This window comes from Parus major, chromosome 2 (genome assembly GCF_001522545.3).
Source record: "Parus major isolate Abel chromosome 2, Parus_major1.1, whole genome shotgun sequence".
Lineage (NCBI taxonomy): Eukaryota > Metazoa > Chordata > Aves > Passeriformes > Paridae > Parus > Parus major.
This window is the reverse complement of record NC_031769.1, coordinates 111,852,000-111,924,088: the sequence shown is the minus strand read 5'-3', so window position 1 is coordinate 111,924,088 and position 72,089 is coordinate 111,852,000. Positions and strand designations below refer to the sequence as shown.

General features: G+C 37.8%; 1 protein-coding gene across 1 annotated transcript; it reads left to right on the top strand.

The window, feature by feature from the left end:
* Window positions 1–19,968: 19,968 nt before the first annotated feature.
* OPRK1 (opioid receptor kappa 1) lies at window positions 19,969–43,035 on the top strand. Its single transcript, XM_033512260.1, has 4 exons — window positions 19,969–20,353; window positions 20,833–21,159; window positions 34,362–34,714; window positions 39,318–43,035. Exons 2-4 carry the CDS (start codon window positions 20,900–20,902, stop codon window positions 39,848–39,850), a joined length of 1,146 nt encoding a protein of 381 aa, XP_033368151.1. The 5' UTR covers window positions 19,969–20,353; window positions 20,833–20,899; the 3' UTR covers window positions 39,851–43,035.
* The last annotated feature ends 29,054 nt before the right edge of the window (window positions 43,036–72,089 follow it).

Here is a 72,089-nt window from a genome sequence, read left to right as displayed (position 1 = left end):
AAATAAAATTAATATAAATAAAATAATAAAATGAAATAAAAAATAGTTGTCTGTGAAACTCCAATAATTTTTTTATATTCCTGTAGGATTATAATCTCTTTAGAGCAGTGAAAATGCTCTGAACCTTTTGTATGTAATACTGGAGTCTAATATATATTGAATAGATGATGAATTTCTCAGGGCGGGAAGATTCCAGGTTTCAATATTTTTTCACTTTGTACTTAAGAATAACTAGAGTATCATCCGAAATAATGGCATTAGAGGAGTCTGCAGGCATGAAGTACTTGTCTAATTTAATGACACAAACCACTTAAACCATGTGGTTGTTAAAATTGACTATTAAAATTTTAAAGGAAGCAAGGAATAAAGCCTGCTTACGTGGCTATAGACTAATGTATTTATTAAGACCTAATAGCAGTCCCCAAAAGTTATGAAGCATTTTATTGACCTCGGAGCTACTGAAGTGTGGGCAAGACAAACATTCTTCAGAGAACACTTTACTGGACATTTGGGTTTAGCAATGATAAATTCTTTTAGATGTGTCTTTGAGTAGACAGCAAGTGTCCAGTGACCTGGAAGAGCCCCACCGCTGCAGATGAGCTACCTTTGGAGAATAAGAAATTCTCTTATTCTGTCTTTGGGGAATAAGAAATTCCACAGCAGACGTGGCCTACCACTGTGTGTAGGAGGGTCATTGTAAAGTATCTGAATTTTGGGGGTTTTTTTGGGAACTGTAGCTTGCTGCTAGCAAGCACTGATGGATGAAATGAGTATGGAATAGGGACCTGGCAATGCTCAGAATGCACCTGGTCAAGCACTCAGTGCAGTGGCTGTCATGGCTATGGGTGATGAAAACAGGAATGACCATGAGCTGCTACCTGTCCCGAGACTCCTGCAGCACTCCTGCCTTTTAGGAGACAGGCATTAGCATTTATAACTCATTTGGAGCTAAAATTCAGGAATAATTTAGTTCCCCTGTGTCAGGGAAGCACTGTCTCAGTGACTTTGTGATTCTATGCTGGACAGAAACAGAGTATACTACATATATACAACATAATGAGTTTCCTTGCTGTTTTCATAGGACCAGCAAAATGGACTGCTGTGAATATTAAATGCTTCTCATTGCAGCTCTCTTTTAATTGAAAATTTACAATATAGAAGACAGGTTAAAACAAAGTAATTTTGGATGTTTCTGTCACATAAATGTCAGAGAAAAGATCTCAAATATCAGAGAGACCTTGATTAAGAAAAATAGAAAAAGCAGTAGGATGAATTCACACTTGCTGGAAATGATACAGTGGAAAGGTTGTTTAGGCAGAAAGAATGCTCCTGTCATTTATCTGGTTGGCTCTAATGTGTCTCTTATCACTAAGTGCAGCAAAAGGAGTTTGTGGGTAGAGATTAATTTTCCTGTTTCTGATCTAGTAATTAGGGCCATGATGTATCAGATGCCAAAAGGTCCCATCTGCACTTCTCACCATCAGTTTTGTTCTACCCACTTTAAGTCAGCACTATTCCCCACACCAGAACTATCTTTAGGTTGCTAGACTGGACTGAACTTTCCTGCTGCCCAGCTCATGGGCATCTCATGGGAATCCCTGTTTTGAATCTCCTGAAATGTTCTCCTGTTCCATGTGTGGGGAAGTGGGCAGGATCCTGACCAGTTCTGGCCACAGTCAAGGGTTCTCTCTGGGGTCTCCAGTTCCCTGGGAGCCCCAGGTGACCACATCTAGAAGAGCTGTGAGAAATTTCCAGGCTCTCCAATCCAGCTACTTGGATATTTCAATCTGGCTGCTTGGAACCAAGCAGATTTGTTGCCTCAGGATCAAAAATGTCGGATAATTTACTTTTCAGAATATATTATAAATTTTATTTCCTATGTTTTCTTTTGCATGCATTACCCTTTACAAAGAAAAATTTCAGCTCAAGTCAGTCATCATTCTTGAGGATTATTCCCTTTCCCCTGTGATTCAAGAATACCCCAAGATTTCTGCCTGCTTTTGAAATGAGTTTTATAAAAAAACCTCCAATCTATACTCATTTCCATAACTACGAAAATTCTCTAGCTAATCTATTATGTTACTAATTACATTTTTATCAGTGCTGGACAAGTTAAAAACAGTTATCTACTTTTGCCAAAATTATTTCTCTGTTTCAAATCCTTGCTTCCTGTTTCCTACGGATCTTGAAACAACATTAATTTTACAAACAAAGCAAGTACTTATTAATTTTTATAAAGAATCTTTTGGAAGACTTTCAGAGATTTAGTAAATATAATGTATGATAAATATATCCAAAGTGAAAAGTAGGGTGTTAAGCTTACTCCAAGTACTGCCAATCCTATCGACTGTAGAAATACAAAGATGCAAAACTAATTTAGTAGGAAAGAAAAAAATTAAACTTATATTTTAGAAAACAAATCCATGATGATGATTACTTAGAGTTTAAAAGAGGAGGCAAATAGAAAATTATTGTTTAATTGAAAGCCATCAACATCATGCTGGTTTATGAAAATATGACAAAGGCATGACCTTTCCTTAGGGTAGGTAATATTTCCAATAGTTTGCTCCTCTTTTTCAGTTTTAGCTTCAAATTGAGGTAGAGCCAATGTTCTGATAATTGCATTGTTTTTAAAATAGTCAAAATTGGCATTTTAAATGGGCTGTGACTGACCTACTCCTGAAATGGGTGCAAAGGCAAATGGTCACTGTATGCTAAGTGGGTGCCAAGGACATGTCATACATTGCTTGTGATGTTCATCTGCTTTCATGACAGCAGAATGGCCACCAGCTTTAGCCCTTCCTTGTCAGCCTTTACTTAGGATGAAACAACTTTGTACCCTCTGGGGTTCCAGTGCAGCAGCACAGTCCTCCAACACTGCTGGCAAAAATCTCCATGAAAAAATGAATTCACACTTCTCTCAATCATGTTTTCTCATGCCCATCCCAAGGCAATATCATACCAGAGGGTTCAGAGAGGGAGCAATAAAGTAATAAAGGTGCAGGAGCCTTTTGGGGTTTTTTTTGTCTGGGCATGTGTATGACCAAATTGCAGAGAATTTGCACTTCCCAAAGCAGTAAGTCCAGCTGAAGAACAGGAGATACTTCCTGACTCTCCCCAGAACTGGGGCTTGTTGGCTTCTCAGTCAAAAACCACATTTTCTGCTCCATCAATAAATGGAGCAGCATTTCATGTGTGACACATATTTGTCATATGTGACACATATGTCCATGTGAGTCATTTTAGTCTGTAGCCAAAATAAAAATTTTTAACCTACCTCCTTCCTCCTTGATTTCCACATGCAGCTTTTAAACAAACCACCAACTTTGAAACTGTTAACCCAGCCAGTAGATAACTGATAATACAACACACTTTTCAAAGTATGATACACTCTGCAAATTCAGCTTCTTTAATTGGTAACTTAAATATTAGTGCAAATAAGAAACTGACAGGGAAATGAGTTGTCAGATGTTCAATCAGATATGTACCCCAGTAGCTTGCTTTTACTTAAATGAAAATTTTGTCCACAGAAGTGTCTGTGTGGTAATCTTCTGTCTTTAAAATGGAGGAAAGACTCCTCATTCTGCTTTCTCATCTATTTCTAATCACTCAGCTACATGTCATAGACCATCATTTATTTCCAAATCACATAGACCTAAAATATTCTCATCATTGTACTTCCTGCTCCTGTTAAGCCATCTTCTTTTGGAAGCAAATAATGCATTGATTTCTAAACCCCTGGTATTTTCTGTACTTAATGCTTCTTTTCAGCCTAATTTTGACCTTTTCACCCTGAGTCAACATCTCTGTTTCTTCATGAAATGTACATTGGCTGTTTTTCAATGCCTGTGTATTAAAATATTACATTGCCTGCCTTTCAATGTAGCTGCAATAGCTGAGGAGAGTTCTTTCTTCAGTAACCACAAATGGGGCTTGGCTACAGATACTCCTCTCTTCCTGATAAATACTTCCATTTCTCTGAATAATACTTGTGGTTTTCTTCCTTTCTTCTGGAAACTGCTTTTTCTAAATAAGTTGTTATTTACACTGATCTTTCCTGATTACAGGTACAAGTTTTAATCTTAAAAACCTTGGATAATGTATTTGATTTTTATTGAACAAGTAGGTTTCATTATTAAACTAGATTTAGGATAAAAATTATAGAATTATAGAATGTTGGAAGGCCTCTCTAAAGACCACTTAGTCCAAACCTCTTGCTGTGTGTAGAAGGGACACCTTTTGCTAGACTAGGTTGCTCAAAGCCCTGTCCAACCCTGTCTTGAACACTTCCAGCAATGGAGCATCCACAGCTTCTCTGGGCAACTTGTTCCAGTGTCTTACCACTCCCACCATAAGAAATTCCTTCCAGTTTAAACCTACTCACAGTTTTGAACTGTTTGCCTTTATATCCTCTTTATAGGCTCTGGTGGAAAGTATTTGTCTTTCTTATAAGGCCCCTTTAAGCACAGAAATGCCGCAGTGAAATCTCCTTAATCACCCCAACCCTCTCAGACTTCCTTCATAAGATCAACATTTCAGTCCTCTGATAATTTTCATGACCTTCCTTTGAACCTGCCCTAGCAGGTACATGTCTTGTAAAAAAATTCTTTATAGACCTGTTGTCATATAGTTATTTTTTGCCAACATTTTTCCTTGTAAGGAGTTAATCTTAGAAGTTTTTGTTCAGTTCAGTTTTTCCTTTTTTTTTTTTCTTTTATTTTTTCTTTTCCATATATAAATATATAATAGACAGTCATTCATGGAAGATCGTTCCTTCCTTCTGTTGTTATAAACCAGATCTCCAATGCATTCCACTCTAGGGACTCATGTGTCACATTTATCCTGAAAAAAGAGAAGTTTCTATTCATCTTTACCTTCTCCAAGGCTGGTCCCTACTCATAAAAACCTCAGCTTCATTGTACTGGAGGGTTAGATAACAGTGTTTTTAGAATCCTATCTTCTTTTAATCTCCAGCCTTAGGAACCTGGTCAGTTTTAAAGGTATGCCATGACTGACATGGTGATCTTGGGCTATGTACACAGTGCCTACTGTTCAGTAGGTATCAAATTGCATCTCTTGTTTTTAAGCAGAATTAAGAAAACTAAATGTCAGCTGTACCTTTATTTCTGTTTATTTTAATTATTTCGATTTAAAATTAAAATTATTGGCCAATTTTAACCCAGTTTTTCAAAGGAGTAATCAAAATTCATGTGATGCATTTAGTGAAGTTGAATGGTTGGATGGCAAAGAGAGGGCACTTGAGGAGCCTCCTCATATGAGGCAGAGGGTAAAGAAGAAAGTTTAAAAAAGGATAGGAATTATTCCAGTACCCCTAAGACAGCTGATTTTATTTTTTAAGCATTTATGAATTCTTAAAGGTCTCCATGGTGATCACTGACCTGGCTTGCCTTAGATTGTCTGGGGCACAGTGCGCTATTTTATTATTTATATCAGGAAAGTAGAAACCAACAGAATTGATGTACACATAATTCCTTCCAAACCAAGTACACTTAAAAATGTACTATATGATTAAGTATTTTATAAATTTGTGTTTTCCAAATGCCAGTTAGAGCACCACTTGTCTCTAGGAACAGTGCTGTTTTGACAATCTCTTAGTGTCCCTAAGTCTGGATTGAGTGCTTCTCTGGGAATAGCGTGCTGATTAACTTCAGAAACAACATGTTCTTCTACATTTTTCTCTAGACTGGAAGAATATAATCTCTGCAAAATATATATAAACTTGATAGACATCATATAAACTAGGTAGACTATTATGTTGGTTTATAGCTTTGCATTCTAGAGTAGCCATGAAGATTGTGTTGGTATCATACAAAGAGCAGTATTTGTTACTTGTATATTTTTCCAAAAATTAAAACTGCCACTTGACCATTTTTGGTCCCCATTTCAAATATTAAATACTTTATTTAATTATGTTCATTATCAAAACAAGCTTGAAAAACTGCTTTCATACTAAATTACTGTTATTTTTCTTAAGACGCTTATTCATGGTAATTTTATGTAGGTTTAATTAGAAGTACTCAAATGACAGCATAACTGTCCTTTCAAGTAAGTTGTTTTGTTTTTTTTTAATTTAACGGCAAAGAGGTGGTTCAGCAAATTCTTCATACAAAAGCATATGAAAGGTTTTCTGCACAAGAACTAGATATAAATCTGCTTAAAGATTTTTAGAGAGGGCAGGATATGCAGTTAGGAAGAATTCAGTGTAGAAAAATTCCATCTTTCATGTACCCAAAATTTCCTCTACTATGTTTTCTAAAACCCATAAACGCTGTAAATGTCAGATACAATCATAATGGTGAAGAAATCAATGGCTGTTATTCTGTAATTATTATGGAAAACGCTCAGGATTTTCCCTCTATTTTTAGTTTAGGTTTTACTATCTCAGATTTATAGCTAGTCTTATTGAAAGTACCAAAGTGGTTTGTGAAAGAGCCTTTTTTTTTTTTCTATAAATACATTCTTGGATCGAAGACTACAGAGTTTTGAAGGGAGAAGACTAGAAGGCAAAGGCAGCAAAATGGGGAATAAGCCTTCAACCCAAGGCAGATTTCCTACTGTTTTCAGCACATCTTTTGTTTTTCTTATTCCAAAAAAGAAGTTAGTTCCACAGTGGTGGAAGGTAAAGGCAACAAATATTTATCATCTGATAGGCCTGCCTGAGTCTGCTCTCATGGCTCTAGAAGGTTCTTCATATCAGAATACAGAACAGCAGATAATGAAAGAGGCAAAAAATGACCTCACCAGCTGCAGTGCTGAGTACCTGCAGACATCAAGCAATGAAATCACAGAACTTCAGAGGATCCTTTTTTTTTTCCAAGTCTAACTTTGATTTATTTGGGTGATTTACTTCAAAGCATTTTTAAAAAAAATAAACTTAATAAATGTGATTATAAAGGAGGTTAATTTTCCCACCCAGCTTGTAATGAGGTGGAAAATAAGTAATTTTATGGTATTTCCTACGCACTTCTGAAGTAAAACGACAACATGGAGGAAAGTATGAACGTAGTGATTGAATGTTGGAAGCTTGGAAAATGCCCTGCTGAATGTGTCTTGTAGAAGAAAAGGATGATCAGTAAAATAAACCGTAAAATGTTAGTAGTAATAATTCCCTGTGCTAGTAATTCCCCATAGTCTGATGTGGAGAGCCTTGAGTCTTGTGTTTGCTGCAGGCCAGAAAAATCAAAGCTTTTGAATGTTACTTTTCTGTGGCTCAAATATGGGGAGATATCACTCAAATCCTTGCATTTTCAGCTGCTTTTATTCTATGTCATTCAATGATTTGTGTGCTGATGAGAAATATTATGGGGAAAAATGTTAAAGTGGAACAGGTAGGAAAAAACTATTCAAGCGCTCAGAATTATGTTTACTGTCTCTGTTCAGAAGCTAAAAAATAATCACAGACTATTTTCTCAGACTGGACTCTCTCTGCAGACCTTATAAAAATTATTTTTTTTTTTCTATGTGGTTTCTACAGTTATTATGTCTTAGTCTAAAGGCAGAAGGCAAACAGCCATCAGCTTTTATTTATCTCTGCCTCCTTCTTTGTCCTGTCTCCCCAGCCTTATAATATTCCTCTTTGTCCTTTCCCTCTGTGTATTTTTTTCTTTTCTTCTTTACCAATTTGTCTCAAAATCAATAAACTAAAGGCTGAAAATTAGCATGAAGGGGAAAAAAAAATACAAGCAGATCCAGTATTGGAAGTTTTCCTAAAAACTGAAAAACAGTGTCTCAGAGAGGACAACTTTTGAGCAATTCCTCCTGCTGCAGCAGTAACTTAAATGCTAATTTTAAAACTTCTGGGAATAGCCCTCCACTGGGGAATATGAGAAGGGGCAGGGGGAGACTTTCTTTGCTTATGGAGGTCACTCATTTTTCTCCAGGGATTGATAATGATGCTTTTCTGTTGGCTGCTGTGGGGCAATGCAGATGGGGCCACAATCTTGTGCTTGTTTTGCTCAACTTGGTGATTTGACAGTGGTTTAATCCCAGCAAATACTTGTAGCTATCTAAGTAATTGGGAAAAATTTTCAAAGGAAACATATTTTCTTAATGTTTATCCTGGTTTTCCAGTTTTCAGTGGAAATATATTTAGGACAGGGTGGGTTAAATAAGCTTTTCAAATATTATTAATTCTGGAAGTGTTTTCCTTGTTAGTCAGGCATAACCTGTCTTTTTTGAGTTTGATGATTTTTTACTACTGACAATAAGACTTAACATGAAAAGGGGAATGGTAGTATTATTAGTAAAACTATACAACTCTCAGAAGATGTTCAGTATCATCTACATTTTCTTTCTTTTCATATAACTGTCTTTATGATGCTTAAATTAAATACCTGATGGGTGTGGAACAATTTTTTCTTTTTTTAATTGAGGAACAGTCACTAAGCTCATCAGGATAAAACAAATTTGGTACTTCAGCAGATAGAAAAGTCTCAATTTGAACTAGGGAAGCTGTCCCATTTTATCTCACATTGTATCTTCTAAACATGTGTATGTCTGTATCTCAAAATGCAAATATGTATGCAGTAGAGAGCAAGTTTGAATCTCACAGTGAAGAGATCAGTAGTTATGTGTTCAGAATGTAGGTGCAGCAGATTTTATTGTAAAGGAAATATGTCTTTCCTGTTGAGGGAAAAATTATGAAAGACAAAAGAAAAAATATTGTTGAATCACAGGAAGGTTTGATAACTTAATTATTTTTCTAGGGAGATATCCATATATAGTATTTTAGAAGCAAGAATACATGCATCTTCTATGGCAGAAGAATAGTGTGGAGTCAAGTATTTAGTAGAATAAATTACTTTGGAACCATTTTGAAATCTGTTTAAGTATTTAATATTATTTTTAGCCCCCCAAATTGAATCCTCCTCAAAAGAAGGAAATTATTACTTGGTAGTTATATCTCATATGTATGGTGTTTGCACCTATAGATAAATTTGTGTCAGAATTAAATGAATCATTAGAACAGGCTGCCAAGGAAGTGGTAGAATCACCAGCCTAGGAAGTGTTTAAAAAATGTGTAGATGTGGTTTTTAGGGACGTGGTTTAATGATTGGTCCGGTAGTGTTGGGTTAATGGTTGGATTTAAAGATCTCAGAGTTCTTTTCCAGCCTTAATGATACTAACTTCTATGACTTTCCATCCTTTTTTATCTTTTCTTTTTCTTATTTCTTGGTTGTATTGAAAAGATCATAATGCTACACCAATTTGAAGATCCATGTATCAATTCATACTTCTTAAGAGATCTTTTTCCAACCTCAGAGATGTACAAAACTTACCAAAATGATGAGCTCATGTGCAATTCACTTACCTTCTGGATAAATAATTATGATTCAAACTGTTTAAGTGGAGTGTACTCCCAAAATCCACTTGTGCATTACTCTAAAGCAACATGGGGCAGTCAGAGAGAGAAAGCAGTATCTGTGAGTATATATAGTACATAGGTTCAATAATGCTGAACCTGGATCTTTTCTCAGAAGCACCTTCTCTCCAGGAGGAATTACTGATGTGGAAATGGTGAAGTCTTACTTACCCTACCAATTGCCAGAATCTGTAAAAGAACAATATTCATGAACATAGCCTGCACACTAATAAATGAAACTGGTTTTCAATTTGTTGAAATAAGTCACTGCAGAAATGAAGTCCTGTAGAAAGCTCATAGGATTTAGACAAAGTTACTATTTCACTGATTATCACCATCTTATTGCCTTAGATGGGCAGAAATAGCTGGGTTGCAAAGGTAAATAATTAAATATTTACTCTATTTCTTTACAGTTTTTCCAATAATATATATTTGTCTGGTAAAATATGCTAAGCCATGGAGTAAACTAGCAGCTATGGAGTAGGAATTGCAGGGACAATGGGTGACCAGGAAAGCCAGCAGTTCGAATGGAGGGCTAACAAGCCAAGACAAACCCTGGGTGTATATTAACACTGCCAGCTCAAAGACACCACGGGTCTCAGATTAATCACAGCACCAAGGGACTGGAGGCTCTCTGAGCCAAACCACCAGCTGGTAATTGCACAGCAAAGGCTTATCAGAGCTGAGTTACTAAGAAGGTTCCATGGCAACATCCCTGAAAGAAGACCTTCACCTAAAACCTGGTGTGCCTGCATGAAGCACTTCCAGGAGCAGTGGGACTGATTTTTTTCATGGGGTTTGGCTCAACAGCAGGGATGCCCATGAATTCTGAAGAGAGCTCATTACTTTGTTGCCATGGACATTCAAAATAAGAGAAAATCTAATTATAGGAAGAGCTTATCTGCTTTTTCCCCCCATGACACCTATAGAAAGCCAGGAATGTAACTCTTTGCAGCAGCCTTTGGATTGTTCCATTTTTTTCTCAGTGGCAACAAAAGTACAAGAGCAGAGGTCTTAAATGGTTCATTCTCCTATTGTCCAGGCTACATATAAAATTTAGAGTGTTGCTTCTCCTGTAGAATAGCTCCTGTCTCTTTTATTCTCTTCAGTTCCTAGAAGCTGGTCCTATTTTTCAGTATTCCTCATAATGGAAGAAAAGTTAATTGCCAGAGGTATCCTTCATTGTAATGAAAAATATAAAGAACACCTCATCATGATCCTTTGCACTCAATGGACCTGTCTATAAAAGCCAGAGACTTATTTTCTTAGAATGAGGTATCATCCCTGAAAATGTCTAAGGTAATCTCTGAAACCGTCTTCTGAGATAGCATGTATTCTGTGATTTCTGAAACAATACTGTGTGGATTACTGATAAGCAGCATGAGAAGGATTCAGTATTTTCAAATCTGAAATAAATATTTTAATCTTGTTACACTCACATGACTATTCAAGAACAGTAGGACATGATTTTCCTTGAGTCAGTTTTTCTTTATGACTTTTAGCCTCCTATGTAATAATTTTAGCATCATAATTAGTAACCTTATCTTGATAGTAGACCCTGAATTTATTGCTGACTAGCTGAAAAATCTTATCTGAATAGTTTTTGACTCTTTCCGAACTCTTCATTAATTTAAGAGTTGTATCAACCATTCTACAAGTATCACATGACTTTAAAATATACAACATCCTATAAACACTTGGTAAAAGCAGCATAAAAATAAATCAAAATCAACAGTCAAAAGTTCAGATTTGAATGACCTAAGTAAGACACTCAGATTCACACCGAAAAATATAGTGAGATCATTTTATAATTTACATTAAAATATGTAAGTTTTATTACTAGAATTTACAGGTTAAATTGCTATTGGAAATTTAAATATGAATATTCTGGATGAAATGAGAAACATCACTGGTGGAACAGGCCCATTTGGTCAGCATGTGGGAGATCAAGGCAGTTGCAGTATCTGGTTTGGTGCAAGGAGGTGAGTCTGGGATTTCCACATGTCTAGCAAGAGTTTTGGTTAATAGACTAAAGAAGCAATCTGTCTTTCTCTGAATACCTGTTTAACTACAATGGGCTGGCTCCAAGAGAAAAGGCTAAAGCCTGAAAGTGCCATTTGCCAGCCTCAGCTGCTGGAGCTGAAGCTCCCTCTCTCTCAACCTCCCTGTAAATATGTATGCACCCATTTTCCATCTTTGGTAGTAAAAATGTGCCATTGAAATAAATGACTATTTTTTTCAGGAAAGAGTTATTTGCAGATCTTAGAGCCATAGAGTAATTTGATTTCAAGAGAGTTTTAAAGGCCATCTAGTGCAACCCCCTGCAATGATCAGGGGCATTCTGAACTAGATCAGATGCTCAGAACCTTGTCCAACCTGACCTTGAATGTTCTCAGGGATGGGGAATTTATGACCATGCTGGGCAACCCATTTTTTTCTGGCTTGATAAAAACCTTCTATACAAGACAGAGTTTTGCTGATCACAGGATAGTTTCAGGGAATTTGTCAGTTTTTCTGTGCAAAATTGCTTAGTTGTGCACTTTATAAAAAGTGTTTACATTCTGATAAACCTTAGGCACAACTTTGGTTTTAATTATGAAGCAGATTTTCTTAGAAACTATATATCTGCATAAGAACTGAGTTCAGTTCTTCTAAGGTCAGTATTTTCTAGGAGAGTTTCTGTCTGTAGGATGAAAATAAAACTATAGGTTACATGCCAGGAACACAAACACAACCAGCTATATGCATGTCTTATGCTTTCTAATGCTAATCAGTGGGGGGTTTTTTATTATTATTTTTAAATTTTATTTTTATCATAGGAATGAAGCGTTTTTATTAAGCATGTTTAATGCATTGTTCTTCAATAGTCTTCATGGACAAGCCCCAGATTATTTCACTTTCTTTAACAGCCATCTCTAAGATGCCTGACTGGCCAACTCTCCCTACTGGTAGAAAACAGCAGTTTCTGTCACTGTGAGGCAGAGCAAGTGTAAACTCTCAGGCAGTAAAGACACACTTGAGTCTTCACTTAACTCATACTATTAAAACAGTGAAAATAAAGCCATTGGACAATAAAATACTTTCTATTCTTGAGTTTTCAAAGGATTTTTGCATTTACTAAAAAAAATCCTTTGGTATGTAGAGCAATTACCAATCTAAAGCATTTAGTAATCTTCTTTCACCACAATTGAAAAGTAATTTGGAAAATTAGCTGGTATGAAATTCTAGTTTAGTAAAATAGAAAGGGACTGCCTTAGTGCCATTTACTTTATGAATATGCTGACAATTTGTAATAATAGGCAGTTACACTATCTGTAAAAGAGGTGAAATCAGAAAAAAGGTCAAAACAACCCAGCCATAGGGCATACTTCAGTGCCATGATTAAGTCTTTGATGATTTTCTTTGTTCTCCTTCCAAATTGTTATTTGTCACTTGATATTTCTTCTTAATGCCACTTGGTTGCACTGATGCCTAGTCAACACTTTCTCCTTCTCTAAGTTTTGTTCAGCTTGTGTTGCTCTTGTAATTTTCCCTTATACTTCTATTGATTGTCTTTTCCTCCCCCTCCTCCTTTTCTTTTAGAAATTAAATTTTTAGCCTGGTATTTTTATTCCATGAGCAGTACCAGTGAATTTAGTCGCGCTACACACAGCAAGTAGTGACAATAAAATTTGACTTAGTATTTTTTGTGTCCCACTAAGTACCTTTCTAAATGGAGCTGGAGTTTTCCAGCTTTATACTCAGCTCGGCTTGAAGCAATTGCAGATTGATCCCAGGCTAATTTTCTTCTTACATTGCTTATTTAAACAAATGTCTCAAAAGGAGTACTTCCATATGCTGCCAAACATTGGCAAGAGTTTTCAGATTCATTTTCACACTTTGTATCTACAGTTTAGTAACAACATCAAACAAGACAGCATAAAATGGCCATTTGTCCTCTTTGTGACATTTATACATGAGCTTAAATGTTGTTTTCTACTTTATCAAACATGCTGAAGCAAATGACTGCAAAAGGCTTAAAATATGTACCTTGCTATTGCTTGACACTGCTAAGTAGATGTGAGCATGGCTGCTCACATCTTGGATGAATCTACTCTTTGCTGAGTAAAATCTGGCTGGATGGCCAGGCCCAGAGAGTGGTGGTGAATGGAGTTAAATCCAGCTGGTGGCTTATCACAAGTGGTGTTCCCCAGAGCTTAGTTTTTGGAATATTCCTGTTTAATTACTTTATCAGTGGTCTGGACAGAGGGGATTGAGTCCACCCCTCTGTCAGTTTGCAGCTGATGTCAAAGTGGACAGGAGTGTTGATCTGCTGGAGGGCAGGAAGGCTCTGCAGAGGGATCTGGACAGGCTGGATCCATGAGCTGGGGCCAATGGTGTGAGGTTCAAAAAAGTGAGGTGCTGGATTCTGCACTTGGGTCACAACAACCCCAGGCAGCGTTAAAAGCTTGGGGACAAGTGCCTGGGAAGCTGCCTAGCAGAAAATGACCTGGGGGTGCTGGTTCACAGCTGGCTGAACATGAGCCAGCCTCTGCCCAGGTGGCCAAGAAGACCAAAGGCATCTGACTTGGATTAGCGATGGTGTGGCCAGCAGGACCAGGGCAGTGATTGTCCCTCTGTACTTGGCACTGGTGAGGCCACACCTGGAATCCTGTGTCCAGTTTTGGGTCCCTCTCTACAAGAAAGACTTTGAGCCACTGGAGAATGTCCAGAGAAGGGCAGTGGAGGGGTGAAGTGGCTGAGGGAGATGGGGTTGGTACTTCTGGAGAGGACTCATGGAAGACCTTATCTCTCCCTATTTCTACCCAAAATAAGGTTGTAGCCAGGTGGGAATCAGTATCTTCTCCCTGGTAGCAAATGCAGAACCCAAGGAAATGTTCTCAAACTGCACAAGGGGAGATTTAGATTGGTTTTTAGGAAAAAAATTCTAAAGGGTTGTCAAACACTGGAACAGACTGCGCAGAGAAGTGGTGGGGTCACTATCCCTGGAAGTGTTTCTAAGACCCTGTAGAAGTGGCACCTGAGGACATGAGGTTTAATAGTAGGCTTGGCAAAGCTGGGTTAACTTTTGGAATACATGATCTTACAGGTCTTTCCCATCCTTAATGAAGCCTTTTGTGATTCTGTGAAATATAACCAGGGAGAGACAGCTGTGAAGGGCCACCTCAGCCTCACTGCTGACACCCCTTGTCACGTACAGGCCACATGTTCTTTCTGAGAGAGCTCTGGCTAAATGGGCTTTCTGGGCAGTTAGACAACTTTTGGGCTTCACCCTGACCCTTGAGTTAGAGCTTGCCAGTTTTTAGCCCTTTGTTCAGTGTGACTTCAATAAACCCAAATAACTACAAGTAATTGAGGGTTTGTTTTGTGAGCTTTACTGGTTACACATTTAAGGAAAGTCACTCCTCCTGCACTGAGGAAAATTGTGGCATTCACACCTTATTTTACTTGATACTCCTCACCCTTAGCATCACTATGACTGCACTATTCTGCAGCTTCAGGTTCTCTATAGTATTCAGTGAGTGACTAATAGGACTTGATTAGCTGCAAAAGGGAAGGGGGAAAGACTAATCGGGGTTTAGCCCTCTCCACTCCATCCGGGATTCAGCAGCCACTCTGTCCCAGAGTCAGCAGAGAACAGTTCAGTCAGCCAGTGCAGGCACAACCCTCATTCAGAGAGCTAAATTCACCCCTCTTTCATCACAAAACTTGCCTTTAAGTCATTAATTATGTATGAATGAAGGTGCCAAAAACAGGAGGCAGAGGAGGTGGGAGGGGCAAGGTTTAGGGGCTGTATGAAAAATTCACTTTTCTCTAGTTTCAGCTACATTATTTTTCACTCTTACTTCTGCCAGGCACTAGAATAAGTCAACAAACAATTCTAAGTATGGAGCAAAGAAGATTAAGATTTAGGTATCATTGGCATATAATCGACAGAGTTCTTACCCTTTCTGGAAATGAATCATCCTTTTCTTGTTAAAAAGGTAAAGAGAAGACTGCAGGATCTTGAGCTCTTTGGGGAAAAGTCAGTACTTATCCCACACAATCCACTGGGATCATCCTTAAAAGAAGCGACCAGGCTAATCTTAAAGTGGCTTTTATTTATTCCCATAAAACGTTTGAATTGCATGATAATCATCTCCTGCCTTAGAACCACAGTCAGGTGGAAGCTCCCCATTCCCTCACCAGAGCAGTGTAACCACTTACCAGCAGAGCTGTGCTTCCATGTGCTGGGACGCCAACTTGCCGTGAAACATGATTAACCAACCGATAATGCCCACAGAAGTTTTTGTAAATAATAATTAGAGAGACTTAATTGTTTTACTCTGTCATTGTTTCTTTTTGTTTGGTTGGTTTGTGTGATTTTTTGTTTTTGTTTAGTCAGGTTTTTTTTTTGTTTGTTAAAAACATCTGTATCAGGTGAGCTGGTCTGTAGATCAGACGTCTGTATCCTCATACAAACATCTGAAGAATACCACAGTTTTCTCTTTTAAAGAGAAGTCTTAAAAGATGTTCTGTAGATCACATTTATCTCCTTTAAGTATTCTTTTGTTTCCTTTGGAGTCACAGCTCTAGCCTGCTCCAGAACAGTGAGAAGTTATAAAATTTCCAGCTGAGGATCTTGATGATATGAAATGCAGGGAAGATGGCAAAGTGGTGACCTGTTTTGGCAATTCTGCCTCTGCTCCAAGGTCCGAGCATGTGTGCCATGGCCAGCTGTGGACAGGAGTGCAGCTGTGGGGAGACAGCAGAGGTGTCAGCAGGGTGACAGAAGAGCAAGGCAGATGGCCTTGCTCCCAGCTCCTGCTGGGATCCTTTGAACTCCTTAATCCCAGCCACTGAGCTCCTCAGTGCCAGTTAGCTCTTGTCTGTTTAACTCCCCTCATTTTTAAAGTCCTAGGGTCAGAAACCTTTCAATGCCTGCCCCAGTCTCCCCCTGCAGCAGTTTGAGGGTGGCTGGTACCCTCATAACCACCCAGGGACTTTTCTGTGGAGGAGGACATGTCTTGGGACAGAAGCTATCCCAGTGCTCAGGACTTTATTGGGTTGGTTTCTGAAGGTCACAATGGAGGTCTGTACCAGTAATTTTTATCAGTATGTAACATGGAATTCTGTTATTGACAGGTAAAAGCATAGCACTAGTCTTATGCTAAATATTTAGTCTGCTGTGAGCAAAATATGTGTACAAAAGCTGTTTGTGTAGCATTGGATATAATTTCTCATCTCTTTTTTCCCCCTTGCAGGACTTTTGAAGAGCATAAAACACACCATTTCCTGAGAGCTGTGTTCACACAGAGAGCTAACATTTCTGGATGCTGAGAGACAAGAGAATTTTGTTTCCTTGGCAACTGGAGCCACCAGAAAGTGTTTCCAGCATCTCCTACCTTTATACAGGTTCACTATCATTGTAGCTTTGGTCAATCACACAGTAAAAGCAAATATTAGCTGAAAAAGCATCTTGATAGTGTACTCTGCTTAACTCATGTGTTCTTCAGCCTCTAGAACAGGTGATCTCTGGAAATGATCCTGTTTCAAAGTGTCCAGTGTTACAGCTTGTGGCTGGACCTCAAAGCCTGTCCTATCCTGCATTTGACTGAAACTCATAAAGTGTGATGGTTTTCTAGAAAACTGTCAAGAACTGAACAGCTTTCACTCGAAGCCTGAGTGTGCTGAGGTGATGGAGCTGGGTCTGTGCTGCAGCACAGTGAGCAGATGGCATGGTGCTGCACAGTCGTGCTAGTGATTCAAAGCTGTTCATTCTTACCTCTGAGTCAGGGCTGAATTAATGTCCCACCACATCTTTAAGGTTTTAAAACACTGTGCTGGTGGGGGCAGCTCTTTAACTTGTGGTAAGAAAAAACACAGTGCTGAAGCAATTCCTACCTGCTATTGCTAAATATCACATATTTCCCTCCCCCCATTTCTTATTCATTCAAAGAATTTCACTAGGATTGCAAAAGAAAACACTTTACAGATACAAAATTTCTGGTTAATATTTGCCCTTCCACTTATATGTGTAGCTGATTTTTGATTGAGGCAGAGAACATGAGGAAAATAAAAAATTGTGTAAATGCACATGTTGTAGTTCTTAGGTATCAGGCAGCTGAACATGATATTTTTTTCACTTTTGAGGGCTGGCATTTACAACTTAAACAACTTTCTATAATTATGGAATTTGATATATAGTTTTGTATTCTTAATTTAAAAAGTCCAAGTGGTTTCTGTTGTGCTTCCCAAAGTCCAAGAGGTGAACACTTATTGGTTCTAAAGTATTACAGAAAAAAAGTTGGGAGGCATGCAAGCCACATGTTTGTAAGAACATTCCTGGAAGAAACTAGCAGCTGAGTGGTGAGACAATGTCTTTTTTTATGCTGTCTTTCTTCTCTGAGTATTTCCTTGCTTTCCTTTGAAAGCAAGGCTTTCTGTCTGATGTAAGCCCTTAGAGGGAGCTGGGGTTTCTGACATTGGTGTGTGGGCAGTCTGGATTAGGTCACCTGCCTTTCTCTGCCCTCAAGACTCCAGGACACTCCTGCTCTTTTGCACAGGACTGTTGGGAAGGGCACAGAGGCACTGTGCAGTTAGGTATTGAAGGAGAGGAAGATGGTGATGCACACTGGTTTTCCCTCTGCTTTAGTTTTTCTTTCGATATGATGGTGTTTGTTTCTGGTACCTGCAGTGAGACCAGTTGCTGCTGATAATCCTGATATTCATCTTTTCATTAGCAAAGAAAGGAAAATATTATTTTTTTTTAACAGAGCATATGATTTTGATTTGACTTTCAGAAGACATCCCATTTCTCCTAGCCAAGTACTTTCTTTCCACTGCATCACCAAGTCCTACAGCAACCAAGTGCCAAAGCTGGGCCTCCAACATGGAACACACATATACAGAAAGCATCAGGGAACTTAAACATAGCCTCTGGCTCAACCTGTAATTTGCAGTGTTGTGGTCAAACTTCACCTCATTCCAGTCCCATGTAGCTACAGTGCAAATTCCATGAAGGGCCAGTGACTACAACTTTGAGCACACCTTTTTTTTGTGCTAACTCTAAAATCCATGGAGAGTTTCAGCAAAAATTTAGCTAGAGAATGAGCGGCTTACTGTCTAACCATTAGTGTTTGAAGAAGCTGTGAGTATGCTATTTATCTCACCCTTTATGTATCATCTGTGCTGTAGACTTACTCAGAGCAATAAGAGATTTTCTTTCTCCTGTGGAAGCTCTGGGTCCACCTGTAGCAGTTTCAGAGTGACAAAATGATTTATCATAAGAGTTAAATTATCAACGAGTGCTGAAACATTTGCTATCTTAAATTTGTCCTGTATATTTTAATTGCAGAACGTAGAAAATTCTGGGGAAGATGCGAATAAGAAGTTGAAAATCACCAGTAAAACTATTTATGAGAAGAAACAACAGTATTTCCCTTCAGTACATGGGCAGGAGACTATGGATTGCAGAGGATAAAAACAGAATTGGAGCATATTTTATGTTAGGATCTACTTCATCCTCAGAGAAATGATTACTTCTCAGGTTTGTGTCCCCATCTCAAGGACATTTCTGTCACACATCTGTTATTTTGCATTTTTATGCATCATCATTAAATGTGAAAATTTTAGACAGCTCTATACACATGATCATGAGCAATTACTGAAGTTCTGGAGAAAAGTGACCACAGTTAAAGCCATTATCACATTTGAACAACCCTTTTATTCTAAGAGAGCGGGTTCTGTACCTTTTAAGCCTCCTACATGACTTCTCACTCAGAGCTGACATAATTTAGTCTCTTGATTATAGGTTTAGAAAAAAAGTGGTTTTGAATAGAAAACTCAGTCATATCACAGACACTCAACAAGAGGAACATGAAGTAAAATTTCAAGATTGTAAAAGCCTGAAGGAAACCCACAGCCTCTCTCTTTCTCCAGAGTCTGGTTTTCTTGCTGCACATTTGAGAGGCAGCCAATCTGGCTGATCCCAGCCTCTTCTGAAGGAGTAGGAATAACTCAGGGTCCTGCCTTTTCACTCCCAGTTTGCCATTTAGAAAGAGTTCTGGTGGGGATTTCAAGGGGTGTGTGCAAGTTAAAGGATACTTGAACACACACTGGTGTCTTGCCAACTCCTGCTTGAGGGAGTATATCAGGGATAAGCTCTGAGGGATGTGATTCTGTACACACCACATCCCTGTTTCTGGCTGCAGCTGGGAGAATGGAGTGCTACTGGGAATTGTGGGCTTCTCACATGGTGTGGGACAGCTTGAAAAAAATGTATAGAAATTAAGGTGCCCCCCTTTTCTTTAGTAGCCAGCTTCTGACTTTGGAGTTGCGGGTGTAAAGGAACAGGGACACAATGAGTTTTGGACACACAGTTGTGGAGTTGAGACATAAAGAGCTGATGGACCAGGCAAGGCATCTAAACCTAAAATTCCCCTTTTATTCAGTGTCTAATAGTTTGAAATCCTGTGGGATTCAATAAGGTAAAGAGGATTATTTCTTGAGGCCTGGGAGTGCAGGGGAATTGAGGAAAGACAACTTGGAAAAGTGTATGATAATAAGCATTCATTCATAACAGAACTTATTTCTTGCTTTTCTTTTAATTTATCCGCATCTCAGTGTTTAGGAAGAAGTCATGTGAGCTTCCGAGCTGCGGGGACAGAGACAGTGGAGAACGTGTGCATCAGTGCAGAGTGCTGCTGGAGCCCTGGCAGAGCGGGAGGGAGGCAGAGGGAGCCTGAGAGAGAAAAGGCGAAGTGGTGGGAGCTGGAACAGCAGCAACTGCTGCTGCTGCTGCACGGAGCAGCTCATGCCTGGGAACCGGCTCTGCTGCCAGCACGCCTCTCTGAGGGCGCAGGTGCCTCACATTCAAAAGTCCTAGGTGGTCAGTGGCACTTCCAGGAGCCAAGCACAGCGGCTTTATTATTTTCTTTTCCTGCAAAGAGCACCTGTTTGAGGACTCCGCTTCTTTTCCTGGACTGAAAGGTATTTTTTGTCATTAATGTGTCTTTTCCATGAGATCAGGAAAAAATAACTCAGGGTAGGATGCTAAAGCAGGTGTGCAGAGAGGTGGTGGATTTCTCTGTCTCCTTTCCCTTTATAGCAGAGCTCAGGCAATGAGGAGCCCCTGTTAGGATAGAGTTTGACTTAAAATATGAAAGATGGGAAAAGACAGGGTTAAAGTGTGGGGGTGGATCTGAGCTGTTCCCATCTGGCTTGCTTCACTGTGCAGCCTTTGAAAGTGGAGGAAAACTTTCCTTGTGCACTTGGAGAAGCAAAATTACATAGCAAGATGTAAAACTTGCAATCATTTTATATGAATGTGATTTGCTTAAATCTCTGCTTGGCAAATTACTGTTCCCATCACAGCAGAGCTCCCCTTAACACATACAAGTTTCAGAGGTCTTAATGTTCCGTGGCAGTGAAAATACTTCTGTTTCTTTCTCTCTCTTCCCTCTTTCCAGCTTACTTGCCTCCTGCTGGGTGCACTTTCCTCCTGGTTTCCCTCCTGCCTGTGGGGACTGTACCCCTATGGATGCCCCCATACAGATTTTCCGTGAGGAGCCAGACTCCACCTGCTCCCCAGGGCCCTGCCGACCTGCCAGCACCAGCAGCAGCTGGCTCCCGGGCTGGGCAGACTATGACAGCAATGCCACTGGGGCATTTGGGGACGGCCAGCACAACAGCACCAGCATCTCCCCTGCCATTCCCATCATCATCACTGCTGTCTACTCGGTGGTCTTCGTCGTGGGCTTGGTGGGAAACTCCCTGGTCATGTTTGTCATCGTAAGGTAAGAGGTTTTGGGGACTGGTTGGAAGAGGTGCAAAACACTGTCCCCAAGTTTGGCAGGGTGGGGGAGTGGGTGGATTATGGAAGCTCCACCACGAGGAACTGGAAAAAAGCAACTGAAATGACCCAAATCTTGTCAGTCACAGTGGTTTGCCTGGACTTGTGTTAGACACAGAAGGGACAAGCTGGTTAAATGTGATAAATCCTGCAGCCTGAGGGAAAGCACTTTGTGCCTGGAGCTGTGTTCATTGGCTGCCCTCTAGGGATGAGACGCTGCTGGCATCCGAGGGAAAAAGGCTGGAGTGAAAGAAGGAAACTTCTACAAGGCAGCTTTTATTTCCGCTGTGAGGAGACCCTGAGGGACAGCTTATGTGTCATGTGGACACTGATACATTAGGTGCTTGGGCACCTAATGTTTTGTTTAACAAGGAGGGAAAGCCAGGAAATGATAAAGATAGGAGGAATGGCTTAATATAAAGCAAGGGATGTTTTTTCTCTGCTCAGCAGAGTTTAACCCCAGTTGTTAGAAGAAAGCAGAGAAGGTGCTGAAATATCTTTTCCATTGCTTTTCAGGAAAGAGGAGAAAGCTCTGTGTGTGTTAGTGAAGGTTTCAAACTAAACCACTTAGTGAAATGCATTTATGCACTTACGCTTGCATTCACTCTTGTGTATTGGTGTATATTTTAGCCTGCACTGTGCTTCCTCTCCCTTTTTATCCTTTTTATTTGCAATCTATAGGCATGCTTGGACAGTGCTGTTCAGCAGTGTGATAATCATGCAACTTTTTGGAGTCTTTGCATAGCCTGTTTGAATTCTGATAAAGTTTCTGGGAAAAAGAATCCCAGAACTGTGGAATGTTGATTTCTCCAATGAAATCAGTTTGTACATGGAAAAATGGAGGTGTTGGAAGGGATTCTCTTTTGTAAAGCATGCATGATAAGGGTCAAGCAATTGCAGAATGATGAAGTAACTGTCAGACTTAATGTAAGAGGAAGTTATGAGAACCTCTGAAGTTGTTGATAAGGTACTTCCAAAAGACGAGTTATGATCAGGTGAATACTCTTGAATAATGAGAATAAAATTTCATTTACTAGTCAATGCAATAAAGAACTGTCTGTCACTAGTTTAAAAGTGTGGTTGGCTCTAGTTTGTGATATTGTGATTTTTATATCCCTGCATGCCCTTTTGTCCTTCTTTCAGTGTAGAGATTTAATTTCCTTTTGTATTTCTCCTTTAAGAAAAGAGACTCCATACTTGACAGTCACACAGTTGCAAAGGCAGAGATTTTCTAAGGCATCATCAGTCAGTAACAAAGATAGCTGATTAACTGGCCTGGGCAGCAGAAGGAAATCCAAACTTAGACCTAGAAGTTGGCATATATATGCACTGGTGCATATATATTTGCTTTTTTCTCTCCTTCTGCTACCCTCCTAAGACTATTTTTGTGAGTCTCTATATAGCTATTGCTCACTTTCCTTCTAGTTCCTGCATTAGCCTTTCTTTGAATTTTCTCTTGGCCCATCTCTTGATTCCATGATAAAAAATAAATATTACAAAACACCTGTTTTTTTTTTTACTTTTTATTTTCTTTTTGTTATCATTCTCTTCTAGCTTTTCTGTGTGGCAAATGCCTTAAACACTGATAGAATCATTAGCTGAAGTGCAGGCATACACAAGCCAACAGTTTTAAACATTTCTTATAGCCTTGAAATATTTCAAATGTTCATGAAAAAGGTTTATTTTCTTCATTTTTGTCCAAACCTCTCATCTCCCTCCATTTTTTTCCTCACATATACTCTCTGCATGTCTCAGGATGGATTATAATGACCCATGAGCAATGCATTGCAGTGATGTCCTTTTGTGAGGAAGGAAAAGGTCTATGGGAAGTTTGTGAGAGAAGATGGTAAGGGAGAGTCAGATCCAGTCCCCCATCCATCCCAAAACACCTCCCCCTCCAGCTGCCACAACTCTAAAGTTGAATGGGGATATACATCTGTATATATATATATATATATATATATATATATATATATATTTACCTTCCAGCTGAGTACAGGCTTTGTCTGAGGCCCTTTGCAGTCATTTCTCAACTCTGAACTCCAGATCTGCTCTCCTCCTCCTGTCCTTCTGTGCAGGCAGGCGGGCGGGCAAGCAAGCATGACTCTTCTCCCTTCATTAAATGAAATATAATAAATGTAATAAAACAAATATTGTCTAATAGTGTTAGAATAGTTAATTTGGAATTACTACAATAATAAGATAGCCCAACTGCCTGACACTCCACATCTGACACTGGGTCACTTTTTGGGTAATTAAAAAAAGACCCCGGTGTTCTGAGACTTTCAGTCAAAGTGTTGAAGTGTCAGTGCTGTGGTAGATTTAGGAGACTCCAGAATTTTGACATGCCCCAGAAACAGGCTCAAATTCATTCACAGCCATAGCCTGCGGCATAGGCAGGCCTTGGCCAATTCCTTGGTTAAATACCACTACAGGACTGGATTTGCTACTTCTGCATAAGGGCTGCTAAAGAAGCTCATGGACACCAATGAGTCAGCATCTCAGCAGCTTGTGCTGGGTGAATGAAATCTCTTACAGGCCTGGTGGGGTGTTTTTCTGCTGAGAGGGAAAGCTCAGAGTTTACTCAGGGGAAAAAAATAACAGGAGAATGCCACTTCAATCACATGTATAAACTCCTGACAGAAAAGTAGCTGAGTTTGATACAGGTCCTGTGAGGAGAGGTTTGTGTTGAAATCTGATTGGGAATGGTCCTTAAACACAGTGTTGACAGCCTGACCTCTTAAGCCAGTTATCAGGAGACTTTGACTCTTCTCTTGGTTTTACTATCAGGCTTCTACACTTTTTCCTGTGCTGATGAGGTCACTTCATGGTTTCCTCACATGTAAAGTGGAGATACTGGCATTCACAGTCTTTAAAGACACAGCAACTGTTAGATTGAAAAGCCAAGGTCTTATCACTAAAGCTTGTAAGAGAGCAAGAGCAGGTGGATTGTAAGCACCCTGGGCTCCTCAGACACAGGTAGAGTGGTCACTTTTAATTAAATGCTCTGTGTTGAGTATACAATGGACTGGCACTCTGGTTCCTGCCTGTGGGAGTTGGCTCTCCCAGTGTGGGTGGCTTGCAGGAGCTGTCCCTGTGTTTGGCTCAGCTGTACAGCATGTGCACATCCCAAGGGGCTCTGCAGTCAGCTGGGTGGATGGACAGTCCCTGCTGAACCATGGCACATGGGATGTAATCCTGTTCTGTGGCAGCTGCCATTCCTGGGGAGAGAGTAAGAGAAAAAGAGGGCATCACATTGCCTCGTAGAGGTGGGAAATACAGGCACTGGGTGGGAAGCACAGTCCTCTCCTATGGAGGAGGAGGGGAAGCATGAAATGGGGTTACAGATACCGGGTAAAGTTATCTGACCTCACCTGAGGAAAGTCCTACAGCTGTGTGGTTCTTGGTATTACCAGAATCTACCCCAACCCCAAACCTTTCCTTTTGAGATCTGCTTTCCTTCTGAGGTCTCAGAAGATATTTCTGGAGGCAAAATAGTTGGCTGAAGGGGATAAAAAATTCTATTTGTCCTTGGAACAAAAAGGCTTTTTTCTCCTTTCCTCTTCTCTTGTGACTTTTTTTTCTTTAAAATTTAGTGCTGACTGTACGCAAAATGGTAGATTCTTGTGACAGTTTCACAGAACAAAATCTCCCAACTGAAGTTGCAGCTTTAACTATGAACTTGCACTTATCAAAACCAGAAACATACTCTGATAAAACTCTGGGAGATGCTCTCTCTTACCCTCTCCAAATGCTCTTTTTCTATGTATTTATCTTAACTTCATTGTTTCTGAAATAATTTACTGAAACCAGCTGATATCAACAGGATCTCAAAGAGCCAATCCTGTATTTCTTTTAAAATTATCTTCCATGCTTCCAGTGAACTGAATAATTTTCTACATTCAAGAATTTTTAAGAAGAGGTTGTGTTACAGATATGTAGATTGATTCCTAAGGGAAAAGAGAAACCTTATAATCCTCCACTTAGTCTAATGTGGAAGAAAACATTTTACCACTAATACATTTTTGTTCTTATATTCATTGAACTGAACAGCATCTTACATAACAGGAAGAGTGTATTAAGAAATGTCATATAAAACTGACTCCTTTTCAGATTGTTTTTAAAATTTCTTCATCGTTCATTCTAAACAAGAATGAAAATATTTTTTTTAAAAGTACACATCAATGAAATTGATCCAATACATTAGTTTAAATTAATAATAGATTTTGATACCATCAGAAGATCACTTCTTAAATTGTTTTAAATTTTTGTCCTAATTTTATTAAATTATATTTGGAAAGAATATTGTTCTGAAATGAAAATTTTAGCTCCAGAAGAGTCAGCCTAACTGAATTACCTGTTCCCTATTGCTGGCAGTTTGTATGATTTCATTCTTTTATGAAATCAAGGGTTTGACTGCTAAAGGCAAAGGGTGAACTGTACTATACTTTGTGAAGTTTAGGATTTTTAGCCTTTCCTTTGCTAATCAAAAATCTGACAGCTTGCTACTACCAGCAGAGAGGCATCAAATGGATTGATAGCAATTCATCACGGATTTCAAAGAGCATTTAGCCTTACCTCACTGAATGGAGGTAATTTTGATCAGTTCTGCAGCATTAGTTCAAATGTGACATAATTTCCATCGCAACTGTGAAGACTGATCATTACCAAAAGCTTTTACAGATGGCACGAAGAACAAGGCAACAGGAAACATGAAAGAGGACAGGCTTAGAAAAGACTATCAATAGTTTGACAACACAGACCATTTAAACAAAATGTTACTATTTCTAATACTTTTAAAACCCAGCAAGACAGTGACTAAGTGAGACCTAGGATTTATAAACTGACAAGAAACCAAACTCATGGTCATGCTGTGATGAGAAGAGCTGATACTGAAAATAGGCAGGGAGGGCAGAGGAAAGGCTTGAAAGGAATCTTTACTACAGACAGTATTAAAGAGAGGCTATAGCTTACAGTGAGCAATGTGTTTGGCTTCTGAAAAGTAATTTGGTATCCATCCAGACATTTCCGCTGGGCTAACAGCCAGGTAATCATTTAGTTCAGAGAACGGCATAACTGGAATCGGTGTCTGGAAGCAAGATGAATTACAGAGAACCTTTTTGAACTGGAAGAAAGTGAAAAATTAGAAGAACTTTCCAGTTTGGCTGCTGGCAAGGCTGAAAGTGTGAGATAACTTTCCTGTTGTCAGATGGGAGAGTGGTGGGTAGCTCATGATCCTGGATGAAGCAAAGGGAGGATGCACAGTGAGGAGATGGTGTTGGGGAGGGCAGACTGGCTAAGCCCTTCTGGTGAAGAGGATGAGATGAGGGAAGAGTGGGGACTTTTCATTTAGGTATTTTTCTGAAAGAGGGGTTTGAATTTGCTGAAAGGGTGTTGCAAAAGGAAATTCTTAACTGGGTGATTTGGATTCCTGGGACACATTAAGGAGAAAGGAAGATAATCTTCCCATCTTGCCCATTCTCACTGTCTAAACTGTGATTAACTTGTCCCTTTAAGTTAAATTCTCTGAACCAGATGGTTCCCAAGAGGAGTTTTGATTCCAGTTACATATTTCTTTCTGAAGAAAAAGCATCCAGCTACACTTAACTTCCAGAAAGCATACTTCAGATCTCCATTTTGGTCCTCCTGTCTCTAAATAACAGGTAATTCTCACAAACTGAGGAATCTGTGCTCTTCTCCTTAAGGAAGACTTTGTGCTTTGCTTATTGCTATCTTCTTCTGTGAATTTAGAGATATGAGGAAAAGGCAGTAGGAATATAATTTTGTCTACAGACAGACATGAGTGCATAAACTGGATTACTTGTGGGCAAAGGGGGTGTACAGATGCAACACAGATATTGGAAGAGGGATGTCTGATCATGCCGACATTCCACAAAATGTAAAAAAGATATGAATGAAGAATATGTAAAACTGCACAGCCCTTTAAAAAAAAGTACACAAAAATGAAATTGATTTAAGACATTGATTGAAGCTAATACTAGATTTTGATAACATCAAAATATTACTTGTTAATTTGCTTTAAATTGACGTGGTTCATTGGGAAGTTGTCATGCCAGGCTGTGAATTACATTTGAAATGTAAATTTCCAAAATTTCTCCCAAAGCCAGAAGGTTCAGCTCTCATTATTTCTAATACTTATGCAACTTAAAGTTAATTTTAGGCAGCTTGCTGTTTTCAGTTTTGAGACATTATTTTCAATGAAATCTCTGTGTTTTCTGCATGCATATGAGTATGAGAAGACAGTCTTCTTCATTGTATGTATTTCTGCAAATTCATGGTAAGAAAGTGAACAGAACATTTGTGTTTTCTTCATTTCTTATATCAATCCACCTTTGTAATGTGCAGCTGCTCATCTCTGCTCCAAAAGTCAGCAACACGTTAAGAGTGAATGTCTAGAGTTCCCAAATTTAGCTGTGCTCCATGTGTAAACAGAGGATTTTATATTTGCTAAATGCAAATATACCACTGCATTGTTGGTAGTCCAGCCACAGTGATTAATGTAGAGCAACTGGCAAAAGGCTCCTTGAGTAGTGACAGGTGAGACAGGTGAGAAGCTGCACGGATTAGTTCAGACAGTCTATTCATTGTCCATTTAGTGTTCACACTCAGAAAGGCTTTGTTTTACCATGCTGTGGGATGTTGGACTGCACCAGGACCTCCTGTTAGACTCACCTTTCAGAATGACTGGCTTGTTTAAGGGCACAGGAGAAGAATATTTTTACCATGGAAGCTACAAGCTGTGCTCTTCTGTTGATTGTGACTTAAAGTTTTCTGCATTCCACTTGTATCATCTCCTTTGGGAATGTGTGTGTTCAGCTGGTCTGTTCTGTGGGCTTCCCCGAGGCAGGTAAAACAGATAAATTGGAGGAGTCCAGAGAAAACCTCCCAGCTGCCTCCTAAGAGGGACTGATGACTCTTCCTGAGCTGGCTCACTACTGGTATGTGCATTTGCTGTCTTACCACATAATCCAACACCTGTTATAGAATGAAGTCCCTTCTCTCCCATTAAACTTTATTATGGGAGTGTTGATCAGAGATCTGAGTCCCCATACATCTGAATATGTAGTTGTCCTATAAAACACTCCCAGCTGTATCAGTTGTTATTCATCCCACTGACAAAATGGAGATCAGGTGCATTGTTTTGGGAAGAAGAGTGATACCCGTACCCCAAGACCCCCAAGTGAGTGGTTTCTGAGCTCTTTCCTTTCTTCTGTCCTGCCAAAACCTCTAGGGGAAGCAAATATTCAATAACAGTTGTCTGCTTCCAACAAGGAAAGAAATACCTTGAGAAATCTTTTCCTGGAGTTGTTACCCCTGCTTCCTTGAGCAATGAGATTTTTTTCTCCTTTCCAGGCAATCTCAGTCCTACTCAATTCCCTCTCCCATAAACCCATGGGAAGCACTTTGTCAGGGGAACTCATGTTCTTTATTAAAAAAAAGAAAAAAAAAAAAAAAAATAAATTCTTCCAGGAAAAAAGAATAACAGGAATAACAGGAAAAGTGGATGTTACCAGAGACAGAGATTCAATGTTCACTAAAGCAATGTTCTTGTGACAAGTAAAAAGGATTAGGATGGTCTGTGTAACACCCTGGGAACTCCCCATGGCATGACTGATCACTGGGAAACATCTGCAGCAGCATGAAGTTTTTCAAGAGATAGAATAAGTTGCTTGACAAGGTCAGTATTCATCTCTACTCTCTATTGAGAGCAAAAAAATCTGGTTCATAGTCTAAACTAATTGCCCAGGCTCTTTCATAATATTATTAGACATAATGGTTTTAGATAAAATACCAGTTTAGTGAAATTCTGCATTCTTGCTGATTCATTTTAAGCCACAGTGAATCACAGCACCTTGACCTCTGACCTCTCCTATCAAAGCCATGGAAGGAAAAATTTCACAGTACTTTTTTCTACCATTTTATAGTTTCTTCAAAGAGACGTTATTGAGCTCACATAAAAATATTAAAAGCCTTTATCATAGAAGGAGAAAATTTAATTCATTTTTGTTAAGTAGTGTGAATTTTCTTCCACATTGACCACGATATGTGCAGACTTGAACTAATTCAGAGCCTCGTTCTTTAGCTCAGGAAAAAAAGCTTCCACATCCAATCTAAATCCACAAGATCTTGTTCAGGCTCAGTTTATGGCTAGTGCAGAGAAGAAATGGTAGTGGAAAATTGTAAGGATTTTAACTGTATCTTTTGACATTCACATAAATTATGCTCTCTACGGGGGAGAATAAAAGACAAAATTATGCTTTTCTTTTTTGAGTTGTTTTAGAATTGGAATCCTTAGATGCTTATTAGTGAAGAGAATTCCACTTTACGATATAATTTTGTAGACAAGAATTTTTTGTCGTGTCCTAAAAGATTTGATGATTAAGACAGGCAACCATTAAATATGTGCAGTAACAATGTTTTCCTTTATTTCAAGTGTCACCTGAAGTTCTCTGCTGCTAAAATGTGGCAATTTAAAACATGATAATGTTTTAAATAACCCAATACAAACATGAAAACGGCATCATATTAATTTTTATATTCTTTAAATTATCTTAGACTTGATTTCATCTTGGCATAAGATTTTATAATGGATTACGAATATTCAAGAGAGAACTGAGCCATCCTTTCAACATGGTATAGGTTTGGAATAGCTCCTTCTGTCTTGTTTTCTTGGTTTTTTTCTTCTTATTCTGACAAGGTATTATAGTGAGTGTACTCAGAATACAGTCTTGAGATTTAGAGCTTTCCTGACTAAGCTTTTCAGCTGCTTGATCTCCATATACTTCATTCAGAGTAACCTAGCGGAACAGAGCCTGCATCCTGCTGATAGGTGTTTTTGCAATTTGCTTTAGATGTACTTAAGCTTTAATTTTCATTCACTTACCCAGGTATCTGTGAAAAAATCTGTGTTTGCTATTCCTCATTCTATTTTATGCTTTTGTACTTTCCCTCTGCAACTGGAGAATGCTGTAGTATATTTGTTAGTTTTGCTCCTTTCCCCATCCCTCATTTCACACTGCAGGGAACATTTCATTATTTCATCCTATTACAGTTACATGAAAAATTTGACCAGAGCCTCTTTCTCACCTTTTATCAGCTTTTCTGATGTAACAGTGTACTTTAGAATCACACTCCTCTCCTCTGCTTGAGATAATAACTTTAAGGGGCTCTTCTAGCAGATTTTTTTCTGAAGGCACACCAGATCCTTAGTAGCATGCTTCCCTCTTCTGTTACCACAATTTCATTGATAGCGTAGGCTGAAGGTGTGATTTCTTCTTATTTACTGTCTTAAAAGCTTGTCTTAAAAGCATGTTCTACTCCAGAGGGAAAAGAACAGTAATGATGAGTCGACTGAGAAACAGGGGAAAATTTCTAGGGGTCAGTCTCAAAAACTTTCCATTTTTGGAAAGCAAACGATGCCTAATAGTTTTGAGAATTTTGTTTTTGATATGCAATAACACACAATTTAAAACTTGTTCCTTTAAAAAATTTCATCATATACCCATCAAAAAAAAATTCCATATGAAAGTGTTGTGTTTCATCTTGACTATTTTTCTGCTGTTTTGATATATCTTCCAGTTTTTAGTCTACAGAGGCTTGAGGCCTGCTTATAACTTTACAAACAGTCTTGAGATCCACTAGCTTAAGTGATCTGAGTTTTTTTATACTGCTTGAAATTAGATTCTAGCACCTGGTTTAAAAGAGGGACTTCCTATTCTTATAGGAATATAATCTTCCTATTCTTCTATTGTATTAGAAATGTTGCCATTCTCTTAAGAAGTCCCAGTATTTAACAAATCATTTTTTAGACATGGGGTTTCCCATGAGCAATTTATACAGCCATGGTTTATAAAATTATAATAATCATGGAAACTTGTACCTCAGGCACTAAGAAAATGTCTTTGTTACTGTGCCACCTATGTTGCACTTATGTCCAGGTTTACCCTCTCTGTTCTGCTAAACCAATTGATGCAGATAGAAATATTTTTAACTTCAATGAATTCAGATATTTGATCAAGAATTTGAATTTTGCAAAGGAAGACAGGATTCCCTTAATACAATCACTGTTTTGACCTTGTTCAAGTGGATGGAGAGTAGGGTGAGAAAAGCCCAGACCACAAGAAAATATTTCCTTCTATGTTTTGGTGCAGTAGAATGAGTTGTAGGAAAGCAGTCAAATTCCTCATCTTGTGGACTTTATCAGGGTCTGCTTGAAAGGGTCAGACAGCAACAGCAGCCACTCCATTACTTTATTTGGACTTTTGACTAAATCTGCAAGCATATATCTTCAAAGGCATGTAGACATTTAATAATTTTCAAGTATTTAATTAAAAACATTCAAAGGAGTTTGCATGATTAAGTCCAGATTCTCAAGGGCATTTCTGAATTTTAGAAACTTCTAAATGAATGTATGACTTTATCTATACTGCCTAATAACTTTAAAGGCCAGTATCTCATTTATACAGGCCAATATTTCCAGGGAAAAATAATCAAACTCTTTACTAGCCCTATTTTACAGCACTTTTCTATTCTTCCACTAGAAGAATAGGGAGGAGAAAAAGAGAAAGGGGTACTGGGAAAATATGGCATATAGAGCTGTAATGACACACACATCAAAGAATTAAATTAAGCTTGCAACGAATGGGAAATGTGAGATATAAAGACTTTCAGATATTAGCTTTTTCAAGGTTAATAAAATCTTCTTAGATATTTTCTCCCAGTTTTCTGATTTTCTTAAAGGAAAAAAGGAAAAAAGGTCAAGCTAATTCTTCTGTATTTTGAAAGCAAACTTTCCCTATCCAAACCCTTGATGAAGTTTGTAAAGATCTACAGAAATAATGATTCAGGAGAATGATTACTTGTGTCACCTCTGCATATCAAAGGTCATTGCATTTCTTCTGAATGTTCCTATGTTGAGTCTAGTAACTTGTATTAGACTGACTCAAACCCTTTGTAAAGCAGCAGACCTTGATTTGCAGGCATCAGTGGATGGAAAAATTACCCCTTTCTTTTTCCTCATAATAATCACCTTAGCTGTTAGGAAACAGCTGACATTGTTTCTATGTTGAATTTGTCTCTCTTAAGGGTTTTACATTTTTTTTCTTGTCATGCTTTTCTGTGTAGTCTGAAAGGAGTCTTCAGTACCTGCTATTTTCTCCCTGTGAAGGTCTTCAGACACTGTAATCAAGTCACCTCTTGGTGCTCTTTTTGATAAACTAAATGTGCTCAGCTCTTTAAATTTGTCAAAGAATTTTCTCCAGTCCCTTCACTTATTTTTAGTGCTTTTTATGCAGCCATTCCAACTTTCTACAGTCTTGTTTTTTGCAATATGAACAAGACAGCAATTCCAAATATCATCAGCGATGTCTATAGAAGTAAAATTGTCCTTCTACTGTTCTATTTCATTTAATGGAAATGAGTCCATTTTAGCAGAGAGTTTTGAGTGTTTAGTGAACTTCTATTTGGTCTTATAACTGTGATACACTTGAAGACAGTATTTTTTATTTTCTTTTTGTTTAACCAGGAGGGAAGCTTTTTGTCTGTTAATATGTCCTATATTTGATTTTTTTTCTAGCTGTAAGGACTCATGTTTGTGTTTGAACAGTGCCATAAGAGCTATAACATGACCTAGAGGACAGAATGCCTCCTCTCCTGGAGGTTCTGTTGAGGAGATTTATCTAGTGGAGGGCAGAAGCCCATCTCTGACTGATAGGTTGGTATGTGGGCGAGAAGGATGTATTCTCTCTTCCCTTGCAGTTTTCTCCCCTTTGCTTCAAACCACCATTTGGCATTATTTCCTTGATAAGTCTTAATGAGAGTGTTAGAAAAAAAATTTCTATTTTTAACATTTCATATTGGTCATAAAATGAAATTCCTGCCCACATTTTATTTAACAGCTAATTTACATTTTGGGCACAATTTGACAGCACTGCTCAATTTCTCTTTAAAATAATTTTTATTCTACACATCAAACTTTTAAAGGCAAGTAGACACATTGTCCTATGTGTTCATTGACTAAAGTGGTTGAATCTTTTATTTTCACTGTAAATTATTAGCTACATACAGCAAAATGTAGCTATATGTGTTTCTATGTGTGTTACGTGTGCATATTCTAGTTTGGACACACATTCATAATATGGGACTGAAGCAGGTTTGAGAAAGAAAATCTCATTAAATCCAATGATAAATTTACAGCAATGAGCAAACACAAGTATTGAGGACAAGCATTTCAGAAGGGAGTGATAGGTAGATTTTAGCAGGCTCTCTGTGATCCTTTGTGTACATCGCAGGGAGGGAAGCAGTCCTCCACAGGCTGTCTCCAAGACTGCTGTTGGGGCTGAACAAAGCAGGGTCTCATCTCAAAAAACAGATCCTATTTTTCTGTGTAGGCTGAGGTTCCTACCAGCTGGACAAAACAAGGGCTAACTTTTGAAGAAATTGAAGAATGCAGAAAAAAAACCTGCTATGACAGTTTTTTCCCCACTGTGGTATCCTACTTAAACAACAGTGACCTTTTACATTGCTAGTCATAAAAGAGAGGACTGGGAAAAGCTGATGATAAGAAAGGAGAAGAAATTGGCAAGGAAGGAACAAGGAAGGTAAATGACTAATACTGTATCAGCTGGCACTGTAGCGAATTCAGGGAAGACAAACTATCATATAAGAAGCAATCTGGCCCAGAAGACACAGCAATTAACTTGTTTTATTACTGGAGAATGGGATAACAGTTTCTTCCACAAACCAAACCCAGAAATCTCACAATCACTGACAGATAGCTATAAGAAAAGGAAGCAAAAAACATTTTGATCTCCTCAAAATTTAACAGTGATATTTTCTTGTAGAGGGATTTGAGAAAATAGAATTGAAATTTGTCTGATTAGATTAAATGTATTCATATACCTGGTTTGCCTATGGTAAATAGCTCTAGCTGCCAATGTAAGTGCTGAGAGATTTAATAGAGTGTGTTCACTTTTATTCCAAGGGTCTTGCATTTGTGTGCATTTCTATCACAGATGAGAAAAGATGTAAAAAACCCCAGCTATGGCAAAACCTGACTGACAAACTGTTACATATCTGAATGGACATAATCATACCTAGTAAAGCCCTACTTTTTTTGTTCTGCAGGTACACAAAGATGAAGACAGCGACCAACATCTACATCTTCAACCTGGCTATGGCAGATGCACTTGTTACCACCACCATGCCTTTCCAAAGCACCGAGTACCTGATGAACTCCTGGCCCTTTGGTGATGTGCTGTGTAAAATAGTGATTTCTATTGACTATTATAACATGTTTACCAGCATTTTCACACTCACCATGATGAGTGTTGATCGGTACATTGCTGTCTGTCACCCTGTGAAGGCTCTGGACTTTCGTACACCTCTCAAAGCGAAGATAATCAACATCTGTATCTGGCTGCTGTCCTCATCTGTTGGTATATCGGCAATAGTTCTTGGAGGCACCAAAGTAAGGGAAGGTGAGTGTGAGCATTCATAATTCTGTCTTTTTATTTCTCAGCTGACAATAAATTGTAGGTTCAAATATTGATCAAACCTAATTTGTTCCTTCTTCAAAAGTACATCTAAATTCCCGACATTTTGAAATATATAGTGAAACATCACAGTAAAACATATAAATCATTTAAGCTCAGATGCCCATGCCAAGTTAAAGAACAAAATGCACCTTGGAGCACTGCCTGTGCTAGAATGAGTTCATCAAAAACTACGGACAGACGGGAAAAAATAATCAGGAGTTTAATCACAGTGGGCAAACCCACGATCAGTTTAGGTTGAAAATTGAAATGTGACTTTAAGGTTCTTTTTGTTTTTAAGGTGTTTTGAGAGTAGTTCCAATGAAGTCCCAAGAGCAGAAACTAGAATTCTTGCGAGTTCATTATCACCAGCTGTTTCACAGAACTTGAAGGCATGGTGAAGAAAGAAAAAGTCAGTAGCTGGAGAGAGAAGATTAAGATAAATAATGTATGACAATATCTCAAGATCATTTTTAAAAAGGATAGGAATTTATACGGAAACCTGGAAAAGCTGAGAATAAGGACTGTGACAGGAAATGGAAATTCAGGCCATGGCAGGGAAACAGCTACAAGAACACAAAGTCAGTGAAAACTCTGTGCAGATCATGTGCAGGTTTTTCTTGAAATTTCTGTTCCATGAAGAACTGTGGATTTAGCCACTATAGTTCCTAACTCATTACCCTGCTATGGGATTAATCTGATTTCAAGATCTTCCTTGAAAAGAAAGGGGGGGAAGCATTTTCACGCACATGTGCTTCAGACCCACTGGTGTGAGTGCAGTGCAGGGGCATCTCAGTGTCTTCAAAGGGCTGGAGACTTCTAATGGTGTCCTGGGGTTGGGGTCTTCCCATTGCTGGATGGCTGGATAAAATACATGGCATTTATGTGGTAGGAGTCTTCTTTGAGATGTAAACAACCTTTTGAAAAAATATTCATAATTTCCTGCACTATCAACCTTTTTTATTTAGATCAGTTTCACTCCTCTCGAGACAAATGTTTACCTAAGGACACTGTTTCATCTGGCAGAGACAATAAATGCTGTCTGTTAAGCTGTTTGACATAGATCAGTGTGAAAAATCATTTCAGTAACAGCTGCTTAAGGGCTAATAGATTTGGCTGAAGATATATAGATTTTTTTTTTCTTGCTGTTAGTCTTCTGTTATGTAGGTGACAGAAAAGTCCTCTGGAAGCTCTTCTTTCAGTGCTTTGGGGGATCACGTGTCCTGGTCTGCAGTGCTGTAACTCTTCTCCCCAGTAAAGTTTTGACAGGCTCTGTAAAACAAGGTCTAGCTGGGGAAACATTAACTTCAGGCATGTTTGGGAAGGATGTCTTGCTACGTACGAGATCTTGAAGGCCATGGGACATTGGCTCAGACAGGTGTTTTGCTGGAGCATGCTCAGCTAACAGAATATTCCTGTCATTCAATGCCAGCAGAATGTTTAGATCAAGGGGGTCCTCTGAGGCCAGCAATGATTAAATGCCTTTTCCATGCCATGTAGAAGGCAGGCCTTTTTTTTAGCTTATGAAACAGAGACTGGTAATACAGAAGACAGCTGGGCTAAATGATGTTGGAAATATTGGCAACTGCTTGTCAGCTGCTACTGTTCCTCCCTGCTTGTCTGATCTAAGGTCTCTCTTGGGCATTTAGTGTCAATTACCTTGTCTGGTGTGCTCATGAATTGTGCTGATAAATGCTGAAGTGGAAAGGCGAGGATGCTCCCTTTGCCTGACAGCTGGAGCTCAGGCCTGAAACTTTATGTAATGTTGGTTAAAACAGTTGTTGTTTATATGCTTCAGGGCCTCTTTCAGATTCACATTTAAGCAACAACTGAACAGCAAATGGAAAGTGATTATACTTGAGATTATATATATATACAGACCCTACTCTGTTAATCCATTTTGTTATCACAGTTCAGAATTGCTCCCAGGTGTGTCCTTTTAGATACATTTTTCCTGCAAAATGAATTTTACATCTGTGTGAATTTTCCTGCTCTGGCCTTAATGGAGCTTTTTTTGCTGAGAAATTGTTCAACTATCAAAAAAAATAAAGGCATAAAATTAAATATTCATATAGTAAGGATATGAAGGGTATAAAAGTGACACAATCAATATGATATATCTAATATGTATGTTTCCTAGATCAAGATTAAAATTAATCTTAAATGGTAGTTTATCAAGCACATTATAAAATATATTTATACTGAATACCATATAGAATTCAGGATTTTTCCTTAAATATATCAAATTAATTCAGAATATTTGGCTTTCAAAGTGGAAAATGTCAGTATGAAATCTGAAGTTTATGACACTATTTATAGTTCTGCAACTTTTCAGGCAGTAAAAATAAAATATAAATTAGGTTTTATTATGTTCTATTTCCAAAGTTCCAAAAAATTAATATGGTATTGTTATCATGATCAGAATTTCTATTAACTGTTTCCTACTTGTAAACTGGGAAGCTGTAAATGGATTCTATAAAGTACTATATAAATATTATACTATATATAAATATATATATAATATATATACTATATATAAAGCATTACATATATCAAGTGCAACACATGAATATTAATGAATTTAGAATAAGATTTTTCCATAGAAAGCAAACCGCAGTGAGATGTAAGATGATAATTAAGTTTGTATTTGATAATTTGGCATTCTAAAATAACGTTGCCAACCGCAAATTATAGCAAGATGTAGTAAGGATGACGTAATAATTTTGATAAACATGTGAAATTATGCCAGTAGATCTGAAGAGGCCATTTCTTCTGGGAGTGAGATTCAGAGAGTAGCTGGATGTGGTCTGGGGCAGCCATCCCTGATCACACCTCATTTTCATCCCACACATCTGGAGGCAGGTTTGCTAATTTAGATAATACAGCTGCATCCTGATTTTATGTCTGCTGCTAAGTCATGATCTGCTGCAACTAACAATTGACAGAAAAACTACTTTGAAGATGATTGTTGGCATTTCTAGAATAGAATTAAGTAAAAGCAATAATGCTTATGAAAACCTACATCACAAAGGATTTAGATAAGTTCACAGAGGGTCAAGTCATACTTGTGCTGTCATCTGAGTATCCTTCATCTGCCTTGAAAAATGTCTTTTTCACTTTCAGCTTGCAGAATCATACATATTATTTAAAATAAAACCTCAAAATATTTAGCTTTTTGAGCTGTAAATGGTTACTATTAAAATGTTTCTGTATTCAATATTGTCCAGTTACAGCTTTCTGGTATCAAATCATGGAAATGTGAGTATGGCACTATAATGATAACTTCCTCCCATGAGTGTTTTTCAAAACAAATTCTCTGCAATGTTTTCTTGATTTGGAAAGCATTTTTATAGCAGGGAAATTTGGCCTGACTTTTTTTCTGACGTGTCCTAATGGAGACAGATGTGCAAAAGTGATGTGCAGGAGTATACTGAATCATTCCACTCTTAGATCTGAATCAATGAAAAACAATACATAATAATTTGTAGATGAATGACAAACTCAGTAGGGAAAATGATAAAAAGTACAAAGAACTTTACAGGATAAAATCTAAGCTACAATTCAGAGTGAAAAATTCCTGTCTTACCCTGACTTATCTCCAGAAGAGTTGAACTACTGACAGTAGTTGTAAATTTGCCCCTTCTTTTGCCTTTTCATTTATCTTGTTATTTCTGTTTCCATATGTTTTATAGTCTGGAAGGCTCTGATGAGATCAGCAAATGAAACCTCAAATATTTCATTCCTTAGCTGCCTCCTGTCAGATGAAATATTTCTGTTAAATACATTCAGGGGACAACCTGAGGCTCTGAATCCTGGCATGGGCAATGGGAAAGGGAGTGAGCTGATCTCTGTGGCCCAGATCCTGTAGTCTCTGCACAGGCTGCATTTTCAGTGGCACAATCTGCAAAAAGAGTAGCTTCTATTTCACTATTTCACTCCATGCACACATGTACTTCATTTGCTTCTGTTTAACAGAAAAGATGATGTTTCCAGGGGTTTTTCTGAATGTAAGCATTTGTGTGTACTCTATTTGTGCTGAAAAAGGCCCGTGGGAAAAGGTTATTGCACAATTATCATATATTGGCAAAATTTTATTACTATCAAAACCTCCTTCAGCTTCTACCATTCATGTTATCAAAATTTTTTTTCCACCCACAGATGAAAACATATGCAGTTTGATGATAATGATGATATTTCTACTTCACTGAACATGGTACTCAGTCTTGTTTTAAATCTCAGAGAGATTCAAATAGAAACGACTTTACAGATTTTGTTTTTGTGCTCTGCTTTTTTAGGTCCTCCCATGGGAAAGAAATTTCATACAATATTTTTCATTTATAAAAGCTCAAAACTCAGTAATTTCTAGAGACAGCTGCACAAAACCAGTTTCAATGGTAACTGAAAGCTTCCTTGGAGTGATTTAATGATAACTCCATTTATTAATATCGCAGTACATGCTAATCACTTTTCCTAGGTTATGCTATGATAATGACATTGTTTAGAATATCTAATAACAAGGCAATTTTCTTCTTGCTTCCTTCATTTTTAGATACCGCTAGCACTGAATGCTCCTTGCAGTTTCCAGACAGAGATTATGTGTGGTGGGACATCTTCATGAAAATCTGTGTCTTTGTCTTTGCATTTGTTATTCCAGTCCTCATTATAATTGTTTGCTATACCCTGATGATTCTACGCCTGAAAAGCGTGCGGCTTCTCTCCGGGTCTCGAGAAAAAGATCGAAACCTGCGTCGCATCACCAGGCTGGTTCTTGTGGTTGTGGCAGTTTTTATTATCTGCTGGACTCCTATTCACATCTTTGTGCTGGTGGAGGCCTTGGGGGACGTGTCCCACAGTACTGCTGCCATATCCAGCTACTACTTCTGCATCGCTTTGGGTTACACCAACAGCAGCCTCAACCCAATCCTTTATGCGTTTTTGGATGAAAACTTCAAGAGATGCTTCAAGGACTTCTGCTTCCCCCTCAAGATGAGGATGGACAGGCAGAGCACCAGCAGAGTCAGAAACACTGTGCAAGACCCAGCTTACATGAGGGAAGCAGGTGGGGCAAACAAACCTGTATGACTAGTCGTGGAAATGTCATCTTACTGTCCTCAGGAGAGAGAGGAGTCCAACGACCTAGGACTGACGCAGATTACCACTGCAGTTTGAAATCGACTCACCCAGACAGACATTTCTGGAATATTTCAGAAATCCCAGCAGTTTCAGCTAAAGCAAGTTTATTATTGATAAACAAGAACCGCCTGAAAATGAGCTCAGATGAAAAGGACCTGGATGATGGCCAGGTTTTGGCACAGTATCTGTTGTACTCGAGCCAGCACTAAAACACGCTTTTGCAGAGTGAAGAGATAGTGTTGCACCAGGTGATTCTGGATAACAGTAGTTCTGGCTCTTCTCTTTACAATATGTAACATTGTAATAAGCGACATTTGGTCCTAAAAGAACTATACCAGAAGCTTCTGCCCCAGCAGTGATTGCTTCTAAAGTAGGAAGTTTGACAACCTCATCCTCTTTAACAGTGTTAGGTTTCTGTGAACAATGCCAGAACTATAATCAATATTGTCCTCAATTAATATATTCTGTAACCTTTGTTTGTGCTGTGAAAATCCAACTTAAGCATGATCTACCTACACACCAAAGTGATTTTATTGTGTCTGTGTATGATAAAGCCTTTTGGCATTCAAAAATATTGGAATTTAAGGAAAATTGTTATCACATGTTTGATCACCTGTGTGTAATGTTTTGTATGTGTGATTTTCCAAGGTGGTTGTTTCTTTATTGAGTCTGAATAATATAATATGCATTTTCAGAGTGTATATTGAACAAGAGGCTAGAAAACTTCAAATGCTTCATCAAAATTGATGAAAAGCTGTGTTACATTCATTCCATGGAGGAAACACTCTCATGTTTAACTTGTTTTCCTGGACAATATGTAAGAAGGCTGAAATAAATATTTGACAAATTAGAAACAAGTGAAGTAGCACATGAACTAACTGGATTGATACAAAGGAAATTAAATATTACTGGATGATTTAATGGCATTTGATGGAAAAAGTTTCTGGTTTATTGATGCTGATATGTTTTCTTTGATACAGTCCATTAATTCAGTAATTTTCTCTGTTTTCCTGTGAAGATGGAGGTGTCAAGGCACAGCTAAATAACTTACTAGCTTGCTGAAGATAAGTTTATGGTTAAACTGAGCCTAACTTCCAGTCTGCAGACTTTTGTCTTCCTGAAGTTATATATTGCCACTCCCACTACTGCTGTTGAGGAAATTTGGAGGAATGCTCTCATTGCCATCACCCTGAACAGATACACAGATACAGATATATATCTTGTTAATTTTGTTCTTTTGAAAAATAAACTATAAGGTGGGTGCCTTCACTTCATGGCAAATTTTCTCAGAAACACAATCTGATTTGGTCCTAACAAACCAAAAATGCTTTATGCACACCAGCATAAATAAGGAGTTTGTTCTTGGACTAGCTGGCAGTCCAGTTCTGGAGGAAATGCTGAAGATATTCAGCCTTCTGCAGGACTTCCATATACTTTATTGTTAATACAGTCATATATATCAAATATTTTTGACACCAGGTTGATAAATGCTGTTATTGTTGAAATATTCAAGGTAACTCTTTCTGAACAAGTCTAGTGCTTTCTGATTTTTTTCTTCGTGAAGAATGAATAGCTGACCTCAGGATGCTTGCTTCACCTGAGAAAATGAATGATGTTCACACAATGTTGAGTGAGTCTCATCTCCTATTCTGTCATTCATTCATTTTTTTTAATATGCATCCACCTTTCTAAATTAAGTCCTGACCTTTAAATGGCCACAAAAAAAGAATGTTTAAGGCAAAAATTGAAAATCCAAGGTGTTTATCAAGTTAGGAGCAAGTGAAATGGGAAAGAACTAGAATCTAATGAACTATTTTCATTCAAAATAACCAGTGTTCTTGTTCATGACTTAAAATTTGCATATGTATGTCTGTGCTTGAATAGAGTTTTTGTTCTACACATTATGTGCAATGCTCTGCATTGTAATGAAAAATCACTGTTCTTAATTTGCAAAAAGGAGGCTTCTAATAATATTTTTTCAGGTTTATGTTTTTAAGAAGGAGATCATAATTTCTATCACAGTGGGAGGAAGGTATAACTTCCTAACAATTAAGCTTGCAAAATGTTGTAAGAATGTGTCCTAAAGGTTTATTTCTATCATGGATCATTAACAGCCAAATTAGTCTGAATGCAGTAGAAAGATGTCTCGGAAGTTTTCTTGTCAAATTGAGCAGCTTTTAAAGCTACACTTCACTGAACAACAGCAGAAAACTGGCCAAGGTATCTTTAGCACATGAGGAAGAGCATTAAAAATGATACTATGGTTTTGCTCACAGAATCTGACTCTAGATGACTGAATTCCCATTGCAAAGCACTTCACATTCTTTGTGACTCCAGGCCAATGACTTGCCTTGTCACTTGCGCTGGCTCCAGGAGGCAGCAAGAGGTGAAGGCAGGGTAGGAGCTGGCCCAGGAGTAGGTCTGGGTGGGGAATGGGGCAGCAGGGACAGCAGGGACAGGCTGTGCTGTCCCACGGGCCCTGGAGGAAGGAAACATGTGGCAGACACGCAGGCAGCCTGGGAATTAGTTGTACTTGCTGCAACCACTCTTACCTCCCTTTCTTTCTGGAGGTTCCAAAAATTCAATACTGCAAAAGCATGGTCATGGACCTGCTTGTGGGCCTAAACTCCAGTCAATCAACTAGTGTGCACAGTTAACATCTCACTTTCTGTGTTTTCTGCTTCTTTTAACTGAGAAATCTTTTATTTGGAAAATATACTTGGTGTTCTGGTTCAGGACAGAACAACAGATGGCAGAGAAATAATGCTCAGATGCTGAGAAACCCCAAGTTTTGTTAATGAGCAATACCTCAACATGCTGAGAAATTCAGAGGAAAACTGAAAATTACATTTTTTTCCTGTGAAAGGCAAATATGAGCCAGAATTCCTCTTGGTTCTGGTAAATTAATGAAGTCTTTGCAAAGAAGACAGGGAGATTGTGCTGGGATTTTTATTTTCCTTAATTGTTTATCAGTTCTTAATCAATCATTGTAAATATATGGCTGTTTTCTTCCCATTGAAGTTTTTTCTTCAGAAAAAATGTGGATTCAGCAAAAATTATTGAGTTTGTGATAACTTATGTAATCTGTCAAATAAAAAAAATTAATTGTGCCTGGATAATTTTTAACAGCATCTTACAGGTGTGCAATACAATATAGTGAGTACATCTATTCAATGCCAGAGTGATAGACTGAAAGATATTTCAATTTGATTGGATATCTGACTGAATCAAAGTATTTTGGCTTGGGTTTTTCTTTTTGTTGGACTGCATGTGGCTTGGGAACTGTTGCTGCATAGAGCCCTGACGTGCAAGGTGGAATGATGTCAGACTCAGAACACTTAGTTAAAAGTGTTTTGACATCCAACTGTGTGGCTAATGCAAGAGTGTGCAAGCATTGGGAGCTGCTTGCTGGAGGGAAGCAGCTGGGAGCAGGAACTGCTTCCCCTGCTGCTTTGGGACAGGTAAAACCTGTCACACACTGTGTAAGGACTGCTCAGCTTTAGGTTACACCACTGTGATTTAGCCACAGCTGGCAACAAAAAACAATGGAGTCACTTTCCCACTGTCTGTTCCCTCCCCTCCAAAAGACTTGTGGGTTGGATAAAAACAGTTTGATAATAGAAACAAAGTAATATATACTAATATTAATACTAATGCTAACACTATTAGTAATAAAAAGGAGACTGTCTGGCTCCTCTTGGCCAACTCCTCCCAGTTTACACACTGAGCATGAAACCCTGTGGCATGGGATATCTCTTTTGGCAAGATTGGGGCAGCTGTTCTGGCTGTGCTCTCTCGTCTCTTCTTGTGCCTGCTGGCAGAGCATGGGAAACTGGAAAGTCAGGGTAAGCCTTGCTTGGCCACAAATAAAACATCAGTATGTTATCAACATATTCTCTTACTAAATCCAAAACACAGCCCTGTACCTGCTGCTCGGAGGAAAACTAATGATAACCCAGCTGAAATCAGGACAATCATTTCTGGAAAAGATTCTTGGAAGTTACCAGTGTACTTCCCCTCCAACGTTGATTTTTAGCTGCCAGCAAATCTAAATTCTCTTATTCAGTTTCCAGTTCTGTTAATATCAATGGCAGCATCTCAGATGTTACGGATCTACAGAAGGGAAATACCCATCTCCTTCATAAGTAAACAAGCCCTGGGGCAGACTGATAGCTGTAGGAATCTAGGTTGCTACTTTGCTGCTAAAAGGAATAGCAAAAATACCTACAGCTTTGTACTCCACTGCTAAGTTGCAGCAAATGCTGTAGTAAACCTCCTGCAGGTGTTATTGTCTATTAGTGATTTAATGGTGTGAAGGTTTGTTAGTGGGTACACAGTACAAGAAAATTGTATTGACAATGACAGCAGTTTAGGAAAGTGCTTAGAAAAAGTGTATAGAAGCTAGGAGACATGAAAAATAAAGGCTGTGAGCACGTGTGAACCAATGTATCAGTGTACAGGATTTCTTCCTGCTTTTAATTTATAAACTCCGATATTATATATTTATACTTATTATAAAGCAACTGATTTCTCTTCAAGTTAGCTGAAATGTGTTCTAAAAGCTTTGAAAATGCAAACAATTTTGTGTGTGGAGGTAAAGTAGACAACACAGATACTGAACTACAAAACATTTGGTAGAGTGGGAGAACAGTGCAATGTAAAAGGAGAGTTTGGAAACTACTGTGAAATACGGCTGACTTTCTTGGTAGAGGCCATCATGTCCTGGAAGAAAAGTACTTATTACTGCTGATGCATTTCCTCCCAAACTGTCTCTCATTAAAGTAAATACTTAGCTGTCTGTCTCCAAAACAACCTCTATAATCTTTAAAGTACTTTCCTACGCAAGAAGCTCTTCAGAAAGCAACACCAGAAAGCTGTCACGAAGGCAGTCTAATGACAGACCTGCAACTAAATCTTGCTCTTCAGTAAATGCTTAGTATGGACAAAAAAAAAAAAAATGTTGACTGTATTTATGTCATATTTCCAGATATCTGAAACACAGCTTTGAAAGTCTGTATCTGTTGGACAGATATTTGACTGATCAGTGGAAATACCCTTGTACTGTGAAGTTGTAATGTACTTGTCAAAACCACTGTTAATTAGCCCTGGGAATGGCAGGATGCATTTTAGGGATATGTACTTCCTTCTGTCTTCCCTGAAGCATAATTTTTTATGGCCAAAATTGCCCTAATTGAAAAATGCCTTTGTTCAGCTGAAACTAGCATTAATATGCTGCCATTTGTAGCAGGTAAGCTGGTATTTTGTGCTTCTGGAACACTTTTTTCTTCAGCCTGATATTTTTTATCTCTGTTTTGTGTCATGGTGCAAGAAGTGTCTAGAGTAGACAGCTCCTGCATAGAAGTTAGTCTTACCTAGTGTATTCTTCCCCCTCTTCTTTCAACTCCTGCTTGAGTTCCAGTCTTCTTTTTTGGTGAGGGAAAACAAAACAAAACAAAACAAAACAAAGGAATTATGTAGGCATAAAACTGTTATCTGAAAATCCATTTTATGTTTTTCTTTTCTTTTTTTTTTTCTTCCATTTTATTCACTCGTATATGTGCCTAAAACTCAGAGATTACCTCCAGCTGTATGAATGACCTTAAAATATGGTGCTTTTGCCTAATGGTTTTGCTGTCAAGTGTTACAATTCTGCCCCACATGTAAGTATGCACAGTACCCCCTGGTATGGAGTTTCTCTTTTCTTGTCTGATGGGGCAAAGGAACATTTAGCCACTCTATTGCACTCTGTAGTTGATTCTTAATTGTGTTTGTGCATTTTAAAAGCTCTGTTACTGACAGTGCCATAACCCAGATGTACATACAAATTGATTCCTCAGAGTGGCAGCCATAAAAGTGAGAAGTAATTATAGTAATAATAACAGGATCACATAGAATGTTATGAAAATAATATTTTTCTTCACAAAATAAGACTTTATTGTCATTTTATTCACTTAATGAAAATAAAAGCATGTACAACAGCAGCCTTCTCATCCCAGGAGAACACTTCAGTTACGGTGATGGGCTTTATTTGGTTTTATACAGTGAAAAACAGAAGCTTTTCCATTTAAAACTGCAATTTCCATCTGCAACAAACCTTTTGCAACACAGAGGATTTTCCATGTGCATTTTCACAGTGCTTTCAGCTGAGCAAACAATACAAATTTGAACCTTATGTGGTAGGACTCAGATCAGGATTCCAGCATGGTGTATATGTACTGTGTCCCCAAGTTAATGCTTTCATTACAATGCTATTTTCATCTACCTGAATACCAGCTGGTAGCAGCTGCAACTGCACTCGATGTTGAAGCCCAAGAAGCTTGTGGCAGAGGTTTCCAAACCACAACTCTCAGGCAAAAGGATGAGCTAAGCAAGGAGTTGTTTGGGTTTGGCAGAGGCTTGGCATAAAAAAAGCAAAATATTTGGACATGTATAGGCCTATAGGTTTCTGTAGTACTAAACAGCAGCCAGGCAAAGCACAGAAAGTGTGCTACTGTTGTAAAAACTTCTGTTAAATTCTACCTATTCTTTATAGAACAGCAGACCTTTTTATCCACAGGCTTTGTACTAAGAGTAATTGCTCTACGTGTGACAGAAACCACATTTCTGATTTCACTCTGCTAGATGAATTTTAAACAGAGAATAAAATGCAGCTAAGTCACATAGATCTAATGATAACCCAGATCACAGCTGCAACTCAAAATCCCATTAGCATCAGATAAGTAATATAGAGCTCTTTTCACGAACTCACCTGCTTAACTCTTCATACCAGTTCTGGACAGAACAAATAAATTTGGAATCCTACACATGATGCATATATAATAAATATATCAGAGTAGGTTCCCTCATAAAACCACTGTACAACATGTATAACATTTTTGCTTGTTTCTTAATTTATATAATAAAAGGTAGAAAGGTTTTATAGAGTCATATTTCTCATTTATGTGACTTAAAAAAATTGGACAAGCATTATGTTCTGTAGCAAGTATTTCTCATTATCTTACTCTGATTGGATTGGCAATATAATTAATCCCCCTGAGACAAGTCTGTTTTGTTTGTGCCAATAATTGCTGGGTGATCTCTCCCTGTCCTTATCTTGACCCACAAGCCTTTTGTTATATTTTATCTGCTCTGCCCAGTAGAGGAGGAGGAGGAGAACGATAGAGCAGCTGTGGTGGGCACCTGGTGTCCTGCCAGGGTCAACCCACCACAGAGACTTGGCTGTTTGCTTTGTTTCAGAGCATATGCCATACCAGAAGATGCTTTGGAAAGTTTGGAACAGGGCATGGACTTTGCATATCCCTTCTGTTGATGAATATCCACTATTTGCTAGACTTTTTTTTTTTTTTTTTCAGAAGAAAAGACAAAATATGTTTTATTTTAGCTCTACCACCTACTTTTTTTCCTCTTAAAGGCTTGGAAAAAACTCAGGCAGGGCCTAGAAAGTAATTTTTTTAAAGTGATTGCTTAGGGGAAGAGGTCTTCATGAGATGAGAATTGTGGAAATAATTTCCTCTCCCCTACAAACAGAATAGGGGTCAAAATCTGTCAGAGAGAAAAATATTTATGGATTACTATGATATTAGCAGTTTTTTATGAATTAGTGAGCTGTCCTGTGTCTTGATTTGATATGAACATTTCACACATCCTGGGTGTTTCAGCCTCGCAAGAACCCTCTGAGTCATTGCTTTAACAAATGGAGAAAAGGAATGGAAATTTGCCACTCAGCAGGGAAGGAGTAGGAGCTGGGGAAAGTTGCCTTGTTTATTAATAGAGCTGATCTGAATATGTATTTCCTTTCAGAAAAACATTATGATAGATGGGGTGGAAAATAAGAGGATAGGAAAGCACAGTCTTGTTTTCTTATTTTCTGGAGGAAAATGGCATCCTGTAGGTGGCCTGACATGCTGGCACCCAGACTCTGAGATGAGGAATCCATCCTTGATGTGCCAATGGAAACATTAATATTATCTGTCCCTTAAAAGATATATCTGAAAACCATTCAATCTAGCCTCTGAGAAACCACAATATTATTATCAAGGGTGGAGAAGAGCACCTATATTATCTGGGTGAGATAACCAGTGTTTTCCACAAATAGCATCCAAACTGCAAACTGAATGCACTACTTAGGAGAATTCTGCTTTATGGTGTTAGTGTGCCATGAATTCACCAGATGGTTCCTTCCTTACCTTCTGGCTGCACTTGCAGCCCAGAAAGCCAACTGTATCCAGGGCTGCATCAGAAGGAAAGGGGTCAGCAGGTTGAGGCAGGTGATTGTCTCCTTCTGGGGAGTGATTCTAACCCCTCTCCCCCCCCTGGAGTGTCGCATCCTGCTCTGGGGTCCCCAGAATAAGAAGGATGGGTGTTAGAGTCTGGAATACAGAGTGTGTGCCCTTGTTTCTAATACTTAGTTCTAGGATCCAAAGAAACACTGAATTTCATATAACATGAAATTCATGAGCATGTTTTCATGGTGATACATGAGAACAAATGTTAAAGTTAGATGGAAAAAGTTTAAGGTGTGTGTAGATTAGAGAGTTTTCTTAAATCACTGGGTGCAAAAGTAGTTTAGAGAGCAAAAGACAAGACAGAGGATTTAGGGTGTTGTCTCTTGTCCTTCTTCTTTCTTCTTCATGTTCTTCTCCTAGAGGTTTTTAGGTGGTAGTAAGTGATTGGATAAAGAATGCTGCAGTGCAGTACACAGGTGTTGGGTCATTGGGTCACTAATAGAAATAACTTAGTTGGCATCTGTTAATTGGGTAAATGGACATATAAAAGACCTTGAAAAGGATCTTTGTTAGCCATTTTACCCCTTTTCCATCATAGTGCACATAGCTCTTTGTACCTTGTAATGCTGATAAGTAAAGAATAAACAAACAAGACCGAACAAGAAAAAACTGCCTCCCTCTCGTCAGTCTTCAGTTCAAAGGGAAAAAGAACCTAACCACGAAGTCTGTAACGAGACAAATGAGGACCTGTAGGAGTAACTCCAGAGGAGGGTCATGACTATGATCAGAGCACCTCTCCTATGAGGACAGGCTGAGAGAGTTGGGGCTGTTCAGCCTGGGGAAAAGAAGGCTCTGGGGCAGCCTTCCAGTGCTTAAAGACAGCCCACTAGAGAGCTGAGGAGTGACGTATTGTGACGTATTTACGTCCTTGCATTACAAGGACATGGGGAACAGCTACTGAAAGGGAGTAGGTTTTTATTGGGTATGGGGAAGAGGCTCTCTGTGGGGGTGGTGGGGCATTGGAACAGGTTGTCCAAAGAAGCTGTGGATGCCCCATCCCTTGGAGTGTTCAGGGCCAGGTTGGATGGGGCTCTGACCTTGTCTAGTGGAAGGTGTCCCTGCCCATGGCAGAAGGGTTGGACCTAGGTGATCTTTAAGGTTCCTTCCAACCAAAACCATGCTAAGATTCTGTGTTGCTATTGCATTCATAGGGAATAAAGGAATTTTTCCTTAAATAGTCTTAGATTCCTTTCATCTGGATTGCCATTTGTAAACCTTGCATATATTCCTAACACGTCTCGTGCTCTCAGTATGAAGGCTCTTTATATCTGTTTTCCTCAGTACATGTTTTTGCTAGAAAACTATTATCAGATGTCATGCTTCAAAATGCACCTGGTGTTGAAAGTCAGTGAGAAATTAGGAGGTTAAATGTGCTTTTTGATATGTATGATGGGTTCAGAAGTGTGGTGATTTTCCATCTGCAGAGTCACTGCCTCTGTGATAGAAAGACATTGATTTTGCTAGAGCAACACTCCGATTTGACATGATGAATACTACAAACTTTTGTGGTTCTTGATGAAATCTTTTCCAGTTCAACATTCTTCATTGTCCTCAGTGGAGACAAATACACTGGTGTAGCAAGTGTAAGGTGAATTTCCTCGTAGATATGTGAAAAAAGACAGATAAAAATGGCTTTGACTGGGAGCTATATCCAGAACTTCCCACTTGTTAATAAACAAGTTAAACTGGATGCATTAGACCTTCCTGCAAATTCCCTCAGCACTTTCTCCCTTGTCAGCTAAAATCTTCCCTGCCTTTTCTCCCAAGCAGATACACATTTCTGTTTGTTTCCACTCTACACTGACGAGCTGTATGCAGCGAAACCAAGCCTTCCATTAAGCATGTACCTAAATGCTACACTTGTTTTTCCCGTCTGATAAATGTTCTCTTTCTGATTTTCAATTTTCTGGTTGACAGCTTGCCAGAAACTTTCTTCACTGAAAACTAGCTTATTGCTAATTTTGACAGCTGACAGAAAAAGTTCCTGCCTATGCTTTCATTTTTGTAAGCAGCAAACAGAGCTTACCACATCCCAATAATTAGCACACAACGATGCCCTAGGATGCAGCTGCAAGAGTCGTACTCATGACTGGGAAGAATTCTTTTGTGAAAACTGAAATTATTTTTCATTGACTTTGCTCTAATAAAACTTTTCCAGGGGAGGTTTCTTAGGGTGAATTTTCAGAGAAAACAAGCACAACAGAAGGGCTGCAGTTCAGGTGCTTAATGGGGATGAGTAAGAGGAGGATGAGTAAGAGGAGAGAGAGTTTAATATGGCTGAAAAGGGGTGTTCATGGACTCTAGGACGTGGATCTCTCATGTCCTAGATAGTGGCTTCATCTTTGGTTAAAACAAAACATTTTGGAACTCCCTTTTGAATTGCACAGACCTCACTTCTGGATAGATGTGAGACCCAGGAATGGCTCATGCCACAGTAGAGATGATCTGTATGGGGGGCTTCAGGCAAGCAGGAGATGCTATTGCAAGAGGCTGTGAAGGCAGGAAAGCCTCTTAGCTGGGCTCCTGAGAAAGTGGGCTCTGCCCAGGCAGTGTCAGACCCTGTGTTAGACCCAAAGCCACAAAGGGTATGAAGCAGGAGAGAGGCCATGACAGCACTGCAAAAAAACGTGGGTTGCAGCTCTGCTGGAGAAGGAACTCAAGTAGGGAACCAGCTGGATGAGTGTCTCTCCAAGCATGGGTGGCTTTTCAGGTTTGTGTTTGAAGATTTTTCTACATGTCCCTGAACATTTTCAAGTGGTCTTGGTTTTGTTACTACAAATTGATTTATTGTGTTTCAGGCAGCCTGAGCATCTGCTTTCAGCTGGAGAGTTATCCTCTTTTTACAATTCTTCATTTCCTTACCCTTTGCTTTGTTAATAAGAGTTCAGGTAGGCAATACTTTGAATGATCTGAGGCTTCATGTAAGAATTCATATTTCATATTTCAACATATCATATGCAAAAACTCAGGTTGTTGGGCTTAAGTGAATATGAAGATGCTAGCTCTGTTCCACACCATACTGTTAATGTGCTTTGATCAAGTGAAGATAAATAGTATCCATGAGAAACTAGCATTGTGGCTGTGAATTCCAAATTACTTTTAGCAGAAGCTATTAGTACACTTGCAGCACTTACAGGAAAAAAAAAAAAAAAGCTGGTAATGTTTTCTCCCTTACAAAACTTACAGTATAACTCTTCAATTAACATCTCCAAGAGTGAAAAATGATCCTTCAGGTACCCTGAACCAGCATTTGGAAAACTGGGAAAGTGTCTCAGGTGTTTGTTGTGAGATCAAAGAAATCAGGTGGGCAAAATTTGCGAGGTAGTTTCAAGCAAGATTAATTTGGTAATGCTGAGGTGGCTGATTCCCTGAAGGAGTTGTATGCCAGCGTGCTTTAAAAGCAGCACTGGAGGCCTGTCTGCTTTTTCAGATGCCTTTACAAAGATGGTCTATAGGACCTAAGTAGTTTCACAGCCATAATTGTGGCTGAAGAAGCTGCCTTAGTATAGGTCTGAGTGGGTGGGAGCAGGAACTCTCTGCCTGGGGTATATGGTTACTGGTCAGAAGTGTGAACCAGGACCTAATATGAGAGATGTGGAGAAAAAGTGTGTTAAGACCTCTTTCTATACATGAAAAATGTGTGTGACTTAGGTACTGTAGTGATGGGGTAAAGGTAAGTGGGTTGCTAGAACACAGATCTGATGATTTAAAATGTGATTTTGTTTGGTAAGCAATCCAAGTACTTTTGTTAGCACTAGAAGAGAGTGTAAGGATGTATCTATCATATAATGGGAGAAAATATGGTGAATGATGTGTTTGCATAACCTTAATTATGCTCAGAAAACTTTTGGAGCATATATTCTGTGGCACAAAAACATGTGAAAAAACAACTGAAATTCACCTCTGTAATTCATATTTGAGACAGAAACGGTGTTAGAAAATAACATGGTAACTTACGCAATTTTGGTAATTGTTATAAACAAATATGGTTTTGTTAATTAAATGAATTACTGCAATCAAATTGCAGTGTGTTTATCATGCAAGTTACCTACCTTGGTATTTGTTTAAAATGTAATAAGACACATCTCCTTCAGAGCTCCTTCTGGTGTTTATGATTCCAAATGCTGATGAGTTATTTGCCATACTCCTTTTTTAAAAAAAGAGCTTCAAAACTGCATAATTTTGTTGAAATTTTTGGCTCCTCTGCAGACATTTCTGCCATAGGTTGTAGGTGCATGCAACAGTTCAGAAGGGCCATATGTGTGAGCTTTGACCTTTCTGAGCATTGAGGGGGCTGGAGAAATATGTTGGGTAACCCTGAAGTCTTCTGTTGGCATGCTGTGGACCAATATTGTTTAGTTTGATATTATCTCTCACATGTGGCTTACCCTTTGTCCAGTATATGAGAATTCTGAGGTCAGAATTAGAAGGTAGCCATTAGAACTTGGTCAGTCTTTTTGAGAAAACTTCCTTTGGAATGCAGGATTTAAAACACATCTCCTACTCCTTACCTCACTGTCAGATGGGCAGTTGCAAATGTGGAAACAAGGATATAGGTAAGTTGATGGAAATAATGGTGTTGATGTATTGTAGATAATTGGAAATCAAAGAAACACCTATATTTGCAGTTGAATGTCTTGTTTTCTTTAGAGGAATATTCTCTGTAGGCTCTGTAGACTTTTTTTCTGACTGAAACTCTGTTCTCTGGAACGGAGAACAGCTCTGGAGCTCTGTTCTGTCAGAGTGTAGACTTTGAACTTTCACTAAGACATGGATGAATGCTTTTCAAAAATGGGAAATGCTTTATAACCAGAATGCTGAGACTACATTGAAAATACTGAGGTTTATAATGAGCAGTTCCAAGTGCCTCATAGAGAAGCTACTCTGCCATCTTTTATGTTGATCTCTTTGCTCTGGTGGCAGGATTCAGGGAAATGGCATAAAGCTGAGTCAGGGGAGGTTTAGGCTGGATATCAGGGAAAGGTTCTTCACTCAGAGGGAGGCTGGGCACTGGGACAGGCTCCCCAGGGAAGTGGTCACAGCACCAAAATGAGCAGAGCTCAAGAAGCCTTTGGACATTGCTCTCAGGCACATGGTTGCCTCTTGGGGATATCTTGGGCAGGGCAGGGAGTTGGACTCAATGATCCTGTTGGGTCCCTTCCAACTCAGCATATTCTATGATTATTTGCTTTTAAAAAATTTACGTGATTGGAGAACTAAAAGATTATCAAATGATGATTAGCAAACTCTCAGGAGATAAACATAGCAAAGAAAAGAGCTAGTAAGAAACAGCTGCTAAGAAACACCTTAAACATAAACCTGTAGCTCAGTACCAGAACAGAGATGTTGGGACTGAGGTTCTTCCATTTTTTCTGTACCCACCTAAACCATCATGAAACTATGTTAAAGTAGTATATATGTTAATAAACTAATTCAAAACCACTTTTGACCTGCTTGACCTTTTTTGTGCTGGTTTTTATAGATTTCTGAGATGTACCAAAGTTAGAGCCACATCAGAAAGTGACCTCCAGAGGCTGATATTTAGTGACAAAGTGACTGTTTATTGTTTTAGTTTTGCCACACAGATTTTACATTTACCAATACCTTATCCAGAACGGCAGGAAAAATTTAACATGGTAATTTTTTTTTCCAGGCTTATGTCTTTCAAATGATATTTCATGCTGAATTATAGGTATTATAACTGTAATGACATTGACTCATTTCTTTACTCAGCTTCTATGCCAGAAAGTTTCTTTTTTCATTTTTATCCATGATGACAATTTCTATCTCGTGACAAGTATTTCTTGCTCAAACATGTATTTATACTTTGAGGTAGGATTTTTTTCTGCCAAGGTTTGGCACTGCTGGCTTCAACCTTTTCTGCCTGTTCCTGTCCCTTAGGCAATTTCATCCGTGATCCACACCATGTTCTTGGGATACTGGTTTGATGAAGGCAATAGTTAAGTTTTTCTTAACTCTTTCATGCTTTTCCATTATAAATTTCCTTGTCTACTCAAGGACAAATGTAAAACCTCACCAAAGCCAAAATGAGGCCTCCAAATAGGCAAAGGGAGTGGAATATGAGAGAGCAATATGATTAACACTTTTTGAAGTCCTGGGCTGAAAAGGAAACCAATTCACAGACTTGTGAGAACATTTCCAGTGTAATTCAACTCCAAAATTTTTCTCCAGGATTTGAAAACTTTGCTGTTTTTTTTTTTTAATAAAATATGGAATTTAGATGAATTTATGATTTCTCAAGAATAGTTGAATTCAATCTCTGTTCTACTGGGCAGTTCATCTTAGATTGCTGCAATTCAGTAGTGTAAACTGCTAATTTTGATTTATGTTGAACTTATCATGACTGTGGACAATGAATGTAAAAGCCAAACACAACTATTTATACTGGAGTTTTATTTCCATACTTGTCTCTTGCTTTTTTTTAATAGAACACTGAAAACATTGGGATGATACTTTTGCTTCAGGAAAAATTCTAAACAGATGAATATGCTACATTCCTACTGAAAAACAGTTATAACTGTGCAACTAAAAAGGTAAGAGGTTTTGTAAGTCAATGCCACACTAAAGACCAAGACATTTTGTAGTTCAAATTTGAAGCAAGGTGTGGTGAATCAGCCACTGCTCAAATCTGCCTCCATCTGACCACACATGTGTGTGATCTTTAATTCAATTTAGCTTCCTTGTGTAGCTATTTGTTTTTGTCACCCTCATGATTATTGGGTGGATTTAGTTTTGGAATGAAATTTAAAATTTTGTTAAAAATGAGATGGAAACAAATCAAGTTAACTTGTTGGTGCTTACATATTGGACTAAAAATCAGAGGAATATTTGCTTGTCAAGTAATCTCATCAATGTGAAAAATATTGCATCACAGTACTGTCAGTTTTCAGAAAGAAACATATGATTTAAGGTTATAAAAACAAACTTGCCAGTTGGTTTTCTTGCCAGCACTTTCCCCCAGAATAAACCCGGGGAAGGGCTTAATCTGGAAAGGAAAACTTCAAAATAATTCCCCATACTGAACAAGCCATTGAAGTGAGACACATATGACGGGCTGGTGATTTGTTTGAGTGGAAGCTGGGACATATTCAGTCTGTTTGGGATCACAGGCTCAGGTTTCCTCAGGGGGTAAAAGGCAGAGCCACTCTCACCTGCCCAGGGGAGGCACACACATCCCACCTTTGCTGCAAGAGCCATCCAGAGAGGCACAGCTCCTAAGGCCAGCACCAGCCTTGTGTGCCACAGCTGAAGCGAGGGCAGGGTACCACACAGATGTAAGGATGTCTGCTGCTCATGCCTAAAGAAGAAAGTGGTTATGTGCAAGCTGTCAGAGCCAGAGGATTCTCATGTCTTGCGCTGCTATGCGGGTTGCCTAGGCAATTTGCAATTATTATATATGTAAGAGCAGCTGGCACTTCAATGAGATAAAACGTTTGAGTTTGAATTATGTGGTTCCTTTTATTAATACCATGAAATCATGGGTGAGAAAACATGTGTTTGTGAATAAACAATGTAGGTAAAGAATAAACAAGTAAGTAAAAATGTGATGTTATGAAAAAAACAAACATGAGAGGGAAAGATCTGAGTGTACCTTTTTCAGCCAAATGATTTAGCAATATATTTTTTTTGGGTTTTGCAATGAAGAACTTGCAAGAGGAGGCTGTAGCAAGACAAAAAAATATTTCCTCTCGTAAGATAAGGCAGACCTGAGTACCAGATAATTCTGAAAACTTTCAGCTGCCAGGTTGTTAAAATACCATAACTTACTTCTAGGGCTGACACGTGCTACTGCAGGTATGTCAATAGAGGGATATGATTAAAAGGCCTTTAATAGAAGTGCTAATGATTTATTTATCCCTCTCATATCAGCAGTGATTATATTGATGTTACTGTGACTGAATTGCTGAAGTACTGCTTCACTCCTTGTGGCAGAGAACAGTGAAACCTGTGAAATTTGACTTTCACATTAGAAAATTTGTTTACAGAAATGCAATAGAAATTAATGCAGTGAACTTTGCTGGGAGAAAACACTAGATTTTTCAGTTTTACAGTTGCCTTCTATGAAAAAAGGCTCGAAAGAATTTGGGTTGCTCAGCTTGGAGAAGAGAAGGCTTCTGCAAGAGCTTAGAAGGGTGCTTACAGGAGAGCTGGGAAGGGGCTTTTGACAAGGGCTTGTAGTGGCCTTATAGCATAGAACAGGGGGGAATGGCTTTAAACTCAAAAAAAAGTAGGTTTAGGTTAGATATTGGGAAGAAATTCTATGCTGTGGAGGTGGTGAGGCACATGTTGGCCAGAGAAGCTGTGGATGCCTCATCCTGGGAAGTGCTCAAGACCAGATTGGATGGAGCTCTGAGAACCTGTAGTGGAAGTCACCTGTCTGTGATGGGGAGGTTGGAACTAGATGGTCTTGAAGATTCTTTACAACCCAAACTGTTCTATGATTCTGTGATTGCTTCTATGATTCTATGACTCTGTATCTATCTTTTGTGTTGCATTAGAACTTTTTTTTTCCTGTGACAGTGAGGATATAAATAAACTCATATTTTGCTTGAAAAAAATCCCACAAACTTATATTTTCAGGACCACTGTAATTTTATTCATAAAGTATTAAAATACAAAGAGACTTTAAACAAGAAAAAAAGGTTATACTTAAAACAGAATTTTTTTTGAGCTTGTGTACCAAAATGAAATGCTTACATACAGAAACATTTTCTATATACAAGAACACATGAAATGTAGACTGGAAAACAACTCCCTAAGAAATTTCTCTGAAGAAAATCCTAGCATTACAACAAAGCACTCACTGCATTTCACTGAGTGGTGTGAGAAAATCCAGGGAATATTTATAAGCAGAAGTTCTGCAAAATAAATTTATTGAATTAATTTGGCTTCTCTGTATTAGAGAAGAAACATTGAGAAATTTAAAGTCATTATTTGTGTGAGTGCACTTCAAAGAGAAAATGAAAAATTGTACGTGAATTTTATAACTGTAAAGGGAGTTTGGAAGCTGCTGTGGGATGCCTGAGGGGGACATGGTGGAGTTTTTAAACTATTTCTCTGCATATTAAGTTTATTGAAAGGCTGCAAGTATTCATAGCTTTTAAAAATGGATTAGAGTTGTAAAGAATTCCATGCAGACATTACCTAAGGAATTTTACTTTAAAAATATGGATTACTATTTAATGTAACTATTTTTGATAGGAAATTGATTAAGCAGTGTGAGACTAGACTAGATCATGAATTTGCAATGTTTGACAGTGCAATGCTCCCTGCTCTGTTGACTTCTTATTCATGACACAGAAAGAAAATGTAACAGATGTTAAATTTATTTAGAAGTTAAGTTTTAAAGTTTTCTCTCAAGTCCCATTTGAGAGACACATTTCTGAGTGTTTGTTGTTTGTTCAAGCCTTTTGACTTGCAGCAGCACTGCTTCTTTATTTACAAGTCATCCTGATCCTGATCTCACATAAAGTGCTGTAGACAGGCATTTTAGTTGTGCAATAATGTATGAGAAATCAAAATCAATCTTTCCTTAAAGAGGTCAATTGGATAGTTTTGTATATTAGATGAGCCTATTAAAGTGCTCTAATTGAAAGAAAGCAGTAAATAAAAGGTAAAGTTCTCTAGGGAAAGAAGTTAATCTTTTTTTTTACAAAGAACTGCAACTAAAAAAATATGTAGCTCGTATTGAAGCAAAAGATACATTAATCTACAAGCATAATACTATGGAGCATATTCAGATGAAGGATCAGTATAAAATACTCGTAACAGAAAAAATGGGTGCATCCCACCTGATTTTAACAGATAATGTGTAAACAGATATTTGCTAGAACTGCTGCATAAACATAAAGCTTCTTTTTTTAACTCAGTACATTTCTTTGTTAATCAATAACCTTTCTTTCATTTGGTAATCTGAGGTGTAGTTGTTGCTAATTTGTTATCCTCTGGAAAACAAATATCATAAGTCAAATATTCCCTGTGATTTATGAAGTTTCTGGGAGTTTGCCCTGTATAAAGAATATTGCATCTGACTTGCGATTTTTCATACATTATTAAAATTTTTTCTGGGTTAATTCAAAGATGCCCAGAGAATAAACTACATAACATTAAGAAAGGTACTTGTGGAAATGACAGTTTAGATTAGAGTGAACACCTACATGGATTTCTTTTTCTTAGGACTGAAACAGACTTAATTAGGATTTGCCTAATTCACTTTGAAAATTATGTCATACCATATTGAGGTCACTTTAATTTTGAATGAAACTGAACACTTGGAGACTTAATTCTGTTTAATAAATGTATTTAAATTTGTAGCTAATTTATCTTATTCAAGCTAAGTTGCCTTACTAGTTCTATGTAGTCCAGACCTTTTTTAAAGCTGATTGTGGAAAGTAAGCAATTACTTTCCTAAAAGTAATTTCCTAGCAATTTCTCGCCTAAATTACTATGTAAAATGCGTATTCATATAAATTCCTAGATGACTTTGGAAATGCTTTTTTATCTCTGATACATACTGTGATATTTGCAAACAGCAGTTTGTCAGCTTTCATCTTTTTCCCTACTATGAATAGAATTAGTTTTGACATGAATGTGAATTATGAACTTTATTGCCAATGTATTATGTTATTATAAAGTGTAACAAAGCATTTTCCATAGTCCTTAACCTCCTTTGTAGAGGCAATGGCTTGTAGCAAAATCAACATGCTTCTAACTCTAGAGCCTGCTTGGTCTTCTGTACACCTATTTCAGCCACCTTCATTGTTAGTTCCTCTAGACACATTTTCCTGGTGCTTATTGTTTTAACTTGAACTAAGCAGAATATCATACACTCAGACCTCCACATTTATTTTGTGCCCTATACTGTGCCAGCTCCAGATCCTTCTATAGGCATCATAAATTCCCTCTGCATCATCTGATTAACGTAAGTGTGGTGCATATACCTTCTAGACCGAGTTACTTTTATTTAAATTGGTATGGATGTAAAGAGAAAGGGTTTGCATTGAACAGGTCTGTCAGAATTGTCATTCATTCATGAGTTCTCACCTTTGTTTATATTTTCAAATTACAGATAAACTTCAATACTTGCATATGAGCTTGTCCTAAATATTATCTGTTTCTTTTTCTCCATGATCCCCAGAAGTCTTCAGTATTTTCAGATCGTTTTGACATCTCTAAAACTTGGCACTCGGGTCTCCCTACCTGCCCTGGGCAGAAAGGCTTTCTTTGGGCTTGCATTTACCACTTCAAGGTGAAGGAAGGGGTTAGAGGAAAAGACCTTATGCTCTCCCTCTATTAAATTGCCCACCAAGCAGAGCAGAACAGAGAGGCTCAATGATACTTCCTCAGCATTCCATACTGAACTAAAAAGATGTTACACTAATAATGACATTCATTTATAAGCTTATTCAGTACAGCTATTTTAAAAAATAATGTTAACTCAGAAAAATATATTTTTAAGAGTAGAAAAGTTATTTTTTGTGAGTATACAAAAAGTTTATAATGTTAAGTGGGAGTTTAGAAGGGTTTAAAATTCTCTTCTGTAGCAAAGCTATTAATTTTTCATGTAATTTACATTTTTGTTAATGCTAGATCTGGCATGACTATAAATTGCTTGATTAAGCTAGAGTGAAGTCTAAGAAATGTATATACTAAACCATGAAGATTTAGTTCCAAAATGCCAATTAGTTTAGTTCAAAACTGTTTATGGAAAAGGAATTTTTTCATTGAAAAACTGACACTTTCTTTTTGAGTTACAAAATTATTACTGTATTTTAAAAATGAAATAAATTTGGGAGTAAAATGGATTTTTATTACAAAATATGCACGTTGGTTCACCTTTCCTGGTTGTATTTATTTAAATATTACTTTTCAAATTTAAATGATACTTCTAAGATTTTTCAGTAAACAGTGGAGTAGACCTTCAGGGAGATATTAATTCTAGCCTGCAACCAGTGTCTGAGAACTGTGGGATAAGTCACTTGCTCAAGCATGAGTTTCTGAAAACAATCTGTCTTTTTATACAGTTAAAAATAAATGATCTAAGACTTAGTTGCTATTTCTAACATATAAGAAAAAAATCCCCAAACTCTCCAACAGAAAAATCCTTAATCAAACCCAACATGAAACATTTTATTTAGATAATTTCAAATGTAAATAGAAATTGAGTTGATACATTTCGAAGTACCTAAATAGCATAGTTGATTTATGTGTTTGACATCCCACGGTGTTGACTGCATGGGGAGCTTAAGGCACTGTAGATATGGTTCCAAGTATATAGATCTCTTTATTCTTGACACCATTGGTGAAAAGAACGAAATCACAGGAAATGGGAAAAACTTGAGCAGCTGAGAAGGGATGTGCTAGGTCTGTGAAAGCCCTTCCAAAGGTGCCAGCAACCACTAGGTGTCCTCCAATAAACCACATCTTATTGCATATAAATCTCTGTAAAGTGCAATTCATTAGCCCTTCCTTTTCAAAACTGGGTCCATCTCACGTTTCTAGGTCAAAGGCAAGTGATAAAATTGTTAGTTTTAAGAAACAGATTGGTGTGTGTTCTTCTGGGATGTGAACTTCATGCAGTGATTAACAGAGAATGGACTCTGAAAAGATAGTAGATTCTCATTTTGAGAAAAGAGACTTGAATTTACCTGGATTGTGAAGCACAAGAGTAAGGGAACTGTTAGATGTCGTTTCTAATTCCAGTGAATTTACTGTGAAATCTTGTTTTCACTACCTCTGTGTTCACCACTGACTGATTTCAAGGGGAGCTTCTCAGTGCACAAGAAGCCCTCTCAATCCATCTGTTCCTTAGCTTCTCCAATTGCAGAGATGGAATAAAATCTCTTTGAGATTCTGGCTCTTGTTTTAAAAAAAATCTGAATGCTCTGAAATTGGCAAACTTTCCTTTCTCCTTTGCTATGAATGTTCCAAATGTAGGAGGTAAACTAATTCAGCAAATTAAACTGCTACACTTTGCAAAATTTTGGAAAAATCTGCTTCACAAAAGAAGAAAGATGGCTGTGTATTTGCTATTCAGCCATCTGTCATGTCTCTTGGCTATCAAGCTCTCAAAGATCTGGATGATGTTCAGTTGATTTAGTGATTTTTCATTCTGTGTTATGACTGTAGTTTGGGACCGTGGACTTCTTGTAAAAATTTACTTTTAGTGATTTTTAGTATCATCCTTGCATTAATTCAATTCAAATTAATTAATTTTCTACCTTCGTTTGATACAAGTTACTTGGGTTTTTTAAAATTTTTATCAACAGCCTTCAAAGAAGCATGAATTTTCAAGCACAGATTTGTTCTTTTTCATTTTTCCTAACCTTTCTCCTGTTGAGTCAAGTTCCTGAAGTTTTTGAAATGATTTATGAATTCTTGCTTACTTTGTATGGAGAAATTTTAGGCTTCTATAATAATAAAATGGCAGTTGCCTCAGGATGTGCTTTAAACACTGACTGAACAACATACAAAGGACTATATTTAAAAAAATTTTAAAATCAGAAGTAGTCTTTCCATAGGTTTAGTGGGTTTCAGATCAGACTTGTAAATCCCTTATCCAAGTACATATCGATTTTCTAAGCGCATCTCTGGAACAAAAAAGCTAAGTTGGTCAGTCCTGACTATCTGCATTTACAGACATATATGCAATTTTTCACTACAATCTAAAATTCTCTGTTATCATATACAAAATTAGACTTGATCATTCCCTCAGTTAAAAATAACTGTAAACCAAAAGTACAATGGTAAGGCGGGAGAACAAGATGGTGAAATAAGAAATTTTCTAGTGACGTTTGCAGATCAACTTCAGAATGCAGGACTACTGGAAGGGCTTGTGGATGAATGTAGACATGCAAAATGGAGCAGAGGTATAAAAGAATAATTCATGAGAATGGTAAGACTCACCAAAGACAGGAGTGAAGTAAATATGCAGTAATGTCAAAAAATTTGATATAGGCAATTGGACACTATTGTGACTCAGTATACAGATTTATGCCTTCTTATTTTTTTCTAATTTTTTTTTCCCCTAAGATTGTAATATTTCATTAGAGACCTGCAGCTACTGTGTGCACACATTGATGTTTGCTGTACGGTGATTTCTTCTTACTTAGTTATTTAGCTATCAGAAGGTTGTACATTTTATAGGATTTACTGAACACTGGATCTGTGATAAGAAACAATAATTTCTTCACTGCTTTCTTTCTATGAAAATATGAAACTATGTTTCTAAGGGAAACATATCTTGAAAGTGTAAGTGAAAAAAACATTTTGCATTTCCCTTCTTGGAAGATCTTTTGGAATAGCAAAGTGTATTTTTTGCTTCAGGCTCTGTTAGCATCATTGCTAGTTTCTGTGGGTTTTGAACAGGGCAACTCAGACCCAGGGACTTTTGGGAGTTACTTTTGGTTGTGAAAAGCCAGCATTGGCCCTGCAGCACTGGTTCTGAGGCAGACAGGGTGCTGAGCTGGAGAGGCTGCTGCTGACGGTCAGCTGGGGGCATCCAGGTTTCTCCTACTTTGCCTGAAAACCTGTAAGTGCATTAGGGCTATAACAACCCATTATGAACAATTCTGATTTAAAAACAAGTCAAAAAACCCCCAAGTTCTCTTCTTTACATCTAGTGTTAGTACACTGTGTTCTCAACAGTGTTAAAAGCTTGCTGTCATTCACAAATGCTGTTCTATCTTTAATACTGGAACAGAAGCTGAGATGTTAAACAATTGACCATGATGTTTTTTTCCTCAGATGATTCATGGCCAGGCTTAATTGTGATGTGTGGAAAAAATTGAATTCAAAACCTATGAGGGCTGCTATGAGCAGATTTAAGACATTGGTCCTGAAGAAGGTTATGTTTCTATCTCTGTGTGTGTTTACATCCATTGTCTGCTCTCTGTGATACCCAATGTAATATGATTTGATAGAATAAGTTAAAACACTGTCTGGTCAATGCTCATTAAGACTCTTCATTAGGCTATATCCTGGATTGAAGTCATTCAGCACCTTTGCAATAGCATGAAAGTCCACCTCAGCAAGCCAAAATTGTGGTCTCACCTGTAAAACTGATATTGGGATAGGTTTAGAACGTACTTAGTAAGTCTTTCTAGAAGAAGGTCCTTTAGTTAAAGTTACTGCATGAGACCTTTGTTTATTATTAGGAAAAGGCAGCACAGACCTTTCACAAAGTGAAATCTAAATCCTACACGAGTACTTACACATTGGATGTAGAAAGTAGAGTAGTAGCCATGAGAAAATCCTTTGATGCTGGGAATAAGTAGGTGAACCTTGGGGCTATGGAGCTGTATCTTCCTTCAGCAAACCTTTGGTAAAAGTTCACATCAATTAATTTTAAGGAAAGGCTTGAAATATTTTTATCCCTCTTCTACCTATAATGTGGGATACCCCATTTCTTGTTTTGTCATTGCCTGAGAGGCCTGAAACTCTCAAGTTCAAGGCAAGAAGCAGTAAACTATTCACTGGAGATGCTTTAGGTCTATTGTTACTCCAAGGACTGCATATTAGCTAATGACTGAGTGACACAAGGCCAGAAACAGACTTTGAAAGGATGGAAAATGGGAGTTGCCTTTTCCCATGAGAGCTGCCTCACTGACATCACTGATAATAGTCATGCTGCTATTTTTTTATTCTTAAAGGCTCTTCCTGACTGAACATTTAAAAAATTTGATTTCTTTTAGAGTGAAAAGATGTACAACTGCATCTTTGAGGTCTCTGATCAGAAGGTATTGAAGAAATATTGTGGGAAGGGAGTGCTGTTTTGTGTGAAAACAAGTATTTCTAATCTCTTTGAAGACAATGGTCATAATCCAGTTTTTAGACATTTGATCACCAGGCTTAAGAGCCACTATGAAGAAATGACATTCAGAGGCATATGTACATAGACAATAGTTTAATCCCTTTTTCTGAGACATATTGGCCTCTCTTGTAACAAATGAATCATGGCATGCCATGGAGTTGTGCAAAGTTACCAAAAAGTCTTTCAGCAGCATGTGCAAAGCTGACCTTAGGAAGCCTTTGTAAATATGGAAGGTGCTTTGCAAAGACATCTGTGACCATTAAATGCAGCTTTCTTCAGATTCAGTGTTTTGGTTACAAAAAGGAAAAAAAAAAAAGGCAAATTAAGATATTTCAGCTAAATGCACTTGAATATTTCAGTTGATGTACTCAGTGACTAGTTGTATTAATTATGGCATTTAAGACCATCTAGGCTCCATATAAAACAGGATGATTGGCAGCTATTGAAGGGGAGAAGGCAGTAAGATAAAAGTCTATAGACGAAGGATAATGGAGGACTGAAATGAGCAATGCGTGACAGTAATAAAAATGTAGTTCCTCTTCTAATACAGACAGAAAAGAGCGACTTCAGATCTGGAAGAAATTATTTCAGCTGCATTCTGAACTTGGCCTCATATCTTTTGTTTGGAAAATGTCTTCATGTAAGAATGGATTTGATAGCAATGAGAAAGACTGCAGGCAGGGAGAAAATAGTTGCTTCTGTGTTAATGAACAGACAAAATTACAGTTAATGACTAAAACATGGACCTCTTAAATTTAATAAAAAATCATCACCTTGCAAATTTCCAAGATTTGGTCTTAATAAAACCAGTTTCATTTTTGCTGTGATTATTTTTTAAAATTCTAATTTTATGTAGATGACTGTTGAAATGGGTTATTTGTCTGTAACTGCTTAACAGTTTACATAAAGAAAAGACAGAACATGATTATCAGGAACTGTTTCAAAGCTGTTAACAAATTATGCTGTCATTTAGAGAAGTGCATGCAAAAGAAATTTATAATTTTTTTTTTTATGATTTTATGTTGAAGAAGATTATTACTCTCCAGCATAAAACTTAATTAAAATAATCTTAATGGTTGTTTCAGTTGTTATTTAGTGCTTTGAATATGTACTATTGTGGTTGGTACATAACTTCCCCTAAAGATTACACTACCCCAATCAGAAATGACCTGAAGTTGATGTGCTGTCTAAGAAACACACTCGAGAACTTTCCAGCTCACCACAATTTTGCATATAGCTTTACATTAGCTTTCTATTAGTCAATCTAGTTGGCTTCAAGATCCTTTCCTTCCTCTAGACAAGTTGATGGGAGAGTAGTTGAGGCTGGAGCTGATCTAGGAACATGGGATTGTGTGGGCACCAACAAGCACCTGTGCTACATGTGGTAGTGGGAATAAACGTAGCGCTAGAAGCACGTCCCTGATCTTTTGGGCTTTAAAGACATTAATGTATTTGCTAAAGCTCCATCTTCTAAAGTGTGCTTATTAAATTTTCACAGGAAAAACAAATCCTTCTTTATGGCCATATTTTGATTTTTGTTTGCTTCACAGTTTAACACCCTCGTGAACAAAACACAGTGTTCATGTCAGGGTACACTTGATCGGCTGAAAGCATCTACAGCTGGCTCTTCATCTCTCTTGGGGCTGGAGTGAGGAGCAGATGATCAGGGTCACACCAGCTCCAGGAGATAGCTGGAAAGAGGGAAAGGAAGCCCAGAGGCAACTTTGTGGCTCAGTATTGATCCCGCAGGTTTTGTCACTGCCATTTCTGCCCTCCTACTCGGAGCTTCTCGGGCCTACCCACATACTGTCGGCTACAATTAAATATAGGCACCAGGCATGACAAACAGACAGGGTTTGTCACACAGTGGGAGAAACAGATTCTGTGTACTCTCTCCAAGTGACTGAATTACTTAAGACACAATAAAATGTGTAATACTGTGGTCTGATGTAAATAAATAAAAAAATAGTCTCTTGCAAAGCAATAAAGATGGAGGCAAATTTTGTATCTGTGAATCTCACAGCCTCTAATAAATAGAGTGCTGATGTGTAAGGTGTCATGGATTGGGAATGGTAAACTGAATTTCTGACATGTTTTGTAAAAATCATGATTTTCCAAGTTTTCAGGCCTAGGCCAGACTCAAAATGCAGCTGAGTATCAGCTGAGCAGCTAAGGAGGTTGGAAATTGCAGGATTTTATCACTTGGATTAAACAGGCTGTTAAGAAAAATCAGTGACATCCTTTTCATTTAATGCAGCTTGGTGAAATCATGTTAAGAAATCAAATTTAGACGATATCTTTTCATAAGTCATGCTGAATACAAGAAAAAAAAACAAAACCCAACCCCAAAACCAGTCCAGATAGAATTGGTTTCTATAACCTCTCTACTTTTGGACCAAGATATTTAGAGGTTCTAAAACTCCAAAGAAACCAAACAGTTAACTATTGCTCTGAGGTAAATGAATAATTTAGTCTCAAGTGCCTAAGATGCTGTGTTTTATTGTCTGAAGTGAACCCAAAAATGATGCAGAAGCAGAGACAAGTGTCTTTCAAAAACTCATTCAAAAGTGTTAAGTTCTTGTTTTTGAATGAGACTGAAAGAAGGATCTTGGCCTGTAGCAGAAAATATGGCCAAGAAAAAATGTTCTGCCTGCTGCAAAATGGTCTGCATCAAGAGGACATGAAGGATAAGAAGCTAAAATAGTTGAAACTATTCAGAATTAAATATGAACTGAGTGAGTTTTTTAAAGGGCATTTAATAAATATGGTTGCATGTTCTCATTTTCTGTAAAGGAAAACTATATAGAATTCACTTGGAAGGACAAACTTTGCACAGCAAGTTGTCCTAGCAATTTGAAGAGATGTAGTTGATTTGACATTCTACCAAGTGCTTCAAATGAAAAAAAATCTTTCCCACAGATGTTGTATTTTTCTTTTGGCAAATAAATTCTGCAATGAGAGATCTTGCCTTTGCGTACCTTCTGTTTCCAATGATTTAAAGAGACTCTTGTTAAAAGATTTTTTTTCTGTGAATTATAATTGTACTGCAGTTTATGTAACCCAACAATTAATAGGTCTCAATTTGTAGATTAAAGCAAATTTCCAAGTTAAAACCATGGCAATGAGGAATGGGAATAGGAGAATAGGACAATCTTGCTAAAAGCCAGGGGGTGTGTACTCACAACAGGTCTAATTCTCTTCTCATTGAGGACAAACATTGTGTTAGCTTTAGAGTTTGATTTTTTTTGTTTTCTTTTTTCCTTTTTTATTTATTCTTTTTGTGATGCCCATACAGAACAGTATTATTTGTATTAGTCTGACTGAAAGGTGACCAAACCAGAATCTATCTGAGTAATCCTGGAATTAATAGGAACAAACTGTTTATCTGTAAAGGAGAAAATTATACCTGTTGATATGGTCTGTGTTGTAATTTTTCTTGCTGTCCTTTAAGTTGCTAACATTAGTAAAGTGTTATTGTTTTCTGTATTGGTAGCATGATTTTGTTTTCTCTCTAATCAGATCTCCATTCACAAACTTAACCACAGAATAGGAAGAACATCATGTTTTAAAACTCTGAGGCATGACAAATATACTGAAATCAAAACAATAAATATACCTCAGGCTTAGGCAAAGTGAAATATTTTAATTTTTCCCTTATTATTTATCTGCTTTTCAAAAGAGAGTGGGAATTTACCGGGAGAGATGACTTAATTGTTACCCTGAAATCTGGAGGGGAAAAAACCCTAAAAAACAAACAAAAAAACCCCCCTTAAATCTTAAAATAGCATTGCCAGGAAACAAAGAAACTCAAAAAACCAAACCAAACCAAAAAAAAAAAAAAAAAGATGAGCAGAATAGGAACGTCTTGGTATATTTTACAAATATAAATTAAATGCTTTTAAAATGAAGAACAGCCAAACAACCGTGACACAATTACATGACATTGAGATACCTTTTTACTGAAATATGAAAACATATTTTTTCATAAATCACAGAAGGAAAACACTTAGAAGAGAATCCTTAATTCTCTGCATGGGAAATTATTAAAGGAATTTTAATGATGGCGAAGGAGTACCCAATGGGCCATGAAATTATTAGTGGAAATTTATTAATAAATGGAATATTTATGTTTCATATCAGCTGAATTCTTCTGGGTTTCTTCCTTCTTTGTATACTGTTATTAGGTAGAAATTCTTCATTTTCTTCCATTCCATTGTAAAGAGTGTTGTATGCAACTTATTAACTTTGAATCAAAAATATTCATCTGTAGTAACATCCTTAATATTTAGTAATTTGAGAACAGATTTTTTGGTTTTCCAGCTCAAAATCCAGCAGTTTTTGTGCTGGAAGCAGTAGGAAAGTTCTGCCAAAGGTTCATCTTCCACAGTTATAAAAAATAATGTTTTTCTGAAGCTCCTGAAAGCTTTTTAGGATAAAATTATATCACTGCAAGAGGCAGAAGAACCTTATTCCTAATTCTTATTCTGTCCTACTTCTCACTTACTTTGGAAAAACATTCAACTCCTACTGTGTTTTAAACCTGGCTACCTTGTTTCCCTTTTAGAAGTTCCCTTTCCCTGATCTCTCTTACATTTTTCACGAACCATTTTGACTTCCAGTGGTCTCTCTCTTTTCAGGTAGATGGTTCAGTTGACATTAATAGCAGGCTTTACTCTCCCAAAAGGAACATCTCTTCTGAACATAATCTGTCTCTCTTCCCTTCAGGACCTACATGTCCTGTGGGAATATTCTTTCTCTTCTAACCATAGCTCTCCATTTCTCAGGTAAGGAAGAAGAGTTGCTACTCTTCTGGATAATTAAAAATTCTCGTTACCTAATCCCCTTCCATGTTGTAATCACAGATTCTTACACAGAAAGACATTTGCTGCAATGAAAACTTTCCATGACTGACTAAAAACTGCTGAGTAGGGAGTGCAGGAACAAAAGTGTACTGCAGATCTCTTCAAAAAGCAAGACAGAATTTTATTCAAATGCAGGGAGAATGTCCATGCCCATTCCTAACAGACAGTTATTTTAAAACCTGTGTTCCTCTGATTTGGAGTAGTACTTCCATTTTTTAAATCCTTAATAAGTTTTCTGCTACACTTTTATTGCAAGGGCAGCTGAGATAAACTGAAGGTAGTACAGATGATATAGGAGATAGATTTACCTAGTATTGCTGGTATAAAAATCCATTCAGAAATTTCAGGATCACAGTTTATTAACCTTGTTTTTGGCATGCTGACACATTGCAATCTGCCATTCATTTCAAAGAAGCAATTTGAATATATAACTTGTTGAAGTCTGGAAAATCATTGCTTATCAGAGAGAAGTTTTTTGTTTTTTTTTTTGTGAGAAAGCATTTATGATTATATCACTTACCAGGAGTTGAGATTTAATTTTTCAAAATCACATTATTAGGCCATCTATATCTTTAGTGTAATTTTGCAACACCAGTGCAAGAATATCTGAAACACATTCAGTTATAATGTTCCATATTTCAATGTATTTGCAGAAAAGGTTTAGTTGTGCAGAGTTTTAAAGTAAATATTTTTAAATAAATATTTTGCTTAGTTTCTATTCAGTCTTCTAAATTAGATGGAGTCCAGGGGGTTTATTTATGAAGAGGTAGATTTGAGCTCTGTATTGAGACACTCTGAATCAACTTTGTTGCCTTATTGACCATATTAGTTCAACTATTGAAATTAGTTTGCCTGATAATCTCCTCCCTCCTCCTTATTCTCATTTTCCTGTTGTTGCATAATAATACTTTTATCCTCCTTTAAGCCATTGCTTTTACCCCTCACCCTTAGTATAATTCACCTATTCTACCAAAGCTTTTTTCTTTAGGACCTTTTTAAATAAAGGTAGGTAAAGATTAAAGAGATTAAACCTTTTTAATGCACATCATTCAATATTCATTCAGTTCCCTGAAGGGAAAGCTGTTCTGGCCCCTTTAGTTAATACTGCAGTAACACCTTGTGGGCAGGAAGAAGAATAAAAGAACACAATGTTTAAAAGCAGTCAGTAAACTACTAATTTCATTTTTTTAGCAGCATCTGTCAAACAGTTATTAATTTTTTGACACTTTTGGAGGTCATAGTTGTTTTCAGACAAGGTGGTGACTGTCTGAGAAGATATGTGTTGATATCTCCTGAGAGGGTTAATATCCATCCAATTTCAGACAAGATCTACCTTACTAGCTAAGAAGAAAGAAGGCAAATAAATTTTCTGCTCAGGACACTTATTTCAAGAAAAAAAAGAAGGACCAGTACATGATTGTGTAAAATAAGCTTTTTGTATTTATTTAAAAAAAGACACAGTGCTAAAAAGATAAAGGAAAAAATAGACCTTACTTAGAAAATCAAAAAGTTTTATGGCTTTTTTATTGTTGTTGTTGAGAAGATGAAGGGAAAATAAAAAAAAACATAGTGAACAGAAGGTGGCAATGATTACTGAAGATTGAAAATGTCATAGAAGAGCATCTGTAGTTTGTTGGAAGTTCATATAGGTGATACTGGTTAGGATCAGTAATACAGTAATACAGTAACTTACATCTGGATCTGTGGGAGGTGTTATGAATCTAATTCTCATTTAAATTCACTTGGAAAGGGATGTGTAACATTTGTGTTCTCTTTTTTAGCATAAATCCTTTTAATCTTTGTAGCAAAGTCTGGAATTTATTGTCATTTTGTGAAAACAACCTGGTCCTCAAGAGAAGACCAAGTGATAATTACAAGAAGCATTTAGAAAAAAATTGTAAATAAGGACTTCTAGGAGCTATGTCAAATTATCCCAGCTGTGGAAATATTGCTTTTATTAACTTCAAGTGATTGTTATCATGTGCAAAACACAGCAATCCTGAATAACCGGGGTTTCTAAAGATTTTGTTATCTTTTCCTTTGTTACCTCTGCTGAGGAAACATTTTAAAAATGGGGAGATATATGGCCTACAGAAGGGACAGGACATGAAACTGAATCATGTCAAGTAGGCATTAAGAGAAACTGCATGTTCTAAATGAGAATAATTTTGTTATGATTCATATTAGGTTGACCAACTTCAACAGTTCATGTGAAATAGTATTTTCTGAGAGGAAAAGAATACTGACACGGGGAAATGCCCGGTCTCTAAGATTTAAAAACACATCTGGTAGAGCCAATTTCAAATCAGTACCCCAAAATAAAAAACTAAAATGACACAAGCAATCTGTATGTATTAGTGGGTTGGAGCATCTGGCTGATGCAGTAACTGAGCTGATGTCTGATACCAAGCTCCTGTCCCGAGTTCCTGTGCTTGTGGAGGGTCTCCACTCCCTGACTGTGCTGCTGGCTGTGGCTCAGGAGCTGTGTCACCCTTCCTGCCAGCAAGGTGCCTCGTGCTGGTCCTGCTTTCCCCCCTGGCAACATCACCCAGGTAACAGAACTGCCCTGTAAGGGATATTTGCAGCTTCTGCTGCCAAGGTGGAAGAAGTAAGGAATTTTAATGCACTTTAGATTACTGTTATGTGCATCTATTTACGATGAGGGACTTTGAAACATCAGCAGGGGTGGCTGAGTCAGTGGCTTCCAATTAGAAACTGTTATTCACTGAATGAATAAACCTTTCCAAAAGACCAAAGACCTTGCCGTGTTTCTCCCTAACTCTCTGTGAACGAGCAACAAATAGTGAGAAGGCAGGACAGCAAAACACTCAGGCTGTACTTATGCAGGGGAATAGAAATGATGGCAAAGGTCAGAGAACAGAAAGTCCCAGGCCACAGCAAGACTGCTTGTTTCTGCTGTGTAATTTAAAACAGAAAAAAAAAATAAATAAAAACACCCAAGGGCTCAGTTTTGCAGTGGCTCCTGATCCAATAATAAGAAGAGATGATTCCAGCAGTTTTGCTAATAGACTTCAGCAGTCTCCAGCCTTAAAAGACAAATAGAAGGAATGGATGGATTTACCTGGGGAAAAGTTAAATTAGGCCTTTAGGTTCCTCTTCCACTTAACAGGAGTCACTAGCCCCAGAGAGACATTTTTCTTGCAGTCAGGTAGAAACAGCATCTTCCTCTGAGAAGGAAGGTGGGGTTT

Bases quoted from the DNA above. Each gene is read 5' to 3' on its own strand.
- OPRK1 (XM_033512260.1), top strand. From the start codon at position 20,900: ATGGATGCCCCCATACAGATTTTCCGTGAGGAGCCAGACTCCACCTGC. The intron at 21,160-34,361 runs GTAAGAGGTTTT...TTTGTTCTGCAG, and splicing joins GTCATGTTTGTCATCGTAAG to GTACACAAAGATGAAGACAG. The intron at 34,715-39,317 runs GTGAGTGTGAGC...CTTCATTTTTAG, and splicing joins AGGCACCAAAGTAAGGGAAG to ATACCGCTAGCACTGAATGC.